The sequence below is a fragment of the Arachis duranensis genome, chromosome 6, assembly GCF_000817695.3.
Source record: "Arachis duranensis cultivar V14167 chromosome 6, aradu.V14167.gnm2.J7QH, whole genome shotgun sequence".
In the NCBI taxonomy this organism is placed as follows: domain Eukaryota; kingdom Viridiplantae; phylum Streptophyta; class Magnoliopsida; order Fabales; family Fabaceae; genus Arachis; species Arachis duranensis.
The window spans coordinates 108,758,417-108,819,472 of NC_029777.3; the positions used below are offsets into that span (position 1 = coordinate 108,758,417).

Consider the following 61,056-nt stretch of genomic DNA (forward strand, 5'->3'; position numbering starts at 1 on the left):
AGAAAGTTGGAGAAGGAGTGAAGAAATTAACATGCATGCAAATAGAAATAAATCACCTTTTATCTTCCGACTTAGCTTAATATAATTTGATTTTGGCGATTAGACTTTTATTTTTTACTTAACCCTTTCTTTTTCTTTCTTCTCTGGTAAAATGTACAAGAGGAACGAAGCTATCTCTCTCTTTTTTTGTTTTTTTACTGAAGCAAATATGTAAACTTTGGCTTTGGAGATCTTCAGTTTGATGGAGTCTTCATGGGTTGGGATTGGATTTGTTTTATTTAGTCCAACTATTTTCTTTGTACTATTTTCTATGGGATTCATTGGTTATAAATACCCACCAATAATGATCATGAATCCTTGTGTTTGGGCTTGTGTTTCTTTATATTTTTGGCTTGCAATACTAAATGAGACCATCAAAACTAATTGAGTATTTAATCCAATAAAATAACATATGTTATCGTCAAATTAAAATTAGCTATATACAATTATACATAANTTTATATATTTATCATTATTACTATATGTTATTAATGATAATTATATATTTTTTGCGATAAAGTATAAAACGAATAATGTTTACTTAACGATAAATAAACTCACAACTCTTTTTATTATCGTTAAAAAAAAGTCGCTAAAAATGATTTTCTAGTACTAAGAAACCCATCATAAAATTCGTTGTTTGTTCATTCAAGTCACCATAATCAATTAGTTTTCATTTCGTATGATTCAATTATTCATAGAAAATATGCAAATTTTTTTTTTTTGAATACATCATTATAAGAACCTTTGGACTTGGAGGATCAATAGTATTGTTTTCTTCTATATCTTATCAGTAAAAGCTAAAGGAAAACCCTTTATTTTATTTTTTTATTATTTTTTATTTTTTTGCATAAGAAGCGAGTAGTCCAAACCCACAAAACAAGATGTTTACCTCCTATGCGCACAAAAAATAAAAGTAAAAATATTAAATAAGAAAAATACCAGCAATAATTATGGCTACTAAAATCAACTTTTCTTGTAATATTGAAAAAATAAGAATGGATAATAATAATGTAGATATTTTTCACCAAACATAAAAGCTAAGGGATGATGGCTAAACAGTTGAGCTCAATTTTAATTGAGTAATTCTCTCGTAGGTTATTGCTAAGAAATAGAAACATTGCTTGAGATATTCTGCACCAAATTCTAAAAAAAAAAATCTCACATAATAAAACAAGAAAATCATATATACAATTCATCATATATAACTTGTAAGGCATTAAAAGCGTTTCATATATAAACATATATACAAGCAATTCTCTAAGAGTTTAATATCATTACATAAACCACATATTATTTGGATGTAAAGTAATTAATAGTAATGATAATCATACAATAATATGCCTAATTATTAAGGAAGCAATAATTTGTGACCAATTCCACCGTGACTAGGACCAGAGAAGGCTCGAACAATCTTGAATCGCTGATGATGTGGTAAAAGAAACCTTGATGATCCTTCCACATGGCATGATAATAAGATCAGCCAAAAGAAGAAGAAAATGGTAATCATCAAAACAAGGTTTGATGATGATAAAGAACAATAATAATAATAATAATAATAGTGGTGTATGTTGAAGAACAAGATCATCATAACATACACTACTTTTATCTTCTTATCAGATAAACAAACTACCCTTGTGTTGGTGTATATATATATATATATATATATATGGAATTATTAATTAAATTCTAGTTGATTCTTTAAGGGATTTAACTTTGCTAACAAACTTCTTTAAGAGAATAACGTAGGAATCAAGAAAATAAAGTTTAGATGGAAATTTATTTTATTTTACTTTTAAATATAGTCAACAATGTATTTAAAATTAGAACTATTTATGTGCTACCTATCAATTTAAATTTTTAAGAGACATGATTTCGTGATGTGGTATTAAAATTTGTATGATCGAAAGATTTAGTTTAATCTTTGTTTGATCCAAAAAAAATTAATATGAGACAAACTAAAAAATAAAGAAAACCTATATAACAAATTTAAGCAAACCCAAAATAAATTTTTGTTTGAAGAGACGTCGTTAGAGATATAATATTCTTTTTTTATCAAGTTAAATTTTTAAAATGAATGATTTTATGATAATTTGTATTAATAGAATGATAAATTTTTTTGATGTTTTTATCAAAATAAATTTAAAAATAATATACAAATTAAAACTTGTATTTTGAGACACTCATTTTATATTTATTCCCAAATTTCTATATTTATGACTTTTTTTTTTCAGAATAAAACTTAGTATTATAAAAAAAGACAGAGATAGGATTGTGCGTGACGACATATATAAGAAACTAAATAAAGATTTCGCTCATTAATTATCCAATATATGATGAGACAATGACGTGGCAAGGTACCTAACATAATATTAATATCACATTTAAGTACAATTAGAATTTCTGGTATCCTAAAGATACTCCTGATTATATTGTTGATAACTATTTAAAGTCAACTAACTAAAATAAATAAATAAATATATATATATATATAAAAGAAATATCTGAGATATATAAAATGATAGTGCTCCTAATTAACAGGAAACTCACCAAATGAAATATTAATTAACGAACAAATGCATGGCACATTTGCAATATAATTATACATTGTTTCAAGCATTAAACAATCCAATCAAATATTTAAATTTATCAAATAGGTATTTATACACGCCAATTTGAGCAACAATAATTAATATATGATTTATGGTGCATTTGGATGAGACGATAGTCTTTTTCGCTAACCAACAAATAAGTGAATATGTTTAGATTTGTGTTTTCTTTTTTAATATTTTCTGCATAACATGATCTATTTTAATATCATGATTATATTGTCTCTATCCTTTACCTAGACACATTTTGAAACTTTAGAGGCAATTTAACCAAATTCTACAGGCATCACAAATAAGATTGTCAAATTTGTAAGTCTAAATAAATTTGTGAAGTTAACTTAGACTTAATTTGTAAACTCAATTTGCAAATTCGTATGAATTTATTTATTATAATTTTTTTATAAAAAATATATATCATATATAATATATATACTTATTTAAATATAGCCATTTAAATTTAATAATTTTTAATTCAAAATACATAAAAAATTAAAATAGTACATTAATTAATACAACAATTACAATAAATACTTTAGAACATACATTTAAATCCTTTATGATAAAACATTTAGTTTAACATAAAACATAACAGATAAAAAAAATAATAATTATATATTCTAATAAACTAAAAGTCTAAAATTGAAATCTTCTAATATCTTCATCTTCTATAGTATCAACATTATCATCTTTACTATCTTCATAAAAAATATTATTTTTTTTAGGATAATTAAATTCAAAATTATTCCTAAATAAAAAATACAATAACAATTAACAACTATCATAGAGTTCAGTAAAAAGTAATAACTATCACATAAAACAGCGAACAAGTGAGCTGACCACTCGGCCAACCAAGTTGGTTAATTCTACTCGTTATTACTCGCTAAAATATAAATCAATGTAGACTTGACGTTTTTCAGTACAACCCATTGGGTCACCTTATGGCCATCGGATCACCAAATACGCTACCAGCAAACTCAGCCCAGGATTCCCAAAGTACCCTCTTGATATGGGCTTGACTTGTATTTAGGAAATATGAATTGGGCTTGTCTCAACCAACAAAACAAAAAGGTTAATAAACATTTACCAAAAACAAAAAAGGTTAATAAAAAAGACAAATATAGTATAAATAAAAAATATACAATCTTAATAGACAACTAAAAACTAATAAGTAATAATCACTAGAGTTACCACAAGTAATCGTTGTTTGGCCCAGTTTGATCCATTATGTAATTGTAGATATTGACCACTTTATCATTTCAAATTTTACATTTTTGTTTTTGATGGAGGGTAGAAAACCACACAACCATTAACCCTAAACACAACTAACAACCACTAGACCTAACCCATCCAAACGCATTTAGAAGAAAGATCTCCATATTCTTATAAGACATATTTTATTTTTTATTTTTAATCTAGGTGAAACTTTACATATTAGAATTAGGATACAAATTAAATTAGGTATTGGCTCTTACTCGGCAAACATCTTGGATTTACACCTAGTGGACCTAAAAAGAAGAAATTTGAACTAATATATCAATACAAAATTCAAAATTGACTCAACAAACCAAACATTGAGACTTATATTAGTTTTGTTACGAACTTGGAGAAATTGTATGCTTCTTCAACATACACACAATGAAGGCTCAAGAGAGTGTTAAACGAATCATTAATAATGTGGTTCGTAGTGGAACAGACACACGTGCAAATTCAATCTACTAGCTAGCTAGATATGCAAGGGCTATATTTTATTCTAAATTAACCTCAATCGATTCTCTTTGTTTTAAGGAGCAAGGAACCTTCGCCATTCATTCTACAAACATGTGAGAATTGATTAATTGAAGGTTATTATTGACAATGGAATCACTTTAATAATAAAGCATACATGTATGCATGTATATATAGCATAGTAAATAAATTAAATAATGAATAGATTAAAGAAGCAGTCCGTAGCAAAAGGTGTACTTGGGAAATGCTATTCTAAGAAAAGATGAAACCTAACTGACACAATAACAATATAATGTTGTTGTGACCCTACCCTATAACATTAATCCCTTTGCATAGGTTCATGTACCTTGTTGGAATCCAATGCCCAGATTAATAATGTTCATCCATAAAGCTAGCCTACCCATATACCCACTTCATACTTTTGGGACCATTTTCTGTTATCATAATTTTACGATCTTATTAAGTAAATCTTATTTTATAGAAAATGTAAAAATTGATTATTCCCTTAATCAATATATCTTTAGCTAGCTAATTGATTTACAAAGAGAGATCTGATCTTACATAATAGACATGCTCCTTGAAAAGAGAATAGAGGGATATGTTTTAAAACTTGCCAAGATCCTAATCACTCAATTTGAGATGAAAATCAATTAAGTTTATTAATTACTACTATACCAAGAGAATATTTATTTATAAATTAATTAAATGGGCATGTGATGTAGTACAAGATTGATTAGTTTGAAGTTTGAAGTGTACGCAAGAGGACGGTTGTGAAGTGGAAAAGTTGTACTCGCAAAAGGACGAAATAACGCATGCACCTGACCTTAGGATATGTCCCATATATCATTCTTTATTATTATTTTTTTGTTTAAAAAATAGAGCAAATTATATTTTTTTGTCTCTGAATTATGTTAAAAACTTTAAACATATTTTTTTATTTTATTTTGTTTTTCAAATTTTTTATTTGTATTAAATATATTCTGGCATTTAAATTTTAAAATATTTAAGATTAATTTAATAATAATGTATGACAATAATTTGTTTGTGTTGAGAATTGTTTTTATAAAATTATTACTGAATTGATCATAAATTTTTAAAAAATTAATCACAAGAATAGATTTAATATAAATAAAATTTTTTTATGATAAAATTAAAATAAAATAAAATAAAAATATTTTAAAAAGTTTTAATAAATTTTAAGAAAAAAACTATAATTTACCCGTAAAAATAATAAAATTGAATTTAGATGGAAAAAAAAAAATCAAATCATGAAGTGGTTTGGGGCACGTGTTATTGAGGTCTACAAACTTTAGATGCTCTTAGAATCGTATGTGAATTGTTCTTTCCTGTAATAATAGGATTTTTTTTACATTATTATTGAATCTTGTATTAGAAAAAAAATTAAATTATATTATTAATTGTGCGAATATTCAGGTGATGGTTTTGTTTGAGTAAATACTAAATATTAAATTTAGTTTTTTAAATTTTAACTTATTTAAAATGATTTTAAAATTTTGTTCCATAATTTATTTTGATGATTAATATTTGTGTAGTATATACATATAATATTTTCTACTATCGTGACCTAATATTTAGAACAATCTAAAAAGTTAATTAAAAATAAAAAAATTAAATTAACTAACTAATTAATTATTTTTTTGAATTAAGTATTACTGAGTACTGATCTAATACAGCTGTTCTTCGTTGAATATGAGGTCCAGTTCTGAAATCTCTTTTTCTCATTTTTTTTCCATTCTTTATTATTATTACTTTTATTTTCACAAACTTCCAAAACTCAAGTCATTCTCATCATTCCATGCACTGCCATTGCCAACGGCCAGTGTTGTATATGGTCGGTATATTTTATTTTAGTAAAATTCTGGACTTGCTTTTAAAATTTCTTAGCAATTTATATAGTTACTAATATTTGATTATAAAAAATATTAAATATATATTATTTATTTATTTTTAATATTTATTTTATATTTCAATATATATTTTATACAAATAATTGATTTAATAATTAAGATTTGAGATGTAGTTAATGTAATTATTTTTTTTTGGTGACTTACTAATGTAATTATTTGATTATTGGTAATTAAATTTTATATTTTAAATTACATGACATATTAGCTAACTAAAATGTTTCGTTTCACAAGTTTAGCAACTAATTGGATTTGTCTCACAGTCATTGTAAAAATCAATAAGTAATAAACAAAACCACTTTAAAAGTTGGACATTAATTTGAGATTTTATTCATTTTATATTTGTATAGATATTTGTACACATTATTTGATTTGTAGTGAAAATCAGATAAAGAAATTTTGTTTGATTATAATAGATCTGACAAAAAATCGCAATGAAAATAGTAGTGGCCATTGTAGATAAATATGGTAGTAGAAAAAGTGCGTGACTATAAGTGATAGTAAATTTTTTTTAATTTTTAAAATTTTATATTTGTATAAATATTTATATACGATAATTAATTTTGGTGATTGATTTTAATATATACTTAATATAATTGTAAAAAAAAAAAAAATTCTTTTTGACATGCTCATCGAGTAACTTTAAAGCCCAAACTCGTTAATTCTTTTACAAAATGATCAAAACGGAAGAATTGAGAAAAACTCATTAACCAAAATATTGTTAGTTTTACGAATAAAGTCCTTGATTTTCTAACTGCTAGGATGTTTTTACTTTGGTAGTTACAACTTACAAGTTACAAGCATAGCATACTCAAATCAACTAATTTGGTGTTTGCTTAAAAAAAATAAATACTAATTTGTTATTTATTTATTAAATTATAGGGTTTGATGAGACTACTTATGATTTATGTATCAATGTGTCAATCTACCATTCATCGTAGTATTATAATTTATTCAGGTTTGATTCTTTTTTGTTATAAGGGGAATAGAAAGGAGAACATGGAGAGGGAAAATTCCTAACCTAAAAACCTAGGCCAACTGAAAGTTGATTCTGAAAATAATTTTTTATGCTAAAATAAATTTTAATAAATACTCTGAAATAATATATATAAAAAATGAACAACTAAAATTAATTATTAGTATAAAATATTAATTAAAATATAAAATATACACTAAAAATAAATTAAATTATATATGTATTTATCTACAAATATATAATGACCGATTTTAGTAACTAATTTTATTTATGACTAATATTTTTGTATTAAAATATATTTTTACAGTGTTTAAAATTTGAACCTTAACAACTTAATTATAATATAAAGAATTTACTAGCTTAAGTAACTTGATATATCTAACTAAATATATGCAAATATTTTGTTTTGAATCAAATTTAAATCCAGCTATCTCTTACCAAAAAAAATTTAAATCCAGCTATCTAGTCTTGAACATGCATTAATTTAAAAGATTTTAACCTGAATGCCGTAAGTGAGTTGATGAAGCTGAGTATGATTTGAAGTGATTTAAATTTGAGGAAATCAAAATCCAAACTAAATTAACTGATAAAAATGAGGTAGAATTGAGTATAGATAGAGAGTATTGTTTTTCCTTATTTATCACATGCCCTAAATGGGTTGGCAACTTGGCATCACTCAATCTGTCAATCACTTACCCAACAAGTTCCCACCGCCAAGAAACAAAAACCTTCCAACTCTGACCCCACTTTTTTTTATGTTTCTTCTTCCTTCAATTTGCCGAATCCAAACAAAAACAGTTTCTTTTCTTTTTTTTTTGTTTTTAATTTTAACCTTTCTGTCGCCATCACCAACTTGTTTTCCACCAGAATCAGCAATTTTAGTTCAATACACCAATCTCTAACCCACCCCTTCATCATCATCATTTTCATTATGCACGCTCATCACAATCATTTCTCTTCAATTTTTAAATAACGTATGGCGGTTTATTTATTTATTCATCATATGATATTCATAATTGGCCACGGTACCATTCCTCAGCAAAATGCGCAATTAAAATTGAATCATCACTCAGTTTTATGTTCATTCTGTACACCACCAAAATTATTCCAACTCTTTTTTTTTGTTTTGCCCTCGAGTGAAGGACTGAAGGGAAATGAAAATGAAAAGTTGAAAACTAATCTAATAACCGTTCAGAAAGAAAGCACAGAAAAAGAAAAAGAAAACTGTTCCTGCTCCAAGGGGCAACACCGTCTTTTTACCTCTCTAATCCGTTTCTAATTCCCATTCGTTTCATAACACCGTTTCGAATCGCTTCCGTCTGCTGCATGCGAACCCCGTTCTCTTCAACCATCGACATGTAATTCCTAACCTCTTTCCTCACCATTTCTTGCATCATCGCCAAGAACTCCGGACTGAACATTTGGGCCGGGTCAGGATCAGGACAAAGCCCAGAACCAAGCCCATCTTTAATCGAATCTGAGCCTGCGCCTGATCCCGATGATCCCGGCAGCGACAAGCTCAGCAACGTTCTTGGATCCGAACCCGGGGTTGACAGAGAGGGAAGCCCGGGATCGCTGAGCTCAGAGCCCGACGGGCTGCTAGGCGTGGTAACGTGGCACGGGCCGACACTGGCGGATCTTTTAAGAGGCTGCGCGTCGGGGTAAACGGCGACGGTGACGGCGTCAGAAGCAGTAGAGCGGCATTTCCTTTTGAGCGTAGAGTTCCAGTGATTCTTGACGGCGTTATCGGTTCTTCCGTTAAGTAACCGGGCTATCGTGGCCCACTTGTTTCCGAACTCAGCGTGGGCTCTGACGATGATATCGTCCTCCTCCGGCGTGAATGCGCGGTGCTCCACCTCCGGTGACAGCTGATTGCACCACCGCAACCGGCACGACTTGCCGGATCGTCCTGGAATGGACTTGCTGATAATAGTCCAGTTTCTCGGCCCGTGGGCTCCCACCAGCCTCCTCAGCGTCTCGTCCTCCTCCGGGCTCCACGGGCCCTTAACTCGATCCATTGCAATAAGAATCAAATCAAATTCCAACACAAAAGCGAAACAGAGCACCAAGCTCTGTGATTCTTATAAAGAAAATATGAGACGTTGAAGAACAAATAAATATTTATAAGAGAGAATATTAATAACTAATAAGAGTTGGTTTACTGGGGAAAACGGAAAGATAAGAATAACCGGTTGGGCCGGTGGAAAGTGACCGGTCGTGGCGGTTATTGGAGGCAGTTACTAGGATACAGCTGTCAAACTAACACGCGGTTGGGGTAACGGTTACACGTATGATCACGCTATCGGTGCCTTTATTTAAGACTCGGTTGGTTAGTGTTTAGTAACTGATTAGTACTAACTACTACTATTCTGCTTAAACTACTTCAAATTTTCATTCTGTCAAGGGAATTTTATTTATTTATTAATTACTATTTGAATTTAATTTCGATATATGTGTTTAAATATTTATAAATAGTGAATTTGAAATTAGTTATTTTAGCTAATACATCAATACACAATTAATTATAGAACATATTTTAGGTGCATAAAATTAAATTCTTATTATTTTGGTGTTTGAAAGAAGAAATCACTCGCCCACAACTAACAAGTATCTTCCACCCCTTTGATAATGACCGTTTGAGTGGTTAAGCCAACACATATTTATATATTTACATATCAAACATGGGACAAAAAGGAGTTGTTTATTTTTTTCCAGCTGCATAACAATAAAAATAAAATAATAAATTGATAGATAATGCAGGTTGATTGTATACTTTTACTGGCATATTTGAATTAGTAACTAATTCTGACAAGCATTTACGCATGATATTGATTGTTTGAGTGATGAAAGAGAATTTATAAGATGTTTAACTGAAATGGCAAAGGGTCATTTCAAAATGAGGCAGGTGATAACGGACAAGAGAGAATAAATGAGGAAATATACTGACGTATAGCTTCAACCTAATGGATTGATTGTTAGAGGTATGTCTTTATTGGTTTGGGCTAACGTATGAATCCATAAATTTTGATTCAATGTAACTATAAAATTGTATCGTTTCCATTTTTTATTTAAGTTTGAAAAGTCATCCATTGGTGGTATAAACTATATAGATCGTTGGTGGCTTTAATTTCATGCAACTCATTCAATTCATTTAATTTGTTTATGACCATTGAGTTTGAAAACTAATTACTTGGATTAGCATGGTATCATTGGATATTTGTGTAAAATGCTTTTATAATACATGAAAATTAATTTCATATATTTATAGTTATACATTTAATTTTAATACATTATTCGTATAAAATAATTGTATTTATGCATTTAATTATATAATGTCATATAAGTAAAAATAATAATCTTTTACATTAATCGCATGAATAATCGTTATTTTTGAATAGATGTGATTGAATAACTTATAAATATGTTAGAACAATCAATTTCTAAAGCAATTTCCAAAATCAATAGTAAAATACAAGCAGCAATATCAACAATCTTTAACGTATGAAACAATAAGAGATGAGCAAGAGAGGCTCCACTAACACAGTATATCTTTTGCATTCCTCTTTTCTCCTCTTGTCTAATGGTAGAGTTTAATTCAGACAAAAAGGGTTTAGTTTAGATAAAGGGGTTATGATCCCCCAAATTTTTTATAAAAAAATTAGTAATATTTTTTCAAAAAATAAAAAATATTTAATTGGTTTAAATACTTTACTACGACTTAAAGTACTAAATAAGTTCAATAAACAACACTCTCTCTAGTCTCTACCTTTAAGTTCAAATATAAAAAATTAGATATTTTTTATTTATTTAATTTAATATTATTTTATATTTTATTATTTATTTAATTTAATTTTTATATAAATATTATTATTAAATTTTCGGTCCCAGCATAGCGTGATTCTCTTGTTAGCTTGAGCAATTCTTATTTTATTATTATCCAATTATCATATGATGCTTGTCTTAGATGTAAAGTGAATTTGTCGAGAATAATTAGGTATATGAAATTATATTTTTCTTTGTTGAAGTGGCAGACTGTAGCATGATAAAGGTGGATATGTTCTTGAAGATAATGTTTCATTCTGATTTCTGTCCACAAGTTTAATGGATTTTTTTAAATAAAATAAAAATAAATAAATATTTTCTTAAATTCAAAATTCAAATTTTATTTTTTAGGATACAATTTTTTTTTTATAATTAAGAGAAGTTCGTTATACTTTCGACGAACTATATGTTAGGTTTCGATGATAAAAGCATGGTTGTTGGAGTGCAAAGCATACTGTTGGTTTTTATTTTTAAAGTTGACATTTTTGTTACGATGTTAAAGAATTCATTATTATACATTCAATAAGATGGTGAAATAGTGTATGATGAAGAGAGTTCTATAATTTTTAGATTAGGGCAACCGATATTCACCTACATGACACTGGAGGTTGATAGTTTAACAGCTTTGAAAAATTTGATATTGCATTCTGTCGGATAGCAAGAGGAAAAGATGATTAAAAAAATTTACTACAGATATCCGACCGAAATAGATGGCAATTTGTTTTATAAAAGGTATATTACACTCGTATTGTGTTTGCATTGTTACTATTATGTTTATGAGATTACGGTAGTGAGAAATGTGTTTGTTGTATTGAATTAGGTACCGTTTGTGCAATGATGAGGACGTACGACTCATACGGTTGTGGCACAACTGATGGACAAATATGAAAACAGGAGAAGGAGGGAAGAGAAAGTGATATCCGAAGAAGAGGAGTGAACTGAGGGAGGAGAAGAGGGAGGCTGCACTGACGCCACTGGGTCTCGCCACTATCGCCGACGCCACTGGGTCTCGCCACTACCGCCAACACCGCTGAAGTAAGGAGGCCCCGAACTACTACACGCGGGAAGCCGTGCTGCCGCCATCGCCGTCCCGTCCATGGAGCCTGAGCCTGCGCCTCGCCGTCGTGTTGCCATTAAGGGAGAAGGGAGCGCGAACCACAGACACGGACAGAGAAGAGAGCTCGCATGCAGAGGAGGTGAAGTCATCACTGTCACCGTCGCATGTAGAGTCGCCGCCGTGCCCGCCGTCGTCGCCGCCGTTCCTCCACCGTCGCCGAAGGTCCATCACCGCAGCTGAAGCCTCTGCCTTCTCAAGACGTGCGCCGCTGCTGTGAGCTTCTCCTGTCGTTTGGTTCTGATTCGGTGGAAATCCATCGTGCCAGATCTATCCTAAGTGGTTCATGCCGATTCTGTTCTTACTAGTGAGGACCGCCGGAGGTACGACCGTGTTGCTCTTGGTTTCTTGCTACGCAGTAAGTTGCTTTTGTTTCGAAAACTCCTCTGTTACTGTTCTGTTATAGATTATGGAGTTTTACGCGAGTTAATGTTTTAAGGTTGAACTATGCTCTTGCGTATTGTGCTTAGAGACTGTGACTGCTGGGGGATAGTCGGATTTGACGCCGCCGCTTTGAAATCAGAATTTTAAGGGTTTTGTCCCGTAGTTAAGTCGCCAACGAGGTATGAATTTTCTTAAAATTTATTTTATTTTATTGAGTTGTTATAAATAGATATTAATGAGAGAAACATATGTCTATGATTATGATTGTCTTATGAATGTGGTTGTTTGCTGGACTGAATGACTGATTGCTTGATTGTTTGAGTGGTGTGTGATTGTTAAAAAGAAATTAGTTTGAAAAATTATTTAGTTAATTATTATGAAAAGTGGTTTTTCTTGATTCTGAAGTTAATTTGATAAAGTAAATGAATCGGCTTTGAAAATGATTTGAGATATAAAAAGGAATTAATTTTGAAAACGGTTTAATTTTGAATTAGTTTGATTTTATAAATAATTTAATATTTGAGCTGGTTTAACTTTGAAAAAGATTTATTGTTGGAAATGGTTGGAGTTGAAAATAATTTGATATTAGAACTAGTTGAATTTTGGAGAATGATTGAGATTTGGAAATGGTTGAGGAATGTTTGGATGGAACCCGAAAAGAGGGACATAGTCCGAGTTTTAGAGGAGATACTGTCAAAATTTTATAAAATTTGAAATTTCGTTTGAAGTAATTATTTAAAAAGATTTGGTTTTAAATATTATATGTTTTAAGATTGATTTATTTAGAAAAGAAAGAATTATGTTTTGGATTGGGATTGTTAATGAACGGAATGGAAGGAAGGATGATGAGGACTGACTTTGAAATATGATTTCTGAATGAATTTGAAAATGAGATATGGATTGACGAATGATGATAATATTGAGAATGGCTTAGATATTGATGAATGTTGAATAAATTATTCATATGGCTTATGAATTTGAATTATCTGAGACACGAGTTTTTCTGGATACTTGCGACCACTTGCTCTAGGTTGAGACTCGATACTCTGTTGACCCTCGACGTAAGGGTGACCGGACAATTATAAATTCCCGGGAATGGTGCCCCCATTGAGCGATTTGATATATACATGAGAAAAAGCTATGCATAGACTCATGGGGATGCGCATCGGGGGACAAACTAAGGGTTTAGCAAACCGGATTTGTCGAATTGGCTGTATAACGGACTAATGAGCTCATTAGCCATAGAATAGACATGCATCATATGCATTTGTATGCTTTGCTTGGGTTTTGAATTTGTTTTGGTTTGCCTAATTGTTAAACTGCGCTGTAACTACTACTTAAACATGTGCTTTCCTTGCCTGTTTTGCCTGTGTTTGTCCTAGTGTTCTACTTTTGAGAATGAGCTTTGGTGCTGAATTGATTGATTGTATGGTTGGTTTCTGATTAAGATTTTCTTATAAGAAAATAAAGGTTTTGAATTTTTAGATATTTAAATATTGATTTTTGAAAAGAGTTTTTGGATGATTAGTTGATTTTTTAAAGGATTCAAATGACGAACAATAATCACTGAGTTTAAAAATAGATTTATTTTTAAATATCTTATTATGACAATTCTGAAACTCTGTGGTGAGACCGTGTGGTTAGATTCTCACCCCCGACAGCTTTATCTTTTCATGAGACGGATGAAAAAACTTACGAAGGGTTGTATTGCGTTTCACTTAATCAATAATGCTATTTAGTTTTTATTTACTTACCCCTCGTCATCAATATTGTATTTTATAAGAGGGATATGAGTTGTATGATTTGTATGTGTATCATATGTATAGGTTACTTGAGTAAGAAGTTTTATACATGTATATGCTTGTTTTATTTTATTTAAAAAGTATTTATTTTTTGGTTTTCAAAAAGAACAATGACACGATTTTGAGTCAAATACTCTTATTTTATTATTAAGTATATGAAATCGTCGTAATACTTCTAAATATCAGAATAACGCAGCCAAAAATATGATATTATGATAGTAAGAGTGTTACATGCTGGTCGTTTCCTTATTACAATACTCTTCTTCTCTGGTGTTTGGTCATTCATCCTAATTGTTTTTACTTTCTTTAGTGGGTCAGAGTTACTGCTTAAAATAATTGAGTTCATATCAATAAGACAATAACTATGTAAAATATAGTACTATTAATATATTAAAATTAAACTCTTACAATAAAATGGTAATAAAAAAAAAGCTAATAAAGTAAGCATTAGATTTATGACAAAAACCAAAGTCTAGAATTTGGCGGCGAATGAAATTGTATAATTTTTTAGGGTTTTAAAAAATTAAATTAAAATTTCTTTTACCTTTCCCTCGAAATCTCTCCATCTACATTTCTTGCTGCTTCGTGATTTTAAGTGTGTTATTTTTTCATGCGCGATTTTTAGTGTTTGTCAACTACCTTCTATAACCCATCATAGGTATGGGCTGGGTTGGCATACATTAAATGGGTTTCCTCTTTGGATCGTAGCCCAATATACCTTATAATTGATCCAAAAAAGATCTTGACCCAGAAATTAAAACAAAAAACAAAGTTTTCCTTCCGTTTTAGGCTTTTTGCTCCAAGAGACCTCGCAATTATCTAATTAATTACATTTATAATATACAATAAATATAATTCATAAAAAATCTAATTCCTTTTTATTCTGAAGATAGACAAATCTCTCATCCCATAAACTTGACATCTCCGTGCAGTTTTTGACGCTGTCGTCCACCAATCACCGTCGCCTTTCGTCACATTGCGCGGCCTCTTCCTCGCGTCCTATCGTCGTCCTTCTTTCATTGACGCCGTGCCCACCGTCCTGACGCATCTGCACCGTCGCAGCCCCATCCATTGCGACGCAGCCACCGCCGGACTCCATTTGCGACGACGTGTGATCAACTACTCTGATTCATGGCGATTCCTCCACTCATGATGCATGGTTTCTGTGGCTTTCTGCTCGTAACGTGCCACCGTGAGTCTCCCACCGTACACAACGCCGTCCAAAATGTCATCGCCGGTCATCGTACGACTCTTCTTCTTCTCCTTTTCCTATTTAGTTTTGAATGATTTTTTTAACTAGTTTTTTTGTGTTTTTTTTCCTAAATTTCAGATGATTCTTTTTATCAGTTTTGGAGGATTCTTTTTTTTATGTTTTGTATGTTTTTTTCTTAGGATTTAGATGATTATTTATATTTTGTTTTGTTTTTTTTAGTTTGAACTTTTTTTCGAAAAGAGGAATTAAGGTATCCGTAATAAATAGTAAAAAGTGAATTAAAGTAAAAAAGTGATAATTAATAATTAATAATTTTATATTTTTTAAAAAATAAAATTTAAATAATCAATCATTAATGATAATTAATTAATATAAAGTGTAGTTTAAATATGTTTGTTGATTTGTTGTTGGCTATACTCTTCTTGATTCTCTAGCGAAAATAAAAAGAGGCTTGCTACACATACAAGCTTTTTTGGTTTACAAGCTATACCAGTTGATCCAAGTAAAAAAAAAAAGACATGCGCACAACTCCTTTAAAATCGAGCGTCCAATGCACGCGTTCATTATGCCGCACTCTTTCTCTTCTTCCTCAATCAAAATGCAAACCATCAAGATTCAAGCGACATTCAAAACAAACTACGATTCTGAAGACACGTTCCAACTCCTCACGAAGAGTAGAAGAAATCAAGAAGAAAAGATACAAATCTCCATAAAAAATCACCAAAAAAAAAAACGAAGAAACATTATTCAAGGTACTGTTTTAGTGTTCTTCTAAGTTTTTTTTCTAGATTGTCTCTGTTATGTACCTCATCTTTAACCAGCAAAACATTAAAAGATTTCAAGAAGAAATATACTGTCTCTCCCATGTTTTTGGTGTATTTCTTAAATCCTTTGGGTGTATTTCTATAATCTTTTGGGTGTATTTTTGTAACCGTTTGGGTGTATTTCTATAATCCTTTTTGTAATCGTTTGGGTATATTTTGTAATCATTTGGGTGTATTTCTGAAGTTCCATTATCTTCAAAACTTGATTTCAGAAATCATGAAAATTGAAAAAAAAGCGAAACACGAAGGAGATCCAACAAATTTGACAAAAAATTCGAAAAAAGAAACGAAATCTTTTGAAAAATAGAAGTTATATATTTACGCGTTAATTAATTTGAATTAATTTAAAAGTCTGTTAAAGAGGCACATAACATAAGCAACACGTTTAGTGAGTTTTGTTTTCTTCAAACTTGTAAGTGCAAAATACTTATACATAGAAATTAATCCAAATAAAAAATATATTAGGTATATATGTTAATATTTAACTACAAAATAGATGCTGTGAAGGAGGATCACCGTAAGAGTAGGACCTAATAGACTTTATTTAATGCTTTATCTTAGTTAATAATATTCACTTTATTCCTACTTAGATTCATTCATAAGTGGTCCAAGATTTTAAATACTCTCATCTAAATTTCATGAGGGTTTTAAATGCTTCAACCAATCTAGGATAACCATTTTAAAATGGGACTTTGAGTTCTTACGAGTTTGAATTTTGAATTTGAGTAGGATATTTTGGGCTTTGCCCAAGACAATATTTTTTTTATTGTTATAATATCTAAAAGTATTTGTCTAATTTATCAAAACAGTTAAAAATTAATATTTAATTTTAAAAATATAAAAATAAATAATTATTAAATATTCAAAAATTACCGTAAAAAATAAATTAACCATCAAATTATAACTACCATAGAATTTATCAAAATAATAACAAAGAAAAAAACATAGTAGTACTTGTAAGTAGTAACATGCTCAACCGACATAGGTTCCATTTTTGGATCTTACTCTCTTCAACTCACACCTTCACTTGGCACTCTCCACACTCATCGGTGTCAGTGATTTCTCACCGGTAAGAAACGAACAAGGAAAAAATGGGTTCTGTTTCTCTGAAAATTGGTGATGGAACTGCCAGATTCAGAAAAGCAACACTGTGTTCTTCAGCTGTGAACATAGTTATGTCTTCTCCGTCATAACCACAAATCTTTTTGCTCTGTATGCTTTCACTTCTTCGCCAAAACACACTCAGAACAAGTTTTCATTATACCGAGAGAGATTAATTTGTCTCAGAAGAAACTTGCCCAGATGGAAAAAGAGCTCCTTGGCTATGAAAGCATTGATCTTTCAAGACCCAACATTGCAAATGAGTTGAAAATGTTCCTGCAGCATCACCAGCTACCTCTAGGCAAAGATTCAAGAACTGGGATCACTGAGATGCTTCCTTCTGTTGGCCATTTGTGTGAAAAAAATTCAGACTTGTTGTCACAGTACATGAGCTACAAGATCAATGGTCCTTGCAATGATGATTGGAGTTTGCTCAGAAGCTGATTGCGAAAGGGTGTGAGCCATTACCAAGAAGAAGGTGCTTTTCAAAGACAGTTTCAAAGGTAGGACTTAACCCTTTTCCCAATTCGCTTTGGAACCCTTTTGTTGTTGGTAGTAGTGGTAAGAAGAGTGTTAATTGGAGTGGACTTAATTGCAAGAGTTTTGAGTGTTTGAAAGGGAAAAAGTTGAGTAAAGAATGCATTGATTGCTTTGATTTGGTTAAGAATGGTAATGAGAATCAAAGGTTTGTGAAGGTTAAGAATGATTTTCTTGTTGATGATGTTTTGGATGGGGAAGTAGTAATGGAGGTGTTAGAATGGGTTTTGATATTGGTGGTGGTTCTGGAACATTTGCAGCTAGAATGGCTGAGAGGAATGTTACTGTGATCACTAGCACTCTCAATGTTGATGCACCATTCAGTGAGTTCATTGCTGCAAGAGGGCTTTTCCCTCTTTACTTGAGTTTAGATCATAGGTTCCCTTTCTATGACAATGTGTTTGATCTGATTCATGCTTCAAGTGCAATTGATGTTGTTGGTGTTGGAGGGAAGATAGAGAAGTTGGAGTTTTTGATGTTTGATATTGATAGAGTTTTAAGGGCCGGTGGTTTGTTTTGGATTGACAACTTCTATTGGGCCAATGAAGAGAAGAAACAAGCTTTGACAATGTTGATTGAGAAGTTTGGTTACAAGAAATTGAAATGGGTTGTAGGAGAAAAGGTTGATAGTAGTGGATCAGGAAAATCTGAAGTTGTGTTGGCAGACAGTGGACTTGGCCAGGATCACTAAGGAGCATTTTCTTAGCTGGACAGAGGAGCCGTGTAGAAAAGAGGATCGCAAACAGAGGTTAATGTGGTTCTGTGCAATAATATGGAATATTTGGCTAGAAAGGAATAGAAAGATTTTTTAGAATAGTGCTAAAGGTGTAGCTGAAATAATCAACTTGGTCATGTCTAACTGCAATGAGTGGAGAGGTGTGGACCCCTTTAATTGTTGATGGCTTTGCCGGAGATGACTTAAGGAGTGTCGAAAGGTTTTCTTTTGGTTTTGGTTGTCTTATGTTTTCGTTGCCTAGTTCGTTCTGCTCCACTCTAATGTGTTGAGCTCTTTTATTTCAAAAAAAAAAAAGAATAATGCTCTGCATGGGGTTAGTTTGGTTCAATCGGCGGCTTTCTGGTAATAGGATTTGGATGCTAGTTGTTTGAACATAGATGAAAGGAAGAATACCCTTGAATCTTGGTTCTGCTATATTTTTTTCACACATAATTTTGTGTGAATTAATTGCTTTTAAAGAGTCATCAAAATCCCATTTGAAGTGGGAATAGAATAAATATTTGGATTTTGTTCTGTTCTTTTCATATAATCTTATTCTTCTGTATTTGGATACTAGTTATTTTAGAGTTATTCATGATTCCATAAAGTATTAGCAATGAAAAGTGAATTGTATCAAAATTACAAAGTCAACTAAAGTCTACTATTTTTCAGTTACAGTTCTCTTTTGTTGAAATGCAATTGAATTGACATGGCTATGACCTATGAATGTTTTTGCATCTAAGAAATGGTCCATTTCCAATTGCCTTATAAGAATGTGATTCATCATACATTCCCTTCCGGATATTTTTCCAACAATTAATATTTTCATCGTTCATTATTTGGATAAAATATATATTAAAATATAAAATACATATTGAAAATATGTGAAACAATACATATATATGCAAATATATAGTGACTGAGTTAGTGACTAATTTTTTTTTATGTAACATAGCATCTCTGTTTTTCATTCCCAAAAATCGAGTTTGAGACAATTAGTTAACAGGACAAGAATATCCACCACATTTATAGGTTATATTTAGGTGTCAACAAGAGAATAAATATTTTACTACCAATCACAAATTTCATGTTGAATTGAATTCACTTACAAGTTACAACCCTAACTATGATGTAACATTACAAACTAGTAGAAATTTGCACAACACGATTATGACCCATGAAACATGGTCAAGAGATGCAAATGTTAAAGCAAATTTATAGCACCTTTTTTTTTCTCTCTTTATAAATGGTTTCAGATTTTAATCTTAAACATAACAAAAAAAATTATAAAAAAGAAAATTTATGCACCAAATCTTTTCCAATTTCATTATTTCTCTTGGATGTTACCTAATTTATTTGTTAGGAAGCCTAATTTTGTGTTGTAGTGTGTATCTTGCTGCATATATTTTTTGATCATCTGTTGGTCAATAATGAAGGGCATGGATTTGCTTTTAATATCTTAAACTATGCAATATGTCTCTAATTATTATGAATAACTTAAAGTCGAAGCTATCTATTTATTTCTTTCAATAACTCGAGAACCGTTCTGTGCTCTCATGAAACATAGTAATTGAGATGAATTATGTTATGTCAGTGTGTGCTTTCTGAGTAAACTTCTCATTATTCAATGGCAGAAACAAACAGTTGCTGTTTTACATAGTCACCAATCCACCATAATAATAGTGTCCCTATAATGTTAACCTATGGCTGCTGCTATCACCATTTTCTTGAAATTAAAGAGATTACAACTCAGTTGCAACATCAAAGTACTATTCAATTCGAATCGAATATCACATTATCGACCCTTGACAGTTGTAGAATGCCTAAACAGCAACGGCCAAAAGTGGCTGCAAGTAATAACAACCAAGAATAAAATGAGCTAAAAAAGGAAGTTGTATTTTCCAAACACACCAGATCACAAAGTGTATGATCTCGTATTTGAGCGACAGAATGCTTTTTATAGTTTTCTGGCCGGAGGTCATGATCAAAATGCTTTTTGTAAATATACATGAGAGTACTCTTGAAGTACCATATTTATATTTAAATAATAGAAATATTATTAATATAATATTTTTATATATATCTAAATTATCCATCAATACATCTATTTAAACAAACAGTATTTTAACTTATCCACCTATATATACACATATTTGTGTAGGTTAACTCCCTCACGGATATTCATCTCTTCTGTCAACATTATAAGATTTTGTTGCGCAGTATAAAGTTTACAAATGAAATTTGTTGACAGGAGCCTCAGAAAAAGTCTAGATAGTAATCTTCTAATTCTCCTAATTAATTTATAATTTTTTCTTATTTTTTTAGTCTTATTTTATTATTTTTTTATGTTCAGCTATCATCGCATAACCGCATTCTTTGTGGAAGGAATATAAATTTAATATATTAAAATACATAATTTTCTATCCTAAAAAATATATACATGAGAATATTTTTGGAGTACCGTATTTATATTTAAATTATAGAAATATTATTAATATAATATTTTTATGTATATCTAAACTATATATCTAAATTATTCAATACATTTATTTAAAAAAACAGTATTTTATTTATTCACACACACATATATATTTGTGTAGGTTAACTCCCTCACAGATATTCATAATCTCTTATGTCAACATTATAAGATTTTGTTGTCCAGTATAAAGCTTACAAATGAGATTTGTTGATAAGAGCGCAGAACAAATTTAGATAGTAATCTTCTAATTCTGTTAATTAATGTATAATTTTTTCTTTTTTTTTAATCTTATTTTATTATTTTTTATGTTCAACTATTATCGCTTAATCACATTTTTTGTGGAAAGAAGATATATGTAAATTATGTACAGATAGTTAGAAATATTTTATTAGATGAAAAATGCTTTTCCTATCAAACTTTATCCTCTCATGACTCTATCTCTATTTTACTCTAATACTAACAGTGCAGGAATTACATCTCAGCCACCTAAGTACCTTTTTCCTTTTGCAATCTACTACTAGTCATTCATCAAATTTTACTACTTTGCCTATGTCTGTTTTTTATTCTGCTACTCTTTCTACACCTCATTCACCTACATCTTCACTTAATTCTATTTTAAGGAAATTTTTTTTTTCTTATCCAACACTGCTCTCACTGTAACTATTGGCGCAACTGGAAAGGGTGATTTGCATTATACTAAAGGCATCATTTTCAACTAATTGCTTAAAGTCGCTGACATCACCAAATCTTTTTAAGTTCTGATTCTAATCATATTTCAATAAATTTGTATGACTTACAATTATGGCACACTCATTTAGATCATATTTTATCTAAAATTATGCATCATTTAGATAATATTCTTCATTTACAAAATAAAGCTGATTGTAGTGGTCGTGAGATATGTCCACTTGCAAAATTTCAAAAATTTGCTTTTGATTCCCACAATAATTTGTCTTCAAATTCCTTTGACTTTGTTCATTGTGATGTATGGGGACCTTACCAAGTTTTAACTTATAATGAAAAGAGATTTTTCTTAACTATTGTTGATAATGCCTTGAGATTTTCTTGGATTTATCTACCGACTAATAAATCAGATGCTACAACTTGTTTAAAGAATTTCTATTCCTTAATAGAAACTCAATTTAGCATCAAGATTAAGTGTTTCAGATCGGACAATGCAAAAAAACTTGCACTCACAGATTTTTTGCAACAAAAGGGAGCTCTCCACCAATTTTTTTGTCCATACAGACCACAATAAAATGCCGTAGTAAAATGGAAACACCAAAACCTTCTTAATGTGGCTCGAGCTCTCTACTTTTAAACTAAACTGCCCGTCTCTTTTTTGGGAAAGTGCATCACCACTGTTGCCTTTCTCATCAATAGAACCCCAAGTCCCTTACTAAACCTGAAGCCTCCATTCGAACTACTATTCAACAAAGCTTCCAACTATGATGGTTTAAGAAACCAGGGCAGTTCCATCAGTCTTCCTTGGCTATCCCCTTAGATACAAGGGTTACAAAGTACAAACTATACAACCTTGAGATCAAACAGCTTTTTTTCTTCAGAGATGTGATTTTCCATGAACATGTCATGCCCTTCAGCAATTCTCCACACCTTGAACTCCATAAAGACTTGTTTGCCGATTTTGTCTGACCTACCCCAACACAAGACCCTGCACCCCAAGATTTCTCTTCAATTCCAATACCTACCCAACCTTCCATGGCACCAGCTACTACTTCCAACATTCCTTCAACCCCACCCTTGTCCCGGAAATCCTCCATAACCCATCACCCTCCACCATATCTCACTGACTATATATGCCTTACCATCACGCCCTACCCTCCTATCCTAAGCCATAAAGAAGAGGTGGTGAGGTATTACGACCTCTAAAAGTAATATGTACATAAATATAGTTGAAAGAATTTACATTTAGGATCCTTGAAAAAAAAGCTAAGCAAAAGCGAAAACAGAAAATCATGTCACATTCGCAAGGTTAATCGTAAAACGGATAGGAAAGATCGAAAGAAGGCTAAAGACATAATATTCAGAACGGAATTCCGTAATACAGATATCAAGCTCCAGAGTCGACCTGCGAAGCTAAGGCCGGCCAAAGTATGTAATTATGTATATTTATACAACCCAAAATACAACTCAAACTACAGAATAAATATCTATTTCTCCAAATCAACCTTTAGGAATGACAAAATACAAAATATACATGCGGAGATTTTATATATACATATACATAGCCTAAAACATAATATAACAACCCAAAAGACAGTTCTTCGCTTGTAAGGAGGGTCTCCAGACGCTCAACGAAGTGCCTCTTGACCTGCATCTAAAAAACAACAGAAATATGTATAGAATAAGAATTAGAGGTTCTCAACATTGTAAAATTGCCAACATAGTTAATATATATAAAAGATTCCGAAAAAGACAGAGGTATTCTTAGAACTCCGACAATTGTAACAAAAATATATATAGAATGATAGATAATTGTACTATTAATTAATAAGAACATTTGTAAACAAGTTAATCTATATATAGAAATCGAAAGAGCTGCATATGTTTTATAAGATCCAAAAAGTAATTTTAGTTTTTAATGAAGAGAATAAAATAATAAAACTTTTTATAGATAATTTTGTGTTATTAATAAAAATCCTCTTTTATACTTTATATCTTCATCATTCGTCTTAATGTATTAAAAAATTTATCTGTCGAAAATATATTTTTGGATTGAATTCATCATTTGTATTCAATAATAATTTTGAACCAAGTTTGAAACATATCTCAAACAGACTCGATCCAGATTAAAATTATATTTCTGTGATTAAAATGTAAATTTTATATTTTAATTGATCATTCTAAATATAGTTTTTTTTTTAAAATAAGATAGTTGTATTAGTTAATTAGTTACTAGGGACTTAGGAAGGCTCAATACATTTAGATGAACTAATGGCCTATTTAAAAAGTTTTAAAATATATTTTTTTTTAATTTTTGACTTATGAATAGTAGTAATATTAATGTTTGGTGTAATTTTTAAAATAAAAATATAATTTTTAAAAACGTTATTTAAGTGCTTATAAAGAAATTAAAAAAATGACTTTTTTTTTCATAATAAAAAACTTTTCATCACATTTCTTTTAAAATAAATACTTTTAAAATTAAAAAACCAAAACACAAAATAACTTATTTATAAATTACTTCTAATATAAATATTTATTATTTAAACCATTTTTTAAAATAAGTTTAATTAAACTATTTACCCAAACGAACACCTAAATTACAAATCTCTTCTGAAGTCTATTCCATATCCACACATAACTAAAGCTTTTTTTTTTTTGGATAGAGACCTGGGCCAGCAGATCAGCCTAGGCCACACACATAACTAAAGCTTGAATGACCTGTGTTGTCTCCTTCGGCCCAAAATTAAATAAAAGACCATGTTGGGCTGATTCCAGGGCCAAGACGCATGCAGTAGCCTCAGCCTCTTGAGGGAAGCTTCGCCGAATCTCGAATCACTGGCCCAGTGCCCCAGCGCCACCTTCTTCCAAGTGAAACGTCTGCATCAAACAGGAAAAGCCAATAATGCCCCTTTGGTTGTCTTTGTTACCGGCGGATATGTCGGTATACGCTATCCCATCCACCGTGGCCGCCGCCACGGTCACTGCCGCAACCTTCTTCTTAATCTGCAAGTCTCACCTGATAACACTCCATCAAGAACAACCGAAACGCAATCCACGTGGCAAGATCATGTTCGTTTCGCGACTCGGATATTCAACTGCAGAAGCCCTAGCGGAGCGCCTCTGCAATTTGTTAGAGTCGAAAGGCCTCGTTTTGGAGGTCGTAGATGCTCGGAATTATGATCCCGAAGACCTACCCAAGGAGAACCTCATCATCCTCGTTGATTCAACTTCGAATTTTTGGTACCAACCTCCCGAACCACCTCAACTACTGGCCTTAGACGACAGCAAAGGAGCAAAGAACTTCGCCAGTTGGCTCGTGCATAACGCGGAGAGCTTTGGGATCGGAGCGGTTGTTGTGAAGGGTTGCAATTTCACTGCATTTGTCGTGGGCAAAAGGGATGGTAAGAATTTGATGGCTAAGGCCGCCAATCATTTTAGGGATTTGGATCACGTTCAATACTATGATCATCTTGAAGAGTGGTGGGGAAGTGTTGTTGCGATGGTTTCGGGAGATACGGTTGCTAATGGCATGTGCGGGGAATCTGAACCTGAGGTCAGTTTATAACTATGACGTTTTAATTTCTTATCTAATTTTATTCTAAACACTGTGATTGTTGTTCTAATTCTAGGATGATGTTGGTTGTTCTGATCCAAAAAGCATATATATGTTGGTGGAAAATGTGGATGTAGTAGATAGAAAAAGAACCTTCAGGCGCAGGATGTTAACTATCACTGAGGGCAACTTTATCAAGCATGGAAGTGTTGATCTTGAAGATGGAGGTCCTGTGACTGCCCAATGGCCTGTTGGAGATGATCTAATAATGGATTCCAACTTACCAACTTTTCAAGGATTTTGTTCCCTTGGTGGCAGCTTGTTCATTGCTGGTGGTATCATGTGTAACAATGGATCAAAATTTGAATTTGAGCTAGAATTGGAACATTTTTTCCCAGCAAAAATGTGGTGCCTCAAGTATGACGGTTCGACCTGGACTTGGAGTTTATGCGGAAGCATGATCGACTACCGAATGAATCCCATAGTAGTCCCATACCATCGCAACTTGTACATCTTTGGGGGTGATACTAAAGATTGGGTTGAAATCTACAATTCACAATCAGATTTATGGGAAAAAAGGGAAGTGCCTAGGGAAGCGCCCCATGTGCACTTTTGGTCGAGTTCTAAATCTTACTTTTTGTGGGAGGACAGAACAAAGCCTCGTAAGAAAACCCTCATTATGCTTTATGTTTATTATGGTAAGTATCAGGAACTCATCTCATATGACATCGAGGCCAACCTTTGGAGGAGACACCTTCCCTGCGATTTCCCGCCAATTCGTGATTCTTGTCCTAGGAAACTAATTCGTTTGGCGTGCAGTAATTATCTTCTCATTGTTGACTCTGCCGCTATGTGGTACATTTATGACTTTTCCAAGAAGAAACTCGTGGCAGATGTGCACGTGAATGGATTGGAAAAGCTGACTGGACGGGTGTCGTATGTTTTTTGTTGCCACTACACCAGCGAGGAAAGTCTGATTTATGTCTTCATGGAACCAGATGAAAAGGTTGTTGAGGAATATGGTGGTGATCCTGACCTTGTTCCTTATGCTAGAGTCAAGCTCCAAACAAGTGGTAATTTTTCTACCAAGGTTGAATCCAAGGGTAATCTTAAAGTTGGTCCTTATAGCAAATTCTATATGTAAGCATGAACCTTTCTCTGCTTTCTTTGTTTATAATTATTGTGCTGTTTGAAACTTGCTCACTCTATCCATTGAGCTTCATTGTACAGGTTTGCTGTTGGAGACCAAGACATTGAATTAAAGGGAGGATTGTAGCTTAGTTTTGTGCATCATACTGGTGTGGTGGACATTATATTAATAGGAATATGTTTTCTTGAACAGAGATTTCCCTTTATATTCATTGTAGCTTAGGTTTGTGTAGGGATCTTCATTCTGGACTGGTGAGTTTGTTGCATTAGAAACTAACGATGACTGGCGATGCTAAGAGTAATTAGAGATTTCTTGCTTTTAAGATCATATAGGAATTTTCTTCAATGTTAAATTAGATATGTACAAATTACAAAAGTCGGCTCTGCTAAGATTTTAGTGGGACAGAGCAATGTGTCCAATTTTCCAGGGGAGAGAGAAAGTTGATGATGTTTTTGCTGGTGCATTTAGATTTTAAATCTAATGTAAATTCGCAATACGCCCAGACCAAATGATCCAATATAAAAATTAGTTGATATCATATCGACTAATACTAATAGTTGTTACCTTTATCTTAAAAAAAAAGGTACGTGCATAAAAAGTAAAAAACCCATTATATATTTTTTAGTTAAAAATTTTTTCATTTTCTACTTTTAATAGCCCAAATAATCTTTTTTAAGCTCATATTAGTGAATTACCCTTATATGAAAAAAGGCTATTACATACGTGTATTTAAATAAAATTCGTAACATTATGTTACATGAAAAAAACATTAAATAATTGATACGAATCATTGTTATCACAATCACACAGATAATGATTACTAACTATATTATATTCAGTTATGTATTCTATATCTAACTATTTTGGTTTATGATAGTGTACAATTGTTCAACAAAATGAAGAATCATAATGCAGATAATTAACACTTCTTTTGTAAGGAATTTCGCAATGCCACCAATCTAGTAGATAAGGAGTATATTAGTCCCCAAATAACGACTAAGAGTTAGTCAAGTAACAATATAGTTGCCTTTGTTCAAATGTTGCAATCCACAAAAATTGCAAACTACAATATCATTTACAACATTTCCACCCTCTCTATTTACCATGGTCTAAATGTATTTTTTAGGGTTCAATAAGTAAATTTCAAAGATGCACTTGTCTTCCAAAACAGAATTATATATAGAGAATTATTGAAACACAGAAATAAGCTTGTAAAAAAAAAGATACAATAAAAATAAGAGAAGTGTAAGACGTAAGACATCAAGATGCTAAATAACGGAAATATTCTTAGCTTCACTTAATTACTAAAACAACATTCTTTATGCACACTACTTAGAACATTACCTTTGAGATTAAGGGAAAGGTTCCTATCATTTATCAGGGGTTCTAACTCGGGTACATACTTCCCTATAAAAAAAATGTGTTTTATGAATGGTCAATTTAATTAGACAAAAAAATAAATTAAAAAAAAGGTAAAAAAAAATTACAAAGTATGATACTAATTTCAATACTGCATAGCTCACCCTATCTGCATAATAATTGTGCTTAAAATTGTAAGCATCATTAGCTGTTTCAAGACAATTGGATATGTACAAATTACAAAATTTGGCTCTGCTAAGATTTTAGTGGGACAGAGCAATGTGTCCAATTATCCCGGGGAGAGAGAAAGTTGATGATGTTTTTGTTGATGCATTTAGACAAATTAGTGTAAATTCCGCGATACGTCCCCATTAATATCCCACCCTACATAAACCATTACAATTGCCACTAGGGCATGCTGGTTCCCACCTATGAATGCTATGAATATTTTGAGTACTAGCTAACTCTAAAAGTCTCTACATCCTCAATCCTCATCATAAGTAACTCGGTCTTAAAACTATGTGATAAGAATAATACATCTATTCTGTTCAAGAAAACATATTCCTAACAGCAACATCTATGCTACAGTAGTCTTCCCTTTAATGTCTTGGTCTACAGCAGCAAACCTGTCCACAATGGATAGGGTTATGAATTAATGAAGTTCGAGACATTATAATATAATAATAGAAAGAACAGAGAGAAGAGAAAGGTGCATGCTTACACATTGTACTTCCAATAGGGACCAACTTTAAGATTGCCCTTGGATTCAACCTTAGCAAAAAAATTACCATCGGTTTGGAGCTTGACTTTGGCATAAGGAATAATGTTAATATGATAAGTGAATGACTCTTTCTCAATATCCATTTCCTCAAGATGCATTTTATCTGGATCAATGAAGACATAGATCAAACTTTCCTTGCTTGTGTGGTGACAACAGAAAACGTCAGTCACTGTCCCAATCTCATCCAACTCATTCATATGCACAATTGCCACGAGTTTCTTCTTAGACAAATCATAGATGTACCAATTAGTGATAAAGTCAATAATAAGAAGATAACCACTGCAACCCAAAGGAATGAGTTTTCTACAACCACGGTAATGCGGAAAATTGCACTCAATGGGGCTCCAAATGTTGGCATTCAAATCATATGACATGAGCCATTGATTCTCATGATCAACCGAATACACAATGAGGGTTTCCCAGAAAAAGCAAGAGTGAGGCCACAAGTGCACACTCTCGGGTACTTCCCTTTTTTCCCAAAATTCTGATTTTGGATGGTAGATATCAACCCATATTCTTCTACCCTGAATGATGCACAACTTGCCATCGTATGGGATTACCATGGGGCAAGCCATTGAGCAGGGGAAGAACATGCTTCTGCATAAACTCCAAATCCAAGCAGAACCATCATACTCGAGGCACCACAGTTTTGTGTCCTCACCTCTTTCAATATGATCCAGGTCCCCACCAGCAAAGAATAAACTGAGACCAAGGGAACAAAATCCTTCAAAAAATGGTAATCCAGACTTGCTTGTTGCACCATCTGGAAGACGCCATTGGGCAGTCACAAGACCTACGTCTTCAAGATCAACAGTGCCATTCTTCATGAAGTTGGCCTCGCTGATAGTTAGCATCCGGCGCCTGGAGGTTGTACTATCTCCATCACCCAGATTTTCCACCAAAATATATATGCGTTTTGGATCACAACAACCAGCATGATCCTGGAACCAAAAAAACATTCATAATATTTAGGACAAAACTAGATCACCATAAGTTTAGAACAATGATCTATCAATCAGGAAGCTTTTCAGCAGTGTAAGCATTCATAAGAAATAGATTAGTGGTTGACTTGACGAGGTAGGATTTGAAACAAAAAAATATATATACATTTGATAGCATGCGGAAATCTACCTCGGGTTCAGATTGGTCGCACTCGTCATCAGCAACGGTATCCCCGAGAACTGCACCTTTCAAAACCGCAACAACCCCTTGCCACCAGTTGTCAAAATCAAAAGCAGCGTGGAATTTCGCAGCCTGACCAAAATCCCTAATGCGATTTGCGGCCTTAGCCATCAAATTCTTGCCACCTTCAGAAACACTACTGCCTACTCCAAACACACTGAAACTGCAAGCGTTCACAACAAAAACCCCACTCCCAAAGTTCTCCGTGTTATCCTGGATCCACCTGCCGAAGTCCTCTGCTCCGTAAGTTAGGCTAGTGATGATGCACTCCGGAGCTAGTTTCCAATGTTCCGAATTTGAAGCGACGAGGAGGACGATGTTCTCTTTGGGTAGCTCTTCGGGCTCGTAATTCCGTGCATCTACCAACTCTAGATACACGCAATTACCGAAGTGCATTTCCGAGGCTAAAAATTCGTAGAGGCGCTTCGCAAACGCTTCTGAGGTTCCAATTTGGGAGACGAATAGGATCTTCCCACATGTATTGCGTTTCGGTTGTTCTTGATGGAGTGTTATGAGGTTCTCTTTGTGGGGGAAGAGGTGAGACTTGTAGATTAAGAAGATGGATGCGGCAGTGACTGTGGCGGCGGCCACACTGGACAGGATAGCGGATACCCATATATCCGCCGGTAACGAAGACAACCAAAGGGGCATTATTGGCTATAAGCTCAATTTTGTTGCAGCCGTCGAAGAAGGTGGCACTAGCAAGGTTCTTAGAACTGGAGTGGCTATGAAATCGCTCTAGTTATGGTAAAACGGGTTGATAGTTATTAATAGGGGTGGTAAAATGGGTTGATTTTGTTCCATCGATATGCTAAATTTATTAAAAAAATGGGTTGAGCTAGAATTTAGAGTCCATCAAATTAAAAAAAAAATTCGTTAAATTGACGAAATTTTTTTATTTTTATTAATAAAAAATGAATTATTATTATAAAATTAATAATTAAAAATTTTAAATTTTTTTTATTTTTATTTTTATTTTTCTTTTAGTTATTAACTTTTTTTATTTTATTTTATAATTTTGTATATTTGTTTAATTTGGTAATAAAAAAATAAAATTGATAAAACTAAAACCTTGAGGATTATTTTGTAGTGAAAAAAAGGTTAGAAATGAAATCGATTTTCGACCTCTACGTTAAACCAAAATCATACTTAACCCTACTTGAATTAGATAACTTAATATAAAGAATGAATGGTAATAACGATGTTAGTACCTTTTTAAAAGTTTGTGAGAGAATCCCAAATAATTAAATAGATCTATGCTTTATTTTCACACCATTTTAAAATATAAATAATGTAAGGAGTTTAAGGAAGAAAGAACACAAACTTTCTTTTTTTTTTTAAAGTTAGGAATAAGACTTGAGTTTATTTAATAGTTATTACATTGATAATAATAAATATTTTTCAAACATCCAATCAAATGTGTTTTTAGATGACGATGAAAATTCAAAAATTGAGTTGTGTAAACTATCCTTAAAAAGATAGCAAGAGAAATTAAATCTTGTAAGATTAATTAATTTCGAACAAAAAAACACAATACATATAATTACTGATAATCAACATAACTTGAAAACATGCCATGCATTCTCTTTCTTTCTTCATGAATATAAGTAACAATTACAAGTGATGGAAAACAAATAAACAAACCAAGCCAAAAGCATTGGCCCTAAAATTCGAAGCAAAGGCTTCTGGAATACACTGAGGAAGAATTATAATATAACTTGGAAACGAAGAAAAATTTTGATCTATACTTTAAAAATCAAAATCATACTTAACTATACCCTTAATTATATAGAAACTAATAAAAAAATGATACAAACCCTTATTTTCAAACGGTGAATCCTTGAGTAAGTCGTATGAGCTCCAAAAAAATCATAAATATATAAAGCAATAAAATAATTATACAAATTATTGTTTTCAATTGATAAATTCTAAAGTTTATATCACCAACCTATCATAAACCGTAATAAGACTTTCTTCTTAGTATATTTAATTATTATTTTATATTTTGATAGTAAAAAATTAACATCATATACTTATATATTAAGTTAATATACCGTAAACATTAATCTATAATACTTGTAAAAAAAAATATAAATATTAAGTGCATCATGAAAAATGGACTGTGACTTAATTAAAAAATTAGCTAAATAATATTAATGAAGCAAATGTTTTATTTAAAAAATATTGAGTGAATAATCTTCACACTAGATTTAGTGATTTAGCTAAAAAATTAATTAAATTATGTTGATAACACAAATAATTTATCTCCAAAATCATAATAAAAGTATTATTAATTAATAAAAATCATCTATAACTTTTCAAACAGAAGAATTAAAATTAGAACCGTAAAATTATGTAATAATTATTTTTTAGCGATGTTTCTTAATATATTAAATCATATATCCTAATAAATAAAAGACTAATTATTTATAATTATATGCTAAATTATATAGAAAATAATAAAAAATAATACAAAACCTTGTTTGAGGGTTTTCAAATGGTAAACCTCTAAGTTTTCATTACTAAATTAATCACCGTAAACACTAACTAAAGATTCGAGAATAACTAAAAATTGAAGTTGTAACTTATGAGAAATATTATTGAAAAATATTACAGTCAGACACCGTATGTATGAGTTAAAAAGACCATAAATATATAAAATAATAAAATAAATATACAAATTTCTGTTTTCAACTGATGAATCTTATAATTTATATCACTAAACTAATCACTATAAACAATAATAAAATTTACTTCTTAGTATATTTAAATATTAATTTATATATATTCTGATAATAAAAAATTAGCATTATATACTTATATATTAAGTTAATATACCGTAAACATTAATTTATATAATATTTATAAAAAATATAAATATTAAGTGAACCATAAAAATTGGACTCGGTGATTTTGTAAAAAAATTAGTTAATAATAGGACTCGGTGATTTTGTAAAAAAATTAGTTAATAATATTGATGAAACAAATGATTTATTTAAAAAATACTGAGTGAATAATATTCACACTATGAAAATTGAATTTAGTGATTTAATTAAAAATTAGTTAAATCATGTTAACAACACAAATAATTTATATTAGGTAATAAATATTTTTGAGCGATGATGCTTCTTAGTATATTAAATCATATATCCTAATAAATAAAAAGGTTAATTATTTAGAGTTATATGCTAAATTATATAGAAAATAATAAAATAAATAATACAAACCCTTGTTTTTAAATGATGAACCCCTATGTTCACATAACTAAGCCAACAAATGCTAACCAAAGATTCAGGAATAACTAAAAGCTAAATTCGTAATTTGTGAAAAATATTACGCCAGAGGCAGTATGAGCTGAGAAAATCACAAATATATGAAATAATAAAACAATTATACAAATCTTTGTTCTCAACTGGTTGTTAAGCTAACCACCATAAAAAATAATAAGACATAGTTTAGTATATTTAGTTATTAATTATATATTATAATAGTAAAAAATTAACATTATATACCTATATATAATGGGAATAGATCCTTTCAATTTTTTTAAATAATTGAATGAATAAAGTGTGATCTTTTATTATTAATTTTATAAGTAGGACAAAAAATAAATATGAAAGAGAAAATAATAAAGAATTAAAAATCACACTTTCTAATTTCAAATTTTTTTAACAATTGAGATGATCCATTTCTAAAGTTAATATATCATAAACACTGATCTATATAATGTTTGTCTTAACATGCTCAGCAACTTCTGCCCAGTTTCCCAAGACATACATTTCAATGCCCTAGAATCAACAAATTATTGCAGCAAAGATCATATATAAATAAGAGATGTGTTGCTAGACAAATGGAATTTACTAAACTTTATATTTTTTAAGCGCTAGTCATCATTAATTCCAATAAATAAATTTTTGAAGTCAATACCTCTAGAAGCAGAATTTCATCAACTGCATTTCAGTCAGCACAAATAAGAGCGAAAGATAAATTATCCTGTCAAAGTGAATTATATTAAAATAAATCATCTTCGAAGAATGAACAGTGGTTTAATTAACAGTATGGTAGTACAGTTTCAATTACTTAAAATCTCTCAAATATGTGATGGATATTTTCCAATATGATAACAGAACAGTTTATGAATAAAATTCTGTTTAATTACTGACTTACAAATTTCCAAATGTTTATTAACAAAATAAGGTTTTAACCAAGTTGGGTTGGTCTAGTGGTTAGCTCACTAGTCCGCTTAAATAAGTGTCGGGAGGTTTGAATCCCGCCTTGTGCATGCAGCAACCCATTGGCCAATGGCAAACCCTTAAATGGAGTTCAGTACCGCGACGGATTAGTCCTTGACCTATCGGGTTTGGGGATACCGTGGAAAACCAAAAAAAAAAAACCTCTGAGATGAAAATACTTTCAGCATATCAGTTGACTTCTGGAGACCAAGTTTACAATGCATATACTAAAGACGCGTGTGAAGCATATGCCCAAGTATATGATTTTCATTATCTGATCATATTGCAAGCAAACATTAAATTTAAAGATGTTATTATACTCCTTTTCAGCCATTTAAAAACTGCTCAGAACACTAACTGCTCTGAGAAACCACATTAAATCTTTGGAATCCTGTAAATAAATATATACCTAGAAGTTCAAAAGTCAGTATTGAATAAACAAATACAAAATATACAGAAGAACTGAATTCAAATAAATTCATGCATCAAAACAACTGAATAGAACGTGAAATTTACCAAGCTCGAAGTAACATACATTTCTAGTTCTGAATACTCCCATCACACTATGCCATGACACTCGAAGATTAAAGAAAGACTATGTGACTCACCAAACAGCAAAACTGAATGCCAGGTTCAACTGCAACGTTGTATAAATGAAGAAAATAAATTTAAAATAAAAATCCGAAAAAATACAATCCAAGGAAAAACAATAATGAATACCTGAAATATAGAGAAGCAAAAATTTTCACCATATTCGGATTAAAAAAAACTAAGAATATTTGGATCAGGAAGTTAAAAATACGGTACCACATGCCGAACTTGTTTCAGCAGAAAAGGGACAAAAGGAAGTATATCAAAATTGAAAAGAATATTTATATAGTTAAATTCATTTTAAAATCTTTTTTTGTTGTTCTTCCTCACTGTTGTTCTCATAAATCATAATACCAAATAAAAGGCCTTGTGGAGGAAAATCAATAAAAAACAAAAGAAAATAGGATATATATAATAAGAAGCAAAGCATGAATGGTGGTGCAAGTGATGAGGCAGAGACAGAGTAAGCTGAATTTCTGGAAGAAAGATATGGAAGAGTATATAACACACTAGATTTACAACATAGCCTAATACACTCTCATAAGGATTTGACTCCTCTAAAATTTTTCATTTACTTTAGAGAAAAAAGTAACGTAATTTGAATTCTGGATAAAATAAATAATTTTGATTATCTTAAATAAATAAATAATAAATAAATACATTAAAAGAGAATCAAAACGTTAAAAAGAGAAAAAATTTAACTTTAAAAAATTATTCAAAAAATAAGATTGACAAAACAGAAACAGAAAATAAGACGCTGCAGACCCAAAAATATAAAAAAGATGTGTAATAATTTATTAAAATAATTTTGTTTTTGAAATGTTAGGGAGTTGATAGGTGATGAAAAATTGAGCATGGTCAAAAACTTCAAAAAAAATTTATATTAAATATGTTAGGCTTATTTGAGACTAAGTGGCAGATAGTGACAAAGTTTGATGTAATAAGAATTTGGAAAAGTGATGCTGCAGGATGAGAATATGTTTGAGTTGGAGGGTGCCACAAGTGTTTACTGTTAATTTGGAATGAAATAATATTTAAAATGAATCACTGTCATAAATAGGGAGCTTTGGTTGTGTGTTGAAAGAGTCTTATTAAAGATAATTTTAACCATACTTTCTTTGGTATATAAGGCTCATATAAAAGAAGAAAAATTTGATGTGTTGACGAAATTGAATTATATTACAAAATTATGTCAATGTTTATGGGAGATTTTAACGAAATTATGCAAGTAAAAGGGAGAAAATAAAGATGCTGTCAGATTATCAAAATTTTAGTAAGCATTGAATTTCCACCGTATTTATGACCAAAGTATGAACACTTTCTTTCCTTCTCTCTTTTTCTTCTTCTTTTTCTATTTTTTTTTTTATTTTGTAATGATAACGGGAAAGTTGGAATGCCTTGAATGGAGAAACTTGTGCTGGGAAAATTATTAAAGGGACTATGCTTTAATTACAATCTTGCAAACCTAACACTCAATTGTCAACAAAAACAGGTGGAGTAGCAAGTAACTTCCACTTTTGCTTTTTTCTAGAATGAAATTGAATTGTAAATTTGTAATTCAAATCTTAGAAAAGTTAATTATTGAGATAATTTCTTGATTATAAGTGGCCACAATAGTATAGCTAAGGATGTCAGTTTAATTCTGGCTATTTATACAAAGAGTCTAATTTATATCTAGAGATAATATAAAATGATTTTATGCAGACATTTAATAATTACATATTATTATATAAGTAAAAATAATTAATTTTTAAATATATGATTTAAAAAATGTCTAAATACATGAATTTGATTGAATGATTATATAATGTTTTACACTATGAGAACATTTAAATTAAACCCTTACATATACAAAAAATCACTTTAAAAATAATTTATAAGTATTGTCTCTGATAAAAAAACTTCAAAAAATTCTACAATATCTGGCCATAATAATTAATTAATACCACATTTTGCTTAATTTTTTTCCGAAAAAAAAAAAGGAATTGATATAAGTAATTGTCATAGTTATAGTCTCGGTGACATTATACCCACCTCACTCTATGTAAGTTTAAGTATTATTTTCTTTGTTGTGAACTTAGATAGCAACACTCAAGTTAAAATCCACCAAATTTTTTTACTTTAATGCATTACAAAAACCCTTGTTTGAAATAGTAGCAATTGAAAATAGAGCGCATTCATCACTATGCTTTCTTTCATTTTTACACGACCTCAACATTCATGATATCTTATCCCATGAGAATAAAAATTTCAAATGTTCCCATGCCCTAATGTGTCTAAACGATGCCACATCAATTCAATCAATGATCATTGCCTACCTTTCCCCCAATACATGGATTCTTCCAACATAGTTCACCACACCCACATGCACAAAACTCAAAAAGTAAAACAATAAGAAAAACAAATCATTAATTTCCGCACTCTTCATTTAATATAAAGTCCATTTTTGTGTGTGCCATATTATTGCCACCATGGACAACTCCATGCCTATATTATCATGTTTGTTATTCTTGTTTTTGCAATGTGGCTTCTCTTCTTCAAACATGGACATCTTCATCCTTGCCGGACAAAGCAACATGGCTGGTCGTGGCGGCGTCAAAAACGGGAGGTTTTGGGACGGTAATGTCCCACCAGAGTGTCGGTCCAACCCTTCTATCTTGCGACTAAGTGCGAGTTTACAATGGGAAGAGGCCCATGAACCTCTCCATTTAGACATCGACCTTGGCAAGACTTGTGGGGTTGGACCGGGTTTGGTATTCGCAAACGAAGTTCTCAGGATCAAAGGTAAAAACACTTTAAAAATATATAATATTTCTTATTTTATTCGATAAGTGTTTTAGAACAAGCAATACATGTAGACAATATTTTTTAAAAAAAAGTTGTCTCTTTTTCTATTTCTAAACAAATATATTATTTATTGTCTCTGTATTTCTGTTTTGAGATAATTAGCTAACAGAATCATAGGATAGAATGCACATTTAATTTCTAATATATATGTATATATGTTAACAGGTGAGAGTGTTAATGTGGTGATGGGTTTGGTGCCTTGTGCAAAGGGAGGGACTAAGATTGGGGAATGGAGTAAAGGGACAAGTTTGTACAATGAATTGGTGAGAAGGGCAATTGAGTCAGTGAAGGGTAATAGTGGAAGAACAATTAGGGCACTTTTGTGGTATCAAGGTGAGAGTGACACTGTTAGAGAAGAGGATGCTGAAGGTTATAGCCATAACATGGAGAAATTTATTATGGACCTTCGTTCTGATCTTCATCTTCCAAATCTTCTTGTTATCCAGGTTAGCCTATTTCTTTCTACTTTCTTCTCTCTCATTATCTTATCTTATTCAATAAAATAACACAGATTTTTTTTTTGAATATACTTAATTTTTAATTTTATACAACCTTTAAGATGATTTTAATAATATAAATTATGGTCATATATAATATAAATACATATTTATATATGTATGTTTTTATTTTAGTTGTTGTATGTGCCAAACGGTTCTTTGTGTTTGTACTTATTTGGAATGGAATTTTTTTAATTCTTTTTCAATTAATTTTATAAAGTATGATTTTTATATTCTGTAATTTTTTTTACATTTTTATATTCTAATTAAATTTTATATAATATAATGTCACACTTTATAAAATTAATTGAAATAAAAAAATTAAGAACATCTATTTTCATACTAAAACTCAATAAATACTAAATAAAATAATTTTAGATTATTTCAGTTTATCTTTTATGGGCTCAAACATTATTGATATTCAAATTTGTGGCCGTTCATGTAATTCCAAAAGACTTAGAAATGGCAATTGGCATCCAGCTCAAATTCAATAAATTGGCCCACTCATCAACTTGTATGAATTATCATCCTTTCTATTTTTAAACTAAAAACATCAATACAGTTTCCACAACAAAAGAACAAAAGAAGTGTATATTTGAAGGCGCACCATATTTAAATCACTTACTAAATTCAAAGTCGACAAAAATAGAAAAAGTAAAATAGTGTGGGAATGACATCTGTATCTAAATTACTATATTATTATTCTTCTTTAAAAAATTTAAAAAGTTGGCTCAATTTATTTAAAATTTTGCAATATAATAGTATAGTTTAGTCAAACAAGAAGTTCAAATGTTCCTTTGTTCAATAAATAATGCTTCTTTTAAAAATTTGAGTAATTACCAAATCTGTTTTGAAGTTTTTAAAGCGGATATTTTAATCCAAAAATTTAATATACAGATTAATTTTTAAGATTTAATTTCGGTAGAGTAATTATTTAGATTAGTTTTCAAGTATTTTAAAAGCGGACATTTTAGTCTATAAAAAAATTAATACACAGATTGAATACTCAACGCTTTTTTGTCAGATATAACAGTTCTCTATCCATTTTACTCTTACTATATGTCGAATTTTATTATTATTAACTTAACTTTATGTATGTCGATGATGACACTAGCATATTAATACACTATTTTTGTTAGAAACAAGGAAGGTGAATAATGATACTTTAAAATTTAAATTAAAATATTTTTTTTATTATAAACATTTTTTAAAATAGGACATCTTTTGATTATATTAGATACAAAAATATCAACTAATTTCAACTTTAAATTTTTTATAAAATAATCTCTAATAATTTTATTGAATATTATTATTATTGAGTGACTAATAATAATGATAATTTTATTTTAATTTTTTTAGACAGACGACTCTTATGTTTAACAGAGAAAAATGTTGGGAATTGATTTGTGTATTAATTTTTTTGGGGATTAAAATGTCCGCTTTTAAAATCTTTAGGGACTGATATGGGTAATTACTTTGTCGAAAAATAAACTAGGAATTGATTTATCTGTCGGAGTAAAACCTTAGGGATTGATCTGTGTATTAATTTTTCTTGGGGACTAAAATATCCACTTATAAAATTCTTAGGACCGATTTGAGTAATTACTCTAAAAATTTTGTATTATGTGAGCGTTCTATTAACATTCACTTTTAGATATTTTAACTTAAATTAAATAAATTATAATTCCATCTGAAACATGATTAAATGCACAAATTGAAAAGCAATGATTATTGCTTGATAGTAAAGCTAAAGAAATATACAGAATACTACATTCGTTTTAAAGTAACGGTCATTTTTCCCTTTTTGATACATAATATCTATTTTGCATACAAGGACATTGATGTTTTAATGTATAAAAAATTTAAATAATAATCATTTTAAAAAGGTGAAATATATATAATAATGTTTGAGAAATGAAATTAATGAATGAAGGAGATGGCATGTAAAAATGTTAATTAATGTATGCAGGTAGCACTTGCATCAGGGGAAGGAAAATACATTGAGAAAGTGAGAAAGGGTCAATTAGGGTTGAAGCTTCCAAATGTGAAGTGTGTTGATGCAAAGGGTTTGCCCCTCAAAACAGATCAACTTCACCTTACTACAGTCTCTCAAGTTCACTTAGGAATGCGTTTGGCTCATGCCTATATTGCTTCCACCACTCATCATCATCATCATCATCAATTTATTAATCACTCACTCACAAGTTATGTAGCTAGTTAATTAAATCAGGAATTTCGGATGAGAGTAAAAGTATATATTTTTTATATACAAAACTTTTGTTCATTTTTTTAAGTTCTCAATCAAGGGCCTTGACTGGAACCTAAAAAAATATTTCTACTGCCCCAGCAACTGCCAATGGCCATAGAAGGATAGCAAGGCCAGCAAAATCTAACAAAATCTGAGACATACATGCTCAGTAACGAACCCCACAGCAGAATCAACAGAAAACATAACTACATAACAATTTAAAGCATGCACAACAGAACCATATATCGGGAAGCAACCATTGAATAAGAAACTACTGATTATTTACAGGCCACAGAACCATCATTTCTTTCTCAGTTATGAAGTATGTTCTTTTTCAGAAAAATGTAAGAAGAACAATACCTCAAAAGATTGTCTAATCAAACAAAAATTGTAATTAAGCACACTATGCAGGGAAGACAAAAAGGGGAGGTTTCAATTAATATGAATCAAACAAGAACACATCAAATATATTTTATATAACAAAGTAACAGTTTGTTCCAACAAGAAACTAAACCCAATATCATTTGGGTATGTACATTATTCCAATCAAACGGATTTTTTACAAGTAAAAAATTACATTATCCAGTTCCCAGCACATAATATATATTACACCATTAATAGCACCTGAAACAAACAACAGCAAAAGATGAGTCTCAAGTACTATTATACCATTCAAGGAAGTAGCAAGCACAGAAACAATAACATGAGCCCATAAATTGGGCAATTCCTTAAAGAAATAATAGCCTTTACTAGGGATGAACAAAATTATGAATCCACAATGCTCAGCAAAGGTAAATTCTATCAAGCCAATTGTTAAATAAACGCAAAATCAGGAGGAACCCTAAAATAAACAATATCAAGGAATCAAGAAGAGACCTTTGAAGAGGGATTTTAGTTGTAGTAGAGCTCGAGGCCCATGCCGTCGTGGATCTCGTAATCTTTGAGGGTGATGTGATCCTTGTAGATGGTGTACCACTTCTGGATGCGAATCTTGTCGGCCCTCGTTCCTGTCTGAGCTGCAACCAGCTTCTTCAGGTCTCCGATGGTGTCGTCGTCGTTGCATTTCACGCGGACCTTCTTCCCCAATCGATCGTTCAGAACCACTTCGATCATCTTCTCTTCTTGGTTAATCGTTCCCAGAAACTCGCAGAAATTATAACACTGCTACTGTAATTAACAAAGAAAAAATTATAACGTAAACACATAAATCAGAATCAGCATCAGAAATATAAATTATAATCAACCTAACTCCAGACATTATAACAAATGCTTCAAAATCAAAGAGCTGACTTACCCGACAGAGAACAGGGGCAGACCAGCGAAGACCGGCGAAGACGCGACGAGGAGAAGATGATGACCACTGCAAGACGTGCGTTCGTGAATGGTGAGAGGAAAGGCTGAGGGTTTGAGGGTGCAGAGTCTGAAGCTTTTGAATTTTGTCACTGACGGGTAGGGTTATATATACTAGTGCAGCTGATACGGAAATAATAAAAGATATATTAAAAGATAGGAAGCTTATATCACCTATTCCATTTTTGTTCCAATTTATTTAATCATTCAGATTTAATATAAAAAATTATTAACGGTCAAGATTGAGGTGGAAAGTATATTGTGGGTGTGCAATGAGTGGTTTATAGGTGGTCTTCAACTGTTATTTCTCTTATCCAATTCCCCTATGATAAAATTGACCCTTGTAGAAAGGTTTTTATTTTTTAAGACTTCTTTCTTAATTCAACCATAGGTAAATATAAAAAAAATTTAAGTGTACCAAAAATATTTTAACTGTTGATTTGAAAAATTATATATAATATATATTAATAAAAATTAACAATTAAAACAACTAAAACACTGATATTTTTAGTATATTTGAAATTCTTTAATAAATTATACAAGCCAAAATTGCGTATCACTGTATTTGTTTAAGAAATCTTTAAACTTTTACAAATATTAGTAATAACATATATTCTTTTTAGTCTATGAAATCGCGTGAAATTAAAATGTTTTTGAATAATCTCAAATGAAAACAATGTAACATATAATAATTAGACTAAGACTCTAACAATAATGAAATTTGAACTAAAGATTTCGTATGTTTTATCTAAATTTTTCACTATAAAAGTATTATTAGTATTTTATTTAAATTCAAACAAAAAAATATTTACATATCTATTTACGTTAATTTGTATATAATGTAATAAATAACTTTTATTTTTAAATATAAAAGCATAACTTATAAAAAAAATTTACACTTATATTTATAAAATAATTTTACACGTGCATTTAATTACAAACGTCACATCATAAAAAATAACTATTATTTTTATTGATCGCGTGAATGGTCATTCAAAAGAACATATGGTTTTTATGACTGTGTAAAACATTTTATACTGTCGGAGCATAAAAAATTAAACTATATTTTATTGGTTTAATTATTCTGTCGGTTCTTATATTTTCATTGAATTTTCAATTAAGTCTCTATACTATTTATCTTTCCGATTGAGTCATTATACCATATCAAATTTTATAATTAAATTTTTACTGTGTAAAAAAATACTATAATTAACACAATATTCCGTTAAACAAAACGAATATTCCTAATGCAGAGATGCATGACTTAATATTTTATATAATTTAACAGAATATTCGATTAATTTCAAAGTTTTTGTCACAATATGGACTTAATTACAAAATTAGTATTTTTGCCAGTAATGTTACTACGAGAATATAAATCTTTTGAACTTACGTCGAGTTTGTCTTAATATTATATGTTCCGGTCATGAATTTATCCTCCGAAGCATAACTCGCTGTCACCCAAGAGGCTCCCTCTGAAAGATTCTTGGGAGAACTGCGTACTTTCCAGAGGCTTGACCAACGCACAGGTCAACAACTTTGTAAATACTCAAGTCAGTAATCAATCAATCAATCTTTGTAAATACTCTTTAGGGTTCTAGCTCGAAAGCGAATAGAATTGAATGTCTCTATCACCCTATTCGGTATGTATTTATTGTTGCATAATGGCAACCGTTGTGTGCTTGTAAAGCCCGAGATATGCGTTGGCATTATGGAAGTACTCGGGGTTAATTATTTTGATAGGGCGAAGTGAATTGAATTTCAAAATTTGTTCCGAGGTGTAGCGTTATGCATCCGACCTATTCGTGTACGGATCACAACTTTCAAACTTGACTTGCTAGTTGTTTATACTCGGAGCAAGTTAGGCTTAGTTTTTGGACGCTATATCTCGTGGTGGTTGTGAGCTTGTTCTAGTAGCCCCCAAGCTCAACGCGCAAACGTGTTGCCAAGATTGGGTCTTTAAGATGCGTGATTTAAACGGATATGAAGGGTGCGCAGAAATTATAACATGAACACATAAATCACAGAATCCACAAAGATTGAATCACATATATCATAAAAACCAAAATCAACATCAGAAATATAAATTATAATTAACCTAACTCCAGACATTATAACAAATGTTTCAAAATCAAAGTAAATAAAATCTCAAAGTTCCCACTTCATAGAGCTAACTTGTCCGACAGAGAATAGAGGCAGACTAGCAAAGACCGGCGAAGACGTGACGAGGAAAAGATGTTCTCAAGCGACGAGAAAAAGATTACAACCACTGCAAGATGGCAAAATGAGCATGATGGTGAGCTCAAGAATGTGCGGTGAGGGACTGAGGGGGTGAGAAGTGGCATTGAAGGACCGAGGAGGTGGCAGTCGGCGGTGGTGACCGTGCGGGAGTTCGTGAATCGGGAGAAAAAAGGCTGAGAGTTTGATGGAGTCTGAAGCTTTTGAATTTTGTGACTGAAAGCTAGGGTTAATAAAAGATATAATAGGTATATATGTAAGAGTAACAATTAACTACAGGATAGATGCTGTGAAGGAGGATGACTCTGAGAGTGAGAACCTAACGGACTTTATTTAGTGGTTTATCTTAGTTAATAATATTGACCTTATTCCTACTTAGATTCATTGATAAGTGGTCCAAGGTTTTAAATGCTCTCACCTGAACTTTTTCAGGGGTTTTTAATAAAAAAAAAAAGGCCTAATAAAGACCCAAGAGGCATCAAACCCAATCTAAGCCCAAACTTTGGCCTAAGCCCCACGATGATACTAGTAAGGTCAATCTCGGGGCAAATTATCAAAATCCAACTTGATTTGGGGAGCACGCTGAACATTTTCCTACAAGAAAATTTCGCACACGCACACCAAGCATAATTTCATCTCATTAGTCACAAAAAGATTCGTCTTTATGAGAGTGGTAACTGTAGCACAATCTGCTATGGAGTTGCTCTTTGCTAAAATATAAATATCACCGGTAACATTTTCAATAAGTAAAAAAGAAATTTTTTTTGGTTATCTTGGTATCCTCCACCCGACAGGTAGATTGGAGCTCCATTTAAGAGTTTGTTACTGACTAATAAATTGCTGCATGCACAAGACGAAATTTAAATTTCCGACACTTATTTAAGTAGACTAGTGAGCTAACAATTAGACCAACCTAACTTGATTAGAAGGAAAAAAAGATTAACATATTCATATACCTACTAATTTTGACATAAAAGTCCTTCAACTTCCAATTTAGTTTTTTTTTGGTATTCCTTAACTTCCAACTTATTTGCCATGAAGGAGTCACACAAAATTTTAGCCCACTTCGCTCCAGGCCCAATCGCTTCAACCAATCTAGGATAACCATTTCAGAATGGGATTATGAGTCCGTGCGAGTTGGAATTTAGAATTTGGGTATGGTATTTTGGGCTCAGCCTAAGGAAAATATTTTTCTCAAAAACAGATTTAATAAAATACCAAAAAAAAAGAAATAGATTTAACATGTACTTTAAGGTATCTGGCACAAGGGACAAGAGAAAAGCAAAATGATAAACTTGAGTAAATTTTTTCTACAGGAGAGCACATTTCCTATCTACATGAGAGAACCACTACAGGGTTATTCCAATTTGGGAGTTGCTTCAACTTCAACCAAAACATAAATAGTTACATTAAATACCATACAAATCTTAACCTTCTGTCACCTCCACCTCATAACCCAACACCCTCGATCACACCTTCACTTCTCTTTTCAAACTAGTTTACCACGTTAGCCAATAATCCAACAACCACATACATCCACCAGCAGTACTACACCAAAAGAAGATACACAAGATGTCATAAAACATGTCAAACTTCGGAAGGGAGCCAATAGAAGGAAAAATAATCACTATCAAACCAAACAGCCAAAAAGAATATAAAGTAGACAGCATCAATTTAGTAGAACAAATCATATCAAGCAAAGAAGTCCCATTTAAAGTAGCAAAAATGCCATTATGGGAATCTGGGAAAACCCAGAAGGAGTTTTCATCTTTGAAGTGGGACGTAACAAAGTTTTGATAAGCTTCAAGGATATGTGGAGAGGTCTGCAGACATTGAAAGGGGGGCCATGGAGTATAAAAGGTCATCTCCTAAATCTCCAATTATGGTCACAGCATGAATTAATATCAGAGGTCAGCCACCAATATATGGAGTTCTGAGTTCAAATACATGGGCCACCCTTGGAGAACATGAACAGTGAAACAGGCAGAATCATTGGAGACATGATGGGGATTGTTATTGATGTGGAAGGATCCGATGAGGAACCAGGTACTCATGAGAACTTTTCTAAGGGTAAGGGAAGCCGTGGATATTCTCAAGCCTTTAGCCACAAGTTTCTATATGGCAATGGAAAACCTCCCCAATATCTAGGTTGATTTTAAATATGAGCACCTTCAAGATTGTTACTGCATAAACTGTGGGGTTATAGGACACAGCAAAAAAGAATGCAATAAAGAGATGGCCATGGCGGCGTGGAATCCAGACGTACCCAGATATACCCATGGGCTAGGGGTAGACCAAGCTGAATAGGGGAGTGGGAAGAAGATGGAAGCAGAACAAATCACAAGAAGAGGATGAAGAGACAGAGGCGCGTGACATCCAGGACAACTATGAGAGAGTGGAAAAACTACAGGAATCTGCAGCCAGCAGAGTAGATAGAAGTCTAGAAGAGGGAAGGAAGGAAAAAGGAAAGAAAGTAGCATCAGAAAATTAGGAGCAGTTAGGGCAAATGGATCTCAGAGCTACAGAGCATCAGGTAGGAGAAATCCCTCTTAATCAGCTGAGGATGGCAAAAAATCAAGGGAATTACAATAGAAGAGCCAAGAAGATACTAGAGAAAATTATGACAGACTTAAATGAGATCAGGGCTAGAAGAGGAAGAATACTAATGGGCAAGGCCCAATAAAAGAAGGAATAGAAGTTGGGTACTGGATCGGGGAACAACAGGGAGAACAAAAAATCATTAACCAAGAAGGAGGAAGCCCCAACAATTTGGACCATACAAGTCTAATGGAAGTGGACTAACAAGACACAAAAAAGGACAGAAAAGAGGAAGGATGTAGAAGGCAGCATAACAATACGAAAGATGAATTAGGCCCAAAAATAATAAAAAGAGATTCTGAAGGCCAGTTTTGGTGCTAAAAACACAACAAATGCAGCAGGAGAAACGGAACAACAAAACAAAGGCAATGTTTTAAAATCTAATGAGGACAACAGGGATTTTTGGGAGCTCAGAAGAATGGAGGAAGAGAAAGATGACATGACAAAAGAGAAGAATTTAATTATACAGAGAGCAGCTAGAGGAGGCACATATTTTGTGGAGCTAGCCGAGGAAGAGGACGATGATAAAAGTGGGAAAAGGGAGACATAAGCTCTGCATGCTGAGTGGGAAAAGAGACTCACAATGGAAATCATAAGTAAGTTGAACATCAAGAGGAAGAGGGCTGAACAGAGCACTCTGATGATTAAAGTGGTAGGGGAAGAAGAAGAAGAAGAATTGCTTTAAGACAGCACCAAAACCAAAAGGACCAGGAAGGATGAGGTAACAGAGCGAGACATAGTTGTAGAAAAAATGCAAACTATTCTCAGTAGTATAGAGGCTGAGGAGGCGGGCCTATACATGCCCCAACCCCAGCCATGAGTATAGTAAGTTGGAACTGTCGGGGTGTGGCGGCAACCACGACAGTTTCTGAATTAAAAGATCTTTGCAAAAAGATCAAGCCGGCCATAATTTTCCTTATGGAAACAAGAGCTAAGGAATGCAAAATCAGAAAGTTAAAAGAGAGAACTACGGTTTGATAAATCTTTTTGTGTAGAACTCCGAGACTTGTCCAGAGGTCTAAGTCTTTTATGGAATAGAAATATGAATATTGATATTTACTCTTGGTGTCATAATGTTATTAAAACTTATATTACAGATAGGAAAGGAAATAAAAAAAGATTAACATATTCACATACCTACTAATTTTGACATAAAAGTCCTTCAACTTCTGATTTAGTTTTTTTTGTATTCCTTAACTTCCAACTTATTTGCCATGAAGGAGTCACACAAAATTTTAGCCCACTTCGCTCCAGGCCCAATCGCTTCAACCAATCTAGGATAACCATTTCAGAATGGGATTATGAGTTCGTGCGAGTTGGAATTTAGAATTTGGGTATGGAATTTTGGGCTCAACCCAAGGAAGAATATTTTTCTCAAAAACAGATTTAATAAAATACCAAAAAAAAAGAAATAGATTTAACATGTACTTTAAGGTATCTAGCACAAGTGACAAGAGAAAAGCAAAGTGATAAACTTGAGTAAATTCTCTCTACAGGAGAACACCTTTCCTCTCTACATGCGAGTACCACTACAGGGTTACTCCAATTTGGGAGTTGCTTCAAGTTCAACCAAAACATAAACAGTTACATTAAATACCATACAAATCTTAACCTTCTGTCACCTCCACCTCATAACCCAACACCCTCGATCACACCTTCACTTCTCTTTTCAAACTAGTTTACCACGTTAGCCAATAAACCAACAACCACATACATCCACCAGCAGCACTACACCAAAAGAAGATACACAAGATGTCATAAAACATGCCAAACTTCGGAAGGGAGCCAATAGAAGGAAAAACAATCACTATCAAACCAAACAGCCAAAAAGAACATAAAGTAGACAGCATCAATTTAGTAGGACAAATCATATCAAGCAAAGAAGTCCCATTTAAAAGTAGCAAAAATGTCATTATGGGAATCTGGGGAAACCCAGAAGGAGTTTTCATCTCTGAAGTGGGACGTAACAAAGTTCTGATAAGCTTCAAGGATATGTGGAGAGGTCTGCAGACATTGAAAGGGGGGCCATGGAATATAAAAGATCATCTCCTAAATCTCTAATTATGGTCACAGCATGAATTAATATCGGAGGTCAGCCACCAATATATGGAGTTCTGAGTTCAGATACTTGGGCTACCCTTGGAGAACATGAACAGTGAAACAGGCAGAATCATTGGAGACATGATGGGGATTGTTATTGATGTGGAGGATCTGATGAGGAACCAGGTACTCATGAGAACTTTTCTAAGGGTAAGGGTAGTCGTGGATATTCTCAAGCCTTTAGCCACAAGTTTCTATATGGCAATGGAAAACCTCCCCAATATCTGGGTTGATTTTAAATATGAGCACCTTCAAGATTGTTACTGCATAAACTGTGGGGTTATAGGACACAGCAAAAAAGAATGCAATAAAGAGATGGCCATGGCGGCGTGGAATCCAGACGTACCCAGATATACCCATGGGCTAGGGGTAGACCAAGCTGAATAGGGGAGAGGGAAGAAGATGGAAGCAGAACAAATCACAAGAAGAGGATGAAGAGACAGAGGCGCGTGACATCCAGGACAACTATGAGAGAGTGGAAGAACTACAGGAATCTGCAGCCAGCAGAGTAGGTAGAAGTCTAGAAGAGGAAAGGAAGGAAAAAGGAAAGAAAGTAGCATCAGAAAATTAGGAGCAGTTAGGGAAAATGGATCTCAGAGCTACAGAGCATCAGGTAGGAGAAATTCCTCTTAATCAGCTGAGGATGGCAGAAAATCAAGAGAATTACAATAGAAGAGCCGAGAAGATACTAGAAAAAATTATGACAGACTTAAATGAGATCAGGGCCAGAAGAGAAAGGAATACTAATGGGCCAGGCCCAATAAAAGAAAGAATAGAAGTTGGGTACTGGATCGGGGAACAACAGGGAGAACAAAAAAGCATTAACCAAGAAGGAGGAAGCCCCAACAATTTGGACCATACAAGCCTAATAGAAGTGGACTAACAAGACACAAAAAAGGACAAGAAAGAGGAAGGATGTAGAAGGCAGCATAACAATACAGAAGATGAATTGGGCCCAAAAATAATAAAAGAGATTCTGAAGGCCAGTTTTGGTGCTAAAAACACAACAAATGCAGCAAGAAAAACGGAACAACAAAACAAAGGCAAGGCTTTAAAATCTAATGAGGACAGCAGGGATTTTTGGGAGCTCAGAAGAATGGAGGAAGGGAAAGATGACATGGCAAAAGAGAAGAATTTAATTATACAGAGAGCAGCTAGAGGAGGCACATATTTTGTGAAACTAGCCGAGGAAGAGGACAATGATAAAAGTGGGAAAAGGGAGACATAAGCTCTGCATGCTGAGTGGAAAAAGAGACTCGCAATAGAAATCATAAGCAAGTTGAACATCAAGAGGAAGAGGGCTGAACAGAGCACTCTGATGATTAAAGTGGCAGGGGAAAAAGAAGAATTGCTTCAAGACAGCACCAAAACCAAAAGGACCAGGAAGAATGAGGTAACAGAGAAAGACATAGTTGTAGGCCGGCCATAATTTTCCTTATGGAAACAAGAGCTAAGGAATGCAAAATCAGAAAGTTAAAAGAGAGAACTACGTTTTGATAAATCTTTTTGTGTAGAACTCCGGGGCTTGTCCAGAGGTCTAAGTCTTTTATGGAATAGAAATATGAATCTTGATATTTACTCTTGGTGTCATAATGTTATTAAAACTTATATTACAAATAGGAAAAGAAATAAATGGGACTGTTGTTTTGTGTATGGAGACCCCAAATTTAGGCAGAGAAGGAAGCAATGGAGGGATTTTGTAGCTCAAAATCAAAATCAAAATGAACCACAACTGTTCATTGGGGATTTAATGATATTTTGAACCAGGAAGAAAAATTGAGATTACACCCAAAGCCAAGATAGCAGGTGGAAGAATTTAGAAATTTTGTGAACAGCAACAGATTGATGGACATTAATCTTAAGGGAAGAAAATTTACCTGGTTTAGCAATCCTATGAATGGCTTCGTTACAAGAGAAAGGCTAGACAAGGTCATTGTCAAGTGGGAGTGGAGAAGATTATATCAGAATGCAACCCTCACAGCCCTCCCGGCGATAGAATTTGATCATTGCCCTCTGGTTTTAAGGCTACAACCAAAAAAAATTTTTGAACGATACTTCAAGTATGAAGCATATTGAGAAGATCATTAAGCAAGAATGGGAAAAGAATGAAAATAAAAGGAATAAATGGAAAAACTACAAGAAAAATTCAAGAGTTGCAAGAAGGAATTGGAGCAATAGAGCAAAAGAACTTTCACCAGAGCTGACAAGAAAATCAACCAACTTAAGAAAGAAATCACAAAACTGCAGAATCAGGAGTTTTCAAAACAACAACAGGAAAGGATCAAGGATCTGAAGGTTGAAATATCACAACTATGGAAGAAAGAAGAAAAGTACTGAGGCCAGAGAGCAAGATTAAAATGGCTAAAGTTTGGGGACAAAAATACCTCCTTCTTCCATGCAACGACCATTCAAAGAAGAGACTTGAACAAGAACGAAAGATTGAAGGACGCAGAGGAAAATTGGATTACGGGGAGCAAGGACATCATGGATTTAGTGGAGAGATACTTCACTGATCTTTTTGCCACAACCACTAAGAGCAAAGTAGAGGAATGCACACGGATTATCCCGAAAAAGGTCACAGTTGAAATGAGCAGGGAGCTCCTAAAGGAAGTGTCAGATAAGGAGAAAAGGGATGCAACCTTCAGTATGGAAAGCCTGAAAGCGCCTGATCCAGATGGTCTTAACGGTTTATTCTTTCAAAAGCACTGGGACATCATCAATAGAAAGGTCTGTGATGTTATTAAGGAAATTTTTGTTAGCAGGAGAATGCTAGAGGACATGGGAGAGACTACGGTGGTCCTGATTCCCAAAGTAAAACAACCAGAATGCCTCAGCCAATTAAGACCTATTAGTTGCTGTAATTATATTTAAAGATCGTGACGAAGATCATTGTCCTCAGGTTAAAAAAGTTTCTTGATAAATTAATCTCCCCGACCCAAAGCGCTTTCATCGGAGGAAGACTCATACAAGACAACATTGTCATTATTCAGAAGGCCTTCCACAATTTAAACAAAAGAGGCAGGTTTGGCTCCCCAAACTTAGCTGTAAAATTGGACATGAACAAGGCTTACGATAGGTTAGAGTGGGACTTTTTGGAAAATGTTTTACATTCTTTTGGTTTTGAGCAGAGTTTGATACAGTTAGTAATGGAGTGTGTCAAAAGCGCTAGCTATAAATTTGAAATAAATGGTAAGCTGTCTAAGAGGATAAAACCTCAAAGAGGTATGAGGCAAGGTGACCCTTTATTACCATACCTTTTCATTATGGCAGCAGAGGTCTTCACAGCACTTATGGAGAAAGCACAAAGGGAAGGACGTATTTCAGGCGTTAAGCTTGCTCCAATAGCACCAGTTATCACCCACTTTTTGTTTGTAACGATTGCATTCTTTTTGCGGAAGCCAAAGAAGATGAACTTTATCAAAACATCTTAATTCTGAACAGATACACGGATGCATCGGGACAAAAGATTAATTTAGAGAAATCGGGCATATTGTTTGGACAGCAAGTACCGATTCAGACAAGGGTCAATATAGAAGAGATTATGGGCATGCAAACCTGGGAAAATTTTGGGAAATACCTTGGGTTACCGGCACATTGGGGAAGATCGAAGAACAAAGCGATGGTATGACTAGAAGAAAGGATAGACAACAAGATTGAAGGATGGAAAGAGCGACTACTCAACCAGGCAGGGAAGGAGACTTTGATTAAAGCAGTTATTCAAGCCATACCCAGTTATGCTATGAGCATTGTCTTGCTGCCCAAAAACTTTTGCCAAAGAATAGGATCAAAAGTTACAAAATTTTGGTGGACAAACTCTGAGAGAGAGAAGGGGATACACTGGAAAAGCTGGAGCAAGATTTGCAAAAGCAAGAGGGAAGGCGGGTTAGGTTTTAGGGACTTCCAGTGTCAGAATTTAGCTTATCTAGCCAAGCAAGCATGGAGGGTGATTGAAAATCCAAATGTAATATAGGTAAAAATTCTAAAAGCAATATATTTTGAGGATAGTGATTTTTGGGAAGCTGGCAGCGGGAGTGGAGGATCATGGGTATGGAAAAGTCTGATCCAAGGCAGGGACTTCTTGAGAAAGAATGGGAGATGGAGTATTGGAAAGGGCTCAAAAGTAAAGATATGGGAAGACAACTGGGTTGTGGGCATGGAAAAAATCCTTTTGAACAGAAATCACTCAGTGGATAGAGTAAACGAGCTCATCATCGAGGGAGAAGGATAGAAACAAGGAAGAATAACAGAATTATTCCCAGAGAACATAAGCGACAAAATTCTGCAAACACCCATAAGTCTACTGAGGAGCGAGGACAGACTAATATGGCGTTTGAAATTGTATGGGAGTTACACAGTTAAGACGATATCATGTGGTAAAGAAGGAAAAATAGGTCAGCGAAGGAGCGGGGCCTTCAACAAGCACAGATATGACGGATCTTTGGAAAGGGATATGGGGAATGAATATTCCGTCAAAGATAAGAATGTTTTTATGGAAAGCAGCACATGATATAATACCAGTATATAACTACTTATTTAAAAAAAATAACTAATACTCCTATTTGTCGAATTTGCAGGGAAGGAATAGAGACAACGAAACATGTAATTCTTCTATGTCCGTGGACTACAGCAACGTGGTTTGGAGTACAGAGTCAACGTCTACCAACACTAGAGACAATCAAGTCTTTTGTAGAATGGCTGCTTGAAATGTGCAGAAAAATTAGAGGACAAGCAAAGGAAGAGGCAGAGGATCTGATTGGAAGAATTGGAATGCTAAGTTGGGAGATTCGAAAAACGAGGAACCAGACTATATTCCGAAACACTAACCCCAACCCCAATGCTACCATCATCAGAGCTAAAATCCTAGAATCAGAAATCAGGGAAGCAATGCAAAGAAAGGAGAAGCTCAGGCAAAACCATAATAAAAGTATCAGCAGAAGGAGCATTACCTGGAGACCTCCACCGGGGGACTGGCTGAAGGCTAACGTAGACGATGCATATAGTAGATCGACGGCAGAGGGAGCAACTGCAGTTGTGATTCGAGACAATTCCGGGAGATTGTTAACAGGAGAATCAATGTGAATCAGAGCTCATTTCAGCCTGGCAGCAGAAGCAGAAGCAATGAGAAGGGCACTAATTCTAGCTACAAATTTTAATATGGAGCAAATTTTAATAGAATCGGATAATTTACCTCTTATGCAAGCGGTGAAATCAAAAACTTATATAGGAGAGGTGGAATCGATTCTTCGATATATTTTTCTTCTGGCTGAGAGTCTGTCCAATTGTGGCTTCACATGGGTCCCTAGAGAGGGGAATAAAGTCGCTGATGGAGTGGCGAAATGTTCCCTAGCAGGCCAATTGGAAGAAAACTGGAGACGGAAGCCCCCACGAGAAATAGCAGAACAATTGAGGAGGGAAGCTTCAAACCAGAACAGATGATCCAATCGAAGCCATTCAATGGGCAAGACTAAAAACACATTGCATTCCAGAATTCAGAGGCAAGAAAATTTGAATTTTGGGGATTCAATGTGGTGGAGAGACCTGATGCCAAATTACGGAACTCTAAACCCTCTCTCAGTTATCAAAGGTCCTGATGCGACTTTGTCGGAAAGGAGAAACGTCTTCGTAAATAACACTACCACACCTGGGCAAGACAGTCAACAAGGGAAGGAGAAATAAGACGCGGCAGAGGAACCAACCGGAATTACCTTGGCGGCGAAGAATCAAGGCGGACATGCGACGGAAATGGGCTTCAACGGCATACATACGTATCAGACGGCAACGGTTGAAATCGGCAGTTGCAGCAAGCGAGAAGGACTACGACGCGGCAGAACTGAAGATCTTAGGCAGCGGGGCGGCAAGATACATTGCCAGCGCAGCCTCTGAGACTGACGGCAGACAAACGGTGGTAATGGCTGCGCAGCTGATGAAAACCGAGAGTTGAAGAGCGAGAGAGATGAACAAGGGGCGTGGGTTCTACACCAGGAGCATAAGGGTTGTGTTGGATTTTGACCTGACCCAGTTTTTCTATTTGGTTTGGCATTGGGTCAAAGGCCAAAAAAAAAAAACTTGAGTAGAAAAAATCTAGAAAGGAAGAGAGAAGAGTAAGATATTTTTAATTTTTATAATGTGTAAGAAAAATAAAATTAGTTACAACAGAATCGTATAACTTGTATTTATAGCTGATTAGAGTGCCAGCTGCTATAATTACCTAAACTAAAACTATAACTAATTTAACTATCTATAAATTTGTCTTTGAAATTCTAATACTCGTATCATATAAAATATGTATCCAAAACACCTTTAATATTATCGAATAAAAATAAATATTGAATTTATTAGACCGCTGCCCCATTTAGAGCAATCTCTACCGACTCCAAATTACCTATAGGTGCCATAGCACCTATCACATTAATTTACCCATGATTCTTAATTATAAAAAATTGCAGTATGGTTTCAATTTCATGCAGATTGCAGAGGATATATCAACTATCACATCTAAGAAACAAATGAAATTCTTGAATCAGAACAAGCATTGTGAACTGTGTGACGTGTATCTATTTATTTATTTTTGGAACTTTGCAATTTGTTAGAACAATCATATTATTCGGCATGAATTGGACCATATAACAAAATCTCTGCATTAGATAATAAATGCCAAAAGACAGCGTGTTCTGGAGCCCACACATTTAAATTTAAATTCTCCACCTGAACACATCAACATTTTCAATTTTTATTATATTTATATTGATTTACTTAACATATACTCTAAGAATACAACTTGATATTATCAATTAAAATTTTATTTCTAAAAAAAGTTGTAAAATTTAATCTTCAAGATATTTAATATGTATTTATTAAAAATAAAAAAATTTATTAATAATAATCTTAACAGATATTTTTGTAATACATGAAGCTAGATCCTATTTATATTTACTGTAATTTATTCGTATGATTTAAATTATCTCAGATATTCAGTCATGAGCCATAACATTTAAATCGATATTTTTTCAGAAATAAAAGATACTAACAAGATCAAAGAAATTTAACTAATTAACTAATTCAGTGTAGCATTTTATTAAGGGAGCGAAAAATTTTATAATGATTTTTTTTAATTCTTGCTATTAAAACTTGAGTTATGCTACGTGTACATTAAAATTAGTCACTAAAATCAGCCACTAATATAAAATACATGCTAAAATATAAATACACATTAAAAATAAATTAAACTACACATATATTTATACACAAATTGATTTTAATAACTAATTTTAATGTACAAATAACATTTTTTTTTCAAACTTATACGTGTCTATTTGTAGAAATTCAGGATTAGAACTACAGTAGGAGCTGCCACCTCAGACAAGATGTGTCTAAGTCCAGTTCATCACAAAATAGCTACCATTATGTTGAGATCTATATCCAAAGTAGTGACTTACATATTGAAATAAATAAAAAATAAATAAATTCAGTTCATGCTATTCCAGTATACTGAGTCAGCAACTCAGCATGCGGTTTCATATATTCGGGAAAAAAAATTAGTGAAAATTAAAATTAGGTAAAAACTAGAAAGTAAAGAAATTTATTAAATTTATACACAATATGTATATTTAATGAAGCTAAACAAATATTACCATTGATCATTGTCAACTAAGCAATTACTTAGCTCATAAGCAACAGATTCTGTTTGGGCAATAAAACTGAATTTAACAGAATCAGTTATTTCCAGCAACACTCATCACATGCATGTAACTAACTCGTGGTATATAAGTTTGTGATTCTTCATTGTTTTTCACTTTTTCTCTCCCCTGTTTTTACTTTCTCTTTTCATAGCAAGAACTCACTCTTCCCTTAGCAAGGTACATTTTTTTTTCAATTATGAAAAATAACTTTCACTTTTTGTTAAAAGAAAGATATAATGCATATAACATTACCCTTGTAACAATGTATGTAATCGATTAATCATTATATAATTGAGCCATTTGAAGAACTTTTAAGTATAATACAATAAGAAGTTCTTAGCTTCATATCGATCCAGTTAGCTTATCACAGTTTTAACGGATTTTTAAAATATGATAAGCAATCTAGTATATATAAAGAGAAATCATTCATTTTTTCAGGTATGTAACACACCGTTATTAATTCTATCTTTTAGACTTTTTGATTTAATTGTTGAAGTCTCTTTGCAAATCATTTTCCTTCGTCTTTCATCTAATTGGACCGAAAATCATAAAGATCACTAACTCAAAAAACAACAAATTCCGATATTTCAGTTAATTCACAATCAAGTATGTAAATAATAAGGGACATTCTACTATACAGATTGAGTGATATAAAAAAGAAAAAATAAATTTTTTTATAGTTATTTTTTATTATTTTATTGTTATTCAAACTGTGAGTCCTACCTTTTTTAATCTCTCTTTTATCCCATAAAAAAAAATTTATAAATTTACATCTTTACCATATAATTCACCAAATAATAATATGCCACAAGTGTTTGTGGAATAAGAATAGTTCATGATGAGCAATATACGCTATCGTCTTAATTATTTGAACACAGAGGATCCATATTAAACTAGAAATACAAAAAAAAGGCACCCACCCAATTCTTGGCATTTAATTGAATTGTACAGTATGAGAAATCAAATATTTTCTTTAGGAAGGCAAACAAATATCAAATTAAGGCTTAGTTAGTGGAAAAAACAAAGAATTGAAGAAAGAAACTCGATTTGTTGACTTTATATACAAGCATGCACGTTTTAGGATAGTTGTGATTATTATTTTCAGCGGAATGATTATTTTTTTCCCTCTTTAAGAGGCATAAACCATCAGCTATCAAAAGATTAGAAGCCAACTACTAATCCCTAGTTATGAAAACTACTGTACACACGTTGTTTTGCTGCCTCCAAATATAATGTTTAAATAATTCAAACAATTATCCCTTGTGCTAGACCTCATGAATGAAGAATGAATAGTTGATTATTACTTAAATAAATTAAACCATTTGAAAAGTCCTCCAGTATTTTCGGTAGAAAGCAAACCACACACATAAACTAGAAAAAAAAAACCTTGTTATTATCTATTGTTTTTGCATTTCTGCGGCCATAGCTCAAACCGTCCATTCTGATACATAAATTTATGTGGGTTCCGCTAGTTTTTACTTGAATAAAATATTTGTTAACCACTAAACATGTTTAGTCCCTGTATACTATGTAGATTAGTAATCTATATGTAATATTGGCCTTAGCTCAAACCTTGGTCTAATGTTGTGCTCTACTAGACCATTGTGACAACATTTTTATTTTAAGGCACTCATTGGGGCTGAATGATAAGGAGAGGGGGTCCATGGGGCCATATTTTTGTTTCTCCTGGTTTCTTTCTTCCTTTTTTTTTTATAGAAAAATTAGTTACTAAATTAGTTAATATATATTTATTTATGTACATATATTATTTAAATTATTTTTAATATATATTTTATATAAATAATTATTTTAATAATTAATTTTTAGTGTGTATATAATATATTAATATGACTGATATATATAAACAAAGATCAAACATATATTAACAAATGTGTTTGAGGGTCAGAAACTAACATAATGATTATTTCATTCACATTTTCTATCCTTTCAAACAGAAAACATAGAAAAACCTAGCTACTAATACATAATTTCACATCACTACATAATATTTTCATTTTTCACCACCTTACCCTCACGAAATCAAAGTTAAGAAGCCAAATCCCCAAACACAAAACGCAAAAGGACAAATTAAGCCTAATTTGTAATTTCATTCCCAAATTCCAACCTCCATGAACCCATTCTCTGTGGCACAACCCCTAAACATGCCATTACAATTAAACCCATAAGCCACTTCACCATTTTTAGACACAGCAATTAGGCCAGCTTTCCCATCATCAAGCCTAGTTTTGATGCAAAAATCCACTGCCTCTTGGAGCCCAAGTCCCTTGTACTCCATCACGGCGGCGACCTCGCGCGCCAGCGTGGCGCGAATGATAGCCTCGCCCTCGCCGGTGCACGAGACCCCGCATAGGTCGCATGCATAGGTCCCAGAGCCTATCAAGGGCGAGTCGCCGATGCGACCTGCCATCTTGTTCATGAGGCCGCCGGTTGATGTGGCGGCCGCGCAACGTCCCTCCCGGTCCACCACCACGCAACCCACCGTCTCCGGTGCGTATACGCTGATGGGAAGACCGTTCATGTGGAGTGGGGACTCCACATTTGCACCGCATGTTGTCTCACACCCATTGGGAATTCGGTAATCAAACTGCAATAATCATCAATCATGCAAACATCAAACTCAGTCACTAATATTTTTGTATATAAATGTATATTTAATTTAATTTATTTTAAATATATATTTATTTTTTAACATATATTTAATTTTATACTAATAATTAATTTTAGTAGTTGATTTTTGTATATACGTAACATAGTACGTACCAGGATTGCATTTGCTTCCTTTGCTAATTTGAGCATGCCAACGTTTTCTGGGGTTATGAAGTATTCATTGTCCACAACCTCCACTCCCTGAAGATCAGAAATCAAAACAAATTAAAAATTTAATCAAACCTTGTCTTATATGAAATTTAATAATAATTAATCACACAGATTCAAGATTTGCACCCCACGTTAAACAGAGAAGATAGATTTCCAAGTAGTGCTCACCGCACACGTTGACAAAACATAGTAACATATTATACAACTAGGTTCCAACTCACCAGGGTCCAGGAGATTCCTCCGAAAAGAAAAAATTAAATAAATAAATAAAAGGGAAAAAAATAGGAGAAGTCACGTGAAAAGACGTTCTTAAACTTTTTTAAAAATATATTCTAATTTAATATTATAAAAAAATTTAGACCTACACACGTGAGGTAGCAAACAAAGTGCAACTAGTTCATGTACTTCAGCGTTGAGACAAATATGAAAAAGAAAAAAGATTCTCCCGATGAAAACTGTACCCAACTTTCATACGGTGCATCTTTATTATTTAACAATTTTTTCACAGGAGAATCTCGTCTTTTATTATTATTTTTTATCAGATTCATGGATTTTTCTAATTAAATATATAAATTAAATTTCATATTTATTCTCAGATGCAGTTTTCAAAAATGACTTAAACTTGACAATTTAAAAGTTAGATTTTCTGTATCGGATCTGATCCAAATTTTTTTCTGAAACGTTAATTTCTTATATTTTCTGTAAATGAGAAGAAAAAAAGAGAGAGAATATAAAAAAAAATAGTGAAACGGAAAGGACGTGAGGGAAGGGCGTGTTTGGGAACCTGTTGCCTAGCGAAGTCTTCGGCGCCAGAGAAAGCGAGGTAGGAATGTGGGGATTTTTCCATAACCAAACGGGCCAGAGAGATCGGGTTCTTAACGGTGGTGAGACCCGAAACGGCGCCGCATCGTCTCTTTGGGCCATCCATTATGCTAGCCTCCATTTCCACAGTTCCTTTTTCCGTTAGGGCAGATCCACGCCCTGAATTGAACAATGGATCTGTTTCCAATTCCCTCACCTATCACAATCACAACATCAAATTCATTTCTCCTTTTTTTAATGTCTATCATGTTGTTGCGATCGAGTACCATTTCATTGTAAATTATTTACAATGAAATGATAGGCGAAGTCGCAACGACATGAATTAATTATTAGTGAATTAGTGAATTAAGGACGTACGATGAGTTCGACGACGTCGATGGCAGGAAGATTAGAATTGAGGGCAGAGATGCCGAGATTGAGACAGCGAGTGAGGAGTTGTTTGGCTTCTTCTTGACGATGGAGGGGGAGATTAGGGTCAACACCAGCTCCGCCATGCACAGCAATAGCCCAACCACCCATATTAGTGTCTTAATCCTACGGCCTACCCTCACCCCTCACCCTACTCTCTCTCTCTCTCAGTTTTCTGTGCTTCTGAGATTATGGAGGCTGCAACAATGTGAGGGAGGGACACCCTCATTTTATAGCAAAATGTTTGGACCCAAATCTTTCATTTCAATTCGGGTTTGGAATCTACTTGCTAGTTGCTATTTGGGTCCAACCACAACCACGTATTCTCTTTTCTAAAATTAATTACCTTCCACTAAATTATCTCAGCCTATCACTGCGCCCTATTGCTAGTAACTATTTCTCTTCACTCAACTACCACTAAATAACGAAAATACTAAATAATATGAACAATAGATATATTGAATATTCATTTTATTAAATGTGCAAATAATTATTTTAATATTAAAATTTAATATGTTTTTTTTGTATTCTCGTATTTAAGACTTGTTTGTACGAATTTAAAAAATAAAAAATTCATTTTTGTTTTAATTTATTTTTTTAAGAATAAAAAATTTAAAAAAATAAAAATAAT

At 32.6% G+C, this 61,056-nt stretch overlaps 5 protein-coding genes and 1 pseudogene across 6 annotated transcripts; 3 read left to right on the forward strand and 3 right to left on the reverse strand.

Annotated features, from left to right (window-relative positions):
• Window positions 1–8,325: 8,325 nt before the first annotated feature.
• LOC107495867 (transcription factor MYB44) lies at window positions 8,326–9,382 on the reverse strand. The gene has a single exon (XM_016117076.3). It carries the CDS (start codon window positions 9,290–9,292, stop codon window positions 8,531–8,533), a length of 762 nt encoding a protein of 253 aa, XP_015972562.1. The 5' UTR covers window positions 9,293–9,382; the 3' UTR covers window positions 8,326–8,530.
• A 7,933-nt stretch (window positions 9,383–17,315) lies between these two features.
• On the forward strand, window positions 17,316–19,305 carry LOC107495888 (probable methyltransferase At1g29790; annotated as a pseudogene).
• A 5,502-nt stretch (window positions 19,306–24,807) lies between these two features.
• Window positions 24,808–27,079, forward strand: LOC107495698 (uncharacterized). The gene is made up of 3 exons (XM_016116864.3): window positions 24,808–25,505; window positions 25,582–26,645; window positions 26,736–27,079. Exons 1-3 carry the CDS (start codon window positions 24,855–24,857, stop codon window positions 26,779–26,781), a joined length of 1,761 nt encoding a protein of 586 aa, XP_015972350.3. The 5' UTR covers window positions 24,808–24,854; the 3' UTR covers window positions 26,782–27,079.
• A 9,905-nt stretch (window positions 27,080–36,984) lies between these two features.
• On the forward strand, window positions 36,985–40,447 carry LOC107495744 (probable carbohydrate esterase At4g34215). The gene is made up of 3 exons (XM_016116907.3): window positions 36,985–37,584; window positions 37,813–38,093; window positions 40,114–40,447. Exons 1-3 carry the CDS (start codon window positions 37,272–37,274, stop codon window positions 40,363–40,365), a joined length of 846 nt encoding a protein of 281 aa, XP_015972393.1. The 5' UTR covers window positions 36,985–37,271; the 3' UTR covers window positions 40,366–40,447.
• A 359-nt stretch (window positions 40,448–40,806) lies between these two features.
• Window positions 40,807–41,834, reverse strand: LOC107495728 (ubiquitin-like protein 5). Of its 2 annotated transcripts, XM_016116892.2 has the most exons (3): window positions 41,687–41,834; window positions 41,269–41,559; window positions 40,807–41,016 (listed from the first exon to the last, which is right to left on the reverse strand). In XM_016116892.2, exon 2 carries the CDS (start codon window positions 41,503–41,505, stop codon window positions 41,284–41,286), a length of 222 nt encoding a protein of 73 aa, XP_015972378.1. In that variant the 5' UTR covers window positions 41,506–41,559; window positions 41,687–41,834; the 3' UTR covers window positions 40,807–41,016; window positions 41,269–41,283. The 2 variants fall into 2 exon arrangements, with proteins under 2 accessions (XP_015972378.1, XP_052118584.1); XM_052262624.1 differs by lacking the exon at window positions 40,807–41,016 and having other exon boundaries at window positions 41,023–41,556; window positions 41,687–41,825.
• A 16,433-nt stretch (window positions 41,835–58,267) lies between these two features.
• Window positions 58,268–60,640, reverse strand: LOC107495812 (probable isoaspartyl peptidase/L-asparaginase 2). Its single transcript, XM_016117008.2, has 4 exons — window positions 60,375–60,640; window positions 59,980–60,213; window positions 59,139–59,225; window positions 58,268–58,962 (listed from the first exon to the last, which is right to left on the reverse strand). The coding sequence occupies exons 1-4, from the start codon at window positions 60,534–60,536 to the stop codon at window positions 58,465–58,467; spliced, it is 981 nt and encodes a 326-aa protein (XP_015972494.1). The 5' UTR covers window positions 60,537–60,640; the 3' UTR covers window positions 58,268–58,464.
• Window positions 60,641–61,056: the final 416 nt, after the last annotated feature.

What these genes read in the sequence shown, in the direction of transcription:
- LOC107495728 (XM_016116892.2), bottom strand. Translation starts at nt 41,505, where the DNA reads ATGATCGAAGTGGTTCTGAACGATCGATTGGGGAAGAAGGTCCGCGTG.
- LOC107495744 (XM_016116907.3), top strand. Translation starts at nt 37,272, where the DNA reads ATGGACAACTCCATGCCTATATTATCATGTTTGTTATTCTTGTTTTTG. An exon ending in CGAAGTTCTCAGGATCAAAG is followed by an intron (nt 37,585 to 37,812) that starts GTAAAAACACTT and finishes ATATGTTAACAG; the next exon opens with GTGAGAGTGTTAATGTGGTG. An exon ending in CAAATCTTCTTGTTATCCAG is followed by an intron (nt 38,094 to 40,113) that starts GTTAGCCTATTT and finishes TAATGTATGCAG; the next exon opens with GTAGCACTTGCATCAGGGGA.
- LOC107495812 (XM_016117008.2), bottom strand. Translation starts at nt 60,536, where the DNA reads ATGGGTGGTTGGGCTATTGCTGTGCATGGCGGAGCTGGTGTTGACCCT. An exon ending in AAGACTTCGCTAGGCAACAG is followed by an intron (nt 59,226 to 59,979) that starts GTTCCCAAACAC and finishes TCTGATCTTCAG; the next exon opens with GGAGTGGAGGTTGTGGACAA. An exon ending in AGGAAGCAAATGCAATCCTG is followed by an intron (nt 58,963 to 59,138) that starts GTACGTACTATG and finishes TGATTATTGCAG; the next exon opens with TTTGATTACCGAATTCCCAA.
- LOC107495867 (XM_016117076.3), bottom strand. Translation starts at nt 9,292, where the DNA reads ATGGATCGAGTTAAGGGCCCGTGGAGCCCGGAGGAGGACGAGACGCTG.
- LOC107495698 (XM_016116864.3), top strand. Translation starts at nt 24,855, where the DNA reads ATGCCCCTTTGGTTGTCTTTGTTACCGGCGGATATGTCGGTATACGCT. An exon ending in GCGGGGAATCTGAACCTGAG is followed by an intron (nt 25,506 to 25,581) that starts GTCAGTTTATAA and finishes TTCTAATTCTAG; the next exon opens with GATGATGTTGGTTGTTCTGA. An exon ending in CCTTATAGCAAATTCTATAT is followed by an intron (nt 26,646 to 26,735) that starts GTAAGCATGAAC and finishes TTCATTGTACAG; the next exon opens with GTTTGCTGTTGGAGACCAAG.